Source organism: Canis lupus, chromosome 8 (assembly GCF_011100685.1).
Source record: "Canis lupus familiaris isolate Mischka breed German Shepherd chromosome 8, alternate assembly UU_Cfam_GSD_1.0, whole genome shotgun sequence".
In the NCBI taxonomy this organism is placed as follows: domain Eukaryota; kingdom Metazoa; phylum Chordata; class Mammalia; order Carnivora; family Canidae; genus Canis; species Canis lupus.
In genome coordinates, this window is record NC_049229.1 from 75471894 (window position 1) to 75543982 (window position 72089).

Genomic DNA, 72089 nt, shown 5'->3' on the forward strand with positions numbered 1-72089 from the left:
AATAGATCCTTTAAGTATGATATAGTGTCCCTCTTCATCTCTCACTACAGTCTTAGGGGTAAATTTTATTTTATCTGATATAAGGATGGCTACCCCTGCTTTCTTTTGAGGACCATTCGAATGGTAAATGGTTCTCCAACCTTTTATTTTCAGGCTGTAGGTGTCCTTCTGTCTAAAATGAGTCTCTTGTAGACAGCAAATAGATGGGTCCTGCTTTTTTATCCAGTCTGAAACCCTGCGCCTTTTGATGGGGTCATTAAGCCCCTTCACATTCAGAGTTACTATTGAGAGATATGAGTTTAGTGTCATCATGATATCTATTCAGTCCTTGTTTTTGTGGACTGTTCCACTGAACTTCTTCTTAAAGGGAAATTTTAAGAGTCCCCCTTAAAATTTCTTGCAGAGCTGGTTTGGAGGTCACATATTCTTTTAGTTGCTGCCTGTCTTGAAAGCTCTTTATCTCTCCTTCCATTTTGAATGAGAGCCTTGCTGGATAAAGTATTCTTGGTTGCATGTTCTTCTCATTTAGGACCCTGAATATATCCTGCCAGCCCTTTCTGGCCTGCCAGGTCTCTGTGGAGAGGTCTGCTGTTACCCTAATACTTCTCCCCATAAAAGTCAGGGATTTCTTGTCTCTTGCTGCTTTAAGGATCTTCTCTTTATCTTTGGAATTTGCAAGCTTCACTATTAAATGTCGAGGTGTTGAACGTTTTTTATTGATTTTAGGCGGGGATCTCTCTATTTCCTGGATCTGAATGCCTGTTTCCCTTCCCAGATTAGGAAAGTTTTCAGCTAGAATTTGTTCAAATATATATTCTGGCCCTCTGTCCCTTTCGGCGCCCTCGGGAACCCCAATTAAATGTAGGTTTTTCTTTCTCAGGCTGTCGTTTATTTCCCTTAATCTATCTTCATGGTCTTTTAATTGTCTCTTTTTTCCTCAGTTTCCCTCTTTGCTATCAACTTGTCTTCTATGTCACTCACTCGTTCTTCCACCTGGTTAACCCTCGTCATTAGGACTTCTAGTTTGGATTGCATCTCATTCAATTGATTTTTAATTTCTGCCTGATTAGCTCTAAATTCTGCAGTCATGAAGTCTCTTGAGTCCTTTATACTTTTTTCCAGAGCCACCAGGAGCTTTATAATAGTTCTTCCGAATTGGCTTTCTGACATTGAATTGTAATCCAGATTTTGTAACTCTGTGGGAGAGAGGACTGTTTCTGATTCTTTCTTTTGAGGTGAGGTTTTCCTTCTAGTCATTTTGTTCAGTGCAGAGTGGCCAAAAGCAAGTTGTATTGGGAAAAAGAGAAAAAGAGAGGAGAGAAAGAAGGAAAGAAAAGAGAAAGAGAAAAAAAAGGGAAGAAAAAAAAAGAAAAAAGAAGAAGAAAAAGAGAAAGAAAAAGAAAGGAGAAAAAAAGGGGGTGGGGGAAGGAAACAAATCAAAAAGCAAAAAAAAAAAAAAAAAAAAAGAACCACGGGGGAGTATCTTCTGATTCTGTGTACTTTAAGTCCCTTGACTTCTCCTGGAAGTTGTCAGTCTAGCTGGTGTTCTTGGGAGGGGCCTGTTGTGTTGATTTTCAGGTGTTAGCAGTTGGGGGAGCTGCTGTGCCCCTGCCTGGTGCAGGGCTCAGTGGGGGTTGTTTACCCCGTGAGGCTGCAGGAGGAACAGCCCCAGTGGCGGGGCCAGGTCTGGAAACCTGGATTCAGCTCCGGCAGGAACTCCGGAGGTCTCTGTCTGCAGGGCTTGGAGGCTCTGGGGCGGGACCGCTGATCTGCTCAGCTCGGGGCAGGAGCGTCCTTGCTGTCCTGGGCCCTCCCGGCCTCTGCCTGTCCCGGGGGAGGCCGGATCCTGGGCTGTGTCCCGGCGCCCTGTGCTCCGGAGCCTGTGCTGTTGGATTCGCACTCCCGGGCCGCGCAAACCCCTCCGCGGAGCTGCCGCCCGAGCCCCTCCGAGCTGCTCCTGGAACCGCGCAGCCTCCTCTGCATGGAGCCTCTTCCTCTGCCCGAGCCCTTCCGAGCTGCTCCCGGGGCCGCGCAGCCCCCTCCGCGGAGCCGCCGTCCGAGCCCCTCAGAGCTGCTCCGGGTCCCACCATGCGCGCTGTAGCCCTTAGGGAACTCGGCGCACTCTCCTGGGCGCGCAGTTGCTCTGTTACTGTCCCAGGGAGCCGGAGGGCATCCTCGCCCTAATGGGTCCTGCTCCAACTCCCTGCGAGGCCCTTTCCACCCTGGAAGGTTGGTGCAGCTCCTGCTTCTCCGGGACGGGGCTCTCCTGTCCTGGGGACACTCGCCCCGGCCTCAGCCCGACTCCTCGCGGGGCCCCTCCCCCTTGGAGGCCTTTGTTTCTTTATTTCTTTTTCCCCGTCTTCCTACCTTGATAGATGCGCGAACTCCTCTCACTGTAGCATTCCAGCTGGTCTCTCTTTAAATCTCAGGCAGAATTGATAGATTTTCAGGATAATTTGAAGGTTTTCTAAGTAATTTGGTGGAGACAGGTGATTTGGAGACCCTACTCTTCCGCCATCTTGCTCCTCCCCCCCTCAGATATTAGTAATTTATTCCTATTTAGTGACAAGTCTAAAGAAGTGTAAGCAACTGTGTGCTCTGTGAATATAGAAATAACTGTTTCTTATAAAGAAACAAATTTTAAAATCACACACTGAAGAAGTTAACTCAGAATCTTGAGTCTATAGAGGCTCCCGGGGGAATCTGCTCCATGGAGAAGATATAGAGCCCTACAGGAAACCTGCCCAAAACCTCCATCTGAACCTGCTCCTGGGCCTTCAAGACAAGAAGTGGTGAGGAGTGTGCACACCCATCATTTATTTCCCTTAACCTTTCCTCATGTTCTTTTAATTATTTTCCGTTTTTTTTCTCAGCTTACTTCCTTGCCATCAACTTGTATTCTATGTCACTCACTCTTTCTTCTATGTCATTAAGACTCATCATTAGCACTGAGGTGGGCACTTGATGGGATGAGCACTGGGTGTTATTCTGTATGTTGGCAAATTGAACACCAATAAAAAATAAATTTATTATTAAAAAAGCAGATTCATCATTAGGACTTCCAGTTTAGATTGCATCTCATTTGATTGAGATTTTTAAATTTGGTCTAATTAGATGTAAATTCTGAATTCATGAAGTCTCTCAAATCCTTTATGCTTTTTTCCAGAGCCATTAGTAGCTTTCCAATTATGCTTCTGAATTGGGTTTCTGAATATGAGTTGTAATCCAAGTTCTGTAAGTCTGAGGCAGAGAGTATTGTTTCTGTTTCTTTCTTTTGTGGTTATTTCTTCTGTCTAGTCATTTTGCTCAGTGCAGAGTGGCTGTTTCAGCGGGCTGCATTAAGAATATTAATCACAACCTGAGTAAATTTCACCCTAGATAATTCTGACAAAGTAGGAGGCCAGAAATGGAAAACAAAGTACGGAATGAAATAAAGCAAAAGATCCCCTTAACTGAAAATCAAATTTTAAAACTAAGTAGTAAACAATAAATTCCAAGAATCACAAAGGAGAGAAAAAAAGAAAAGAAGAATTAAAAAGGGGGAAAACCCAAAAGTAAACAGGAAAAGGAGGAGTACCATCTAGTTCTATATACTGTAAATCCCTCATATACCCCTCTACGTTTCCAGCGCTGCTGGTCAAGAACTTGCTGCTTCTGACCTTACAGCTGGTGTTCTGGGGGTGCGGCTTGCTGTGCTGATTCTCATGTGCATGTGCCTGGTTGGAGATTCCGGATTCAAGAGATCTAATCAGGCTTTTAGATACTATTCTCTTTACCCACCACCTACTTCGGATGACTGACAACAGCTCTTGTAGGATCTCTTCACCACCGAAGATAGAGAACGAATTCAAATGGAAGCCTGGAAGTCTGTCCTGGGAGAGGACAGATAGCTGACTCAAAACCCAGACCTCATAAATGCTGCCTTCTCTTTATCCTGCCCCACCTGGGACTACAACTCAGCTGAAGGTAAGGAGAGGCTCCAGGTCTATTTCCAGACTCTAATGGCAGGTCTCCAGTCTGCCGCTTGCAAGCCTACCAATCTGGCCAAGGTATATGATGTGAGACAAGGTAAGGATGAGAGTCCAGCAGCCGTCTTAGATAGAATCACGGAAGCTTTTAGGCAGTACACCCTTATGAACCCAGAAGCCCCAGAAACAAAGGCTGCAATTATCATGGCTTCTGTTAACCAGGCCACTTTGGACATTAAAAAGAAATTGCAAGAATAGAGAAACTAGGAGAGAAGAGTTTACAGGACTTAGTAATAGTAGCAGAAAGAGTCTATAATAATAGAGAAAGTCTGGAAGAGAAACAAGCCAAACTATGTGACCAGCAGACCAGAAACCTGGCCAAGATCCGCTGGCCTAAATTAGCCCTGGAGACTGGCAGGCACTGGGTGACTCTCCTCCCCTTCACCTTATATAGGGTGTTGAACTTCCCATATAACATCGGACTGACTCCCTATGAGATCATGTTGGGTCTTGCTCCACCTATTATATCCAACTTAAAACCTGAGGTGCTTGCTGAATTTGATGATCACCAACTCCTTTTCTCCTTCCAAATGTTACAACGTATCCATGAGCAGTTGTGACCATAACGGAAGGCCTTCTACGAGACTGGGCAACCTCTGGGTCCCCGTGGATACCGGCCAGGTGACTGGGTGTAGGTGAGGAGATACCAACACCAGACACTTCAACCTCGCTAGAAGGGACACTACATTGTGATCCCGACCACACTAAATGCTCTCAAGGTCGATGGGATTACTCCCTGGGTCCACTACACCCACGTCTGGCCAGCTGACCCACACGCCATTATCATGGACTTTGTTCCAGAATGGAAAGGCCACAATCCCCTAAATCTATGACAGCACCGTTCTCACTTTCCCCACTAATGTTGCTTATGCCGGTCCTCTTCGTGCCACAACCAATCCCCATTAGCCATTTAAAAATGTGCACCCAATTCAGCCTTACTTTTAAAGTCTTTAAAGGTTTAAAAAGATGGGAGCATCTTAAGTGTAGAGAGGCTTTTGCAAGCAAGGAGGGGGGTTATGTGCTGCCCCAAAAGAGGAGTGTTGCTTCTTTACTGGCCACTCAGGAAAGGTCTGGGAATCTGTGGCAAAAGTCAGAAAAGGTTTGGCTAGACATAAACGGGAGCAAGAACAGCAACAAGGTTGGTTTGAATGATGGTTTAATCATTCCCCTGGCTCACTCGGAGACCAACGTGGACCCATGATTGGGTCTTTCCTTAGGTTCCTCTGTGAGGAGGAAATGTGGAGGCTGAGAAAAATTAAGTCCATTCCACCTCAAGTTTAGCATTATCATAAGTACAGCCATCTTAGGCCCCTGTAAGGAAGAGCTGAACTTTACAGAAAAAACTGCAGAATGTCCTCAGCAGGGAACCCCATATCACAAGACAACAGCCCAAGCCAGTGGCAGAAAGCTCCATATTAGAATGAGAACAGAGCTCCATGCCCTTGAAAGCCCCATATCAGAATGTAAACAGAAATTGAGAAATTCGTCCACCCCTTCTGAAAATCCCCTAGACCAGCCCATAAAAAACCCAGCTGTAACCCACTTCGGGGTCAGAGTCCCTGCTCCACTGTGTTGGGTATACTGGGATCCAAGCTCAAACTTGCTAATAAACCCTCTTGCATGTGCATCGGAGTCGGCTCCTTGGGGGTTTCTCAGATTTGCAATCTTGGGCACAACAGATCAGCATTAAGGAGGGCATGTGATGTGAAGAGGACTGTGTGTTATACAATATGCTGGCAATTTGCATTTAAATAAAGACAATATAAATGACCTTATCCTTGTTCCCCTGCTGGAACATCCTACATGGACTTGATGAATCAAACAACAGACACTCATTCCCATAGACTTGGAGCCTGGAAACCCTGAGGTCCAAGAGTAGGCATATGTGGGTCTGGCGACCGCCCACATCCTAGCCTGTCCATTCCCTGTCACCTCACATTGGTCCAGCGTGCGGGGAGCTTTCCCAGTCCTGGTGTATAAAGGACCTGATCCCATAATGAGGCTGCACACCTTCTGACCTAAGTGCTCCCCTAAGGCTCCACCTCTGCCTCACATCACATAGGCGACAGGTTTCCGCATGCAGATGGTAGAGGTCACACCCAGGGAACTGATATCATCACCTGAAGGATCAAGGAGTTGTTCCATGCAGGTGGGAGGTCCTCCAATCCAGATCCTAACCATGAGGATCCTCATGGGTCCAGTACAAGCTTGTGGTCTCTGCATGTGCACAGTGTACAGCTGATCTTCAGAACCAGCTGGTGACCTTGGGGAGAGGACAGCTTCCATCTGAGGCTCCACATACGACCTTGGTGTATTTGTACTATAATTTTGTATTATGTGCTTCTTCCATATATCATTCATCTCCTTTCCCAGAGAATCAAATATTTGTCTACTTAGAATGACCATTTCTCTCTTTTGTCTTCCCAAATTCCATACTTGTTTAATGTAATTAATCTTCACACCATTATTTTGTTCTTAAATTTTAAATTTTAAATTATATGTTCATACTCTGCCTAAAAATGCCCAGGATGATTTGATAAAAATTGCTTTGAATATATAGAAGGTTCTGGGCAGCATAGAAAATTTTACAATAGTTATTTTTCATTTTGTCTTAAATATTTTTTATTTATTCACGAGAGTCACAGACGGATGTAGAGACTTAGGCAGAGGGAGAAGCAGGCTCCCTTCCAAAAGCCTGAGCAGGACACCATCCCAGGACCCCAGGATCACAACCTGAGCCAATTGCAGGCACTCAAACTCTGAGCAACACAGGTGCCCTGACAATATTCATTGTTCTAATCCATAAGGACAGAAGTTTTTCCACCTCTTTGCATCTTCTTCAATTCCTTTCCTAAGTCGCCAAATAGAAACATTTTGGCCAAAAAAAAATCCTACAGCTGTTGGGTAAAACAATATTTGCAGAAAAGCTCTATTATAAAGTCTTTATCATCAAGATAGCCTGGTACTGGCAAAAACAACACATAGATCAATGGAAAAGAGCAGAGAACGCAGAAATGGACCCTCAACTCTATGGGCAACTACTCTTCAAGAAGCAAGAAAAAATATTTAATGAAAAAATGCCTCATCAATAAATGGATCTGAAAAAAATTGGACAGCCACCTGCATAAGAATGAATGTGGACCATTCAGCTACACCAAACACAAACATAATCTCAAAATGGATGAAATACCAAAATCTGAGACACAAAAGCTTCAAAATCATAGAGGAGAATTCAGGTAGCAACTTTTTGTCCTCAGCTGCAGTGACTGCTACCACGGCACCTTTCAAAAGGCATAGGAAACAACAGGGAAACATAGGGAAAGCCAACTATTAGGACTTCATCATGGTAGAATCTGTACAACAGTGCAACAAGTGACGAAATGAAAGGCAACATACAGAATAGGAAAAGATATTTCCTTAACAACATCAGCACCCAACAAAACAAACAATCCAGTGAAGAAATGGAGAGAAGGCACAAACAGCCATTTCTTCAAAGAAGACCTACACATAGCCAACAGGTAGATGAGAAAAATGATCCACATGACTTGTCATCAGGGAAATATAAATGAAAACCGCACTAAGATCCCACTTATACAACTCAGAATGGATAAAGTAACAAGGCTAGGAAACAATAAATATAAGCGAGGATATTGAGGAAGTGGAACTGTCTCTTTCACCTTTGGTGGGAATGCAGGCTTGTTCAGCCACTCCAGAAAATAGAAAGGAATGTCCTGAAACAGTGAGAATAGAGCCGCCCTATGATGCAGCCATTAAACTACAGGGTATTTACCACAAATATGAAAATTTAATGAAATGAAGGGACTCCTGCACCCCAATGTTCACAGCAGCAATGTCCACAATAGTCAAACCATGGGAGGAATCATGAAGCCCCTCTACAGAAAAGTGGATAAAGAAACGGTGGAAGGAGCTTCAATGTCCATCGACAGATGAATGGATAATGGAGATACGGTCTATATATACACTGGGACATTACTCAGCCATTAGAAACAACGAATACCCATCATTTGCTTCAACGTGAATGGACGTGAAGGATATTACGCTGAGTGAAGTAAGTGATTCAGAGAAGGACAAACATTTTATGATTTCACTCATAAAAAGAACATAAGAAATAGTGCAAGGGAATAAAGGGGAAAGGAGATAGAATGAGTTGGAATGATCAGAGACAGTGACGGTACATGAGAAACTCCTAAGTATGGGGGAAAAAACAATGAGAGTGGAAGGGGAGATGGTCAGGGGGTTGGGGATCCTGGATGACAGGAGCTGAGGGGAGTAATTGTCGGAATGAGTACTGTCTATATGTTGGCAAACGGACTCCAATAAAAAAATATACTCAAAATGTGGTTTATATATACAATGGGATATTACACAGCTGTCAGAAATGATGAATAACATGAAATAACATTTCCTTCAACATAGGTGGCCCTGGAGGTATTATGTTGAGAGAAATTAATCACAGAAAGGCAATGATATGGTGTCATTCATATGTGTAATATAGGAAATATTGAAAGAGACCATAAAGGAAGGAATGAAAATTAGTGGGGTAATATTACAGAGGAAGACAAATCATGAGAGACCCTTAACTCTGGGGAAAAAACACTGAGGGTCGCTGGAAGGGAGGGGGTGGGCAATGGGAAACTGGGTGATTGGAGTTAAGGAGGGCACGTGAGGTGATGAGCACTGAATGTGTAGTAAATATTAGTAAATTCAATTTAAACAAAGAAAAAATTACTTTAGGCTGTTCCAAGTCCTGGAATATTGTACATGGACTGGATTGAGCAAACCACAGACACTCATTCTCACAGATCTGGAATCTGAGACATCTGATGTCCAGGTGCAGGCACATCTGGTGTCTGGAGAGCACCCAGGTCCTAGACAGTCCTTTCCCCATCACCTCACATGGGGCCCGAATACAGGGAGATTTCCCAGTCCTGGTGTATAAGGGCCCTGGACCTATCATGAGGCTGCACTTCCTGACCTCAGTGCACCCCTAGGGCCCCACCTCCTCTCCAAATCCCATGGAACAGGATCCTGTCCCCACCACTGACCTACAACACACACCCAAAGCTAGTGGCCTCCCTGGCACCATCCAGGCATTTATGACAAGACATCCTGGTCAGAATACTGTCCCACATCCCCTGTTTCTCTCACTCGCCTGCACTCACATACTCAAGGTCTCTTGTTCTCCATGAATTACCTTTTATTTTTTTTAATTTTTTTTGAATTACCTTTTAAAATTGCCAGAAGTTAAACCCACGTGAGCAAAGACTCCATGGTGAGTTGTCTGTGTTCTGCCCTGATCCCCGAATGGGGTCACCTGGGGATCCTGGGGCTGGGGCTTCTCTCCCAGCTGCAGGGTTGGGAATGAATTGGTTTAATCAGTGGAGAGAGGGCCCTGTTTGCATATCATCTGAGTATACAATGAGAACTAGAATTAGATATGATCCTTTAAGTGTTATTAACAAGGATTGCTTTATATCTGCAGGCAACAGTATGTAATGTTTTGTGACTATATGAAGTGTGCTAATCTGTGAACAGATTTTCCTTCTCATCTCTTTATGTCTTTTGAAAAGCCTCTCATTAAGAAAATAATAAATAAAAAATAAAAATCTCCCATCAATGTAGGTAATTTTTGTATTCAGTGTTTTGCCTTCATCCTTTTTTTTAATAAATTAATTTTTTATTGGTGTTCAATTTACCAACATACAGAATAACCTGTTTGTCTTCATCCTGATGTTTAATCCTAAATACTTTATTTTTAATGCCAGTGTCAGTGGGATTATTTTTAATTTCCTTTTATATGATAGCACATTAGTGTGTGGAAACATGGCTTTATTTTCCATGTTTCTTGTATTTCTTGATTCCCTAAAATAATTCATTTGTCTAAGAATTTGTTTGTAGAGTTTGACCTTATAGAAATAATGTCATATGGAAAAAAATAATTTTTCCTCTATTTTGATGTAAGTACCCTTCTATCATTCCCTAAATTTCCTGTCTAGATCTTCCCATTGTTGTGGCAGAAAGATTTTCATTCTCTTCTCCTGGGTTTTTTGTCTGGTCTACCAACTCAGTAGAAATAAGACAGATCTAGGGGGAAATGTACTTCATTTTGCAAGTGTATGGGATACCTAGGATACTACATCCAGAAAACGACCAAAGTAGGCAGTTGTTGTGGCTCTTAGACAAGAAGACATTGGTTTTGGTGATATTTAAAGAGATGATTTGGGTTTAGGTCAGTAAGTAAGTGAGGGAAATGACAAGGGATGTTGGTCCAGCCTTCTGGGCCCTAAGTTCCCTATTCTGGTGCTGAGGATGATTCTCACCTCCTGGTACAGAGACAAGAACATCCAATGTGTGATTTATTTCCTGCCATCACGGAGATATAGGAGGCTCAGTGTGCCTCCTCTGGGTGTTACCAGGTGACTCTTATTCAAAATAACCTAGGGGACCAGCTGACATGTTTGTGGTGTCCAGTTTATTGTCCTTCATGATACCATGTTGAATACTCATGGTGGGAATCAGCATCCTTGCCTGGCTATTGATTTGACTGGCAGGCTTCAGTTTTTCACTGTCAGATATTATGTTGGTGTGGCTTTTTTGGAAATCACCACTATTTTGTTGACAAAAATCTTCTTCTGCCTTGAGTGTTAAGATGTTTTGAAGATAAAAGTCTATTGGATTTTGTTAAATGGTTGTAGGCATCAAAGGAAAAGATGATGTACATCCAATTGTTCACTCTGTTACTATAGTGGGCCCCATTTATGATCTGGGCATATTGAAGGATCCTTGCATGCCAGGGCTGGTTTTCTCTAGGTTCTTGTATGATCCATTCCATGTGCTGTTGCATTCAGGATGCCAGGATTTTTGTGTTTATGTGTATCTGAGATATTGTGCATGAGTCCCTTCCTGTAGGGTCCTTGACTTGCTTTGGCGTCAGAGTCATCCTGGCCTCCTTAAATGAATTTGATCATGAACCATTTTAATTGATTGGAAGGTTTGGAGATGTTTTGGCCTTAATTCTTCTTAAGATATTTGGTAGAATTCATAGATAAAGTAATCTGATCTTGGATTTTTTATGCTTGTTATTTTTGTATATTTTTATTGGAGTTTGATTTGCTAACATATAGTAAAACACCAAGTGCTCATCCCATCAATTGCCCCTCTCAATGCCTGTCTTCCAGTCACATCATCCTCCCACCCACTTCCCCTTCCACTACCCATTGTTCATATCCCAGAGTTAGGACACTCTCGTGTTCTGTCTCTCTCTCTGATATTTCCCACTAATTTTCCCTCCATTCCCTTATAATCCCTTTCACTATTTCTTATATTCCCCATATTAGTGAAACCATATGATGATTGTCCATCTCTGATTGACTTACTTCACTCAGCATAATGCCCTCCAATTCCAACTACATTGAAGCAAATGGTGTATTCGACATTTCTAATGGCTGAGTAATATTCCATTACATACATAGACCACATATCCTTTATCCATCATCTTTCAATGGACACCAAGCCTCCTTCCACAGTTTGGCTATTGTGGACATAGTTGCTATGAACATTGGGGTGCAGCTGTTCTGCCATTTCACAAAAATCCATATATTTGGGGTAAATCCCCAGCAGTGCAATTTCTGGGTCATAGGGCAGATCTATTTTTAACCTTTTGAGGAACCTCCACAGTTTTCCAGAGTGGCTGCACCAATTCACATCCCCAACAGTGCAAGATGGTTCCCCTTTCTCCACATCCTCTCCAACATGTGTTGTTTCCTGTCTTGTTAATGTTCACCATTCTCACTGGTGTGAGGTGGGATCTCATTGTGGTTTTGATTTGTAATTCCCTGATGGCAAGGGATGTGGAGCATTTTCTCATGTGCTGGTTGGCCATGTGTATGTATTCCTCTGTTAAATTTCTGTTCCTGTCCTTTTTAAAAATGATTATTTATTTACTTATTCATTAGAAACACAGAGAGGTGAGAGAGAGAGGCAGAGACACAGGCAGAGGGAGAAGCAGGTTCCATGCAGGGTGTCTGATGTGGGACTTTTTCCTGGGTCTCCAGGATCACGCCCTGTGGTGAAACTGTCACTAAACCACTGAGCCACCTGGACTGCCCTGTTCATGTCTTTTGCTCATTTCATGATTGGATTGTTTGTTTCTTTTCTGTTGGGTTTAATTAGTTTTTATAGATCTTGGATACTAGTCATTTATCTGAAATGTCATTTGCAAATATAGTATCCCATTCCGTAGGTTGTCTTTGAGTTTTGTTGACTGTTTCTCTTGCTTCAGAAGCATTTTATCCTGGTTAAGTCCCAATAGTTCATGTATGCTTTTATTTTCCTTGCCTTCATAGATGTATCTTGCAAGAAGTTGCTGTAGCCAAATTCAAAAAGGGTGTTGCCTGCGTTCTCCTCTAGGATTTTGTTTGTACATGGAAGTAAAAATTCTCAACAAATTATTAGCCAATAGCCTTCAACAGTATATTAAGTGGATTTTTCTCCATGACGAAATGGGATTTATCCCCGTGATGCAATATTGGTTCAATATTTGTAAAACAATCAACATGATCGATAACATAAACAAGAGAAAAAAACAAGAACCGTATGATCTTCTTCATAGATGCAGAGAAATCATTTGACACAATACATCATCCATTCCTGAGAAAACAACAAATGTTTGAGTGGATATGAAGACAGGGGAACGCTCTTGCACTGTTGGTGGGAATGTGAACTGGAGCAGCCACTCTGGAAAACTGTGTGGAGGTTCCTCAAAGAGTTAAAAATAGAGCTACCCTACCCCCCAGCATTTTCACTACTGGGGACTTATCCCAAAGATACAGATGAAGTGGGAGATAGAGACACCTGCACCCCAATGTTTATAGCAGCAATGTCCACAATAGCCAAACTGTGGAAGGAGCTTCGGTGTCCATCAAAAGATGAATGGATAAAGAAGATGTGGTATCTGTATACAATGGGATATTACTCAGCCATTATAAACGAAGAATACCCACTATTTGCTTCAACGTAGATGGACCTGAGGGTATTATGCTGAGTAAAGTATGTCAATCAGAAAAGGAGAAATATTATTTGGTTTCATTCATTTGGGGAATATAAAAAATAGTGAAAGGGATTAGAGGGGAAAGGAGAGAAAATGAGTGGGAAATAACAGTGAGGGTGACAGACCATGAGAGACTCCTAATTCTGGGAAACTTACAAGGGATGGTGGAAAAGGAGGTGGTCAGGGGGGGGTGGAGATGACTGAGCGACAGGCACTGAGGGGCTCTTGACGGGATGAGTACCAAGTGTTATGCTATATGTTGGCAAATTGAACTGCAATAAAATATACAAAAATAAGAAAAATATCTTCAGAGTGTAGGGATAGAGGGAATATTCCTCAGCATCTTAAAAGTCATCTACCCAAAGCACACAGCAAATATCATTCTCAATGGGGAAACACTAGGAGACTTTTCTCTAAGATCAGGAACACGACAGTGATGTCCACTCTCACCACACTGCTATTCAACATAGTACTAGAAGTCCTAGGCACAGCCATCAGGCAACAAAAATTTATTAAAGGAATTCAAACTGGCAAAGAAGAAGTCAAACTGTCTCTCCTTGCATACTCCACCCCAAGATTTCTAGAACTCCTACAACAATTCGGCAGTGTGGCAGGATACAAACTCAATGCCCAGAAATCAGTGACATTTCTATACACTATCAATGAGACTGAAGAAAGAGAAATAATGAATCAATCCCATTTACAATTGCACCCAAAAGCATAAGGTACCTAGGAATAAACCTAACAAAAAAGGTAATGGATCTATACCCTAAAAACAATAGAACACTTCTGAAGAAAGTTGAGGAAGACACACAGAGATGGAAAATTATTCCATGCTCAAGGATTGGAAGAATTAATATTGTGAAAATCTCAATGCTACCTAGGGCAATATACACGTTCAATGCAATCACTATCAAAATACCTTGGACTTTCTTCAGAAGTTGGAACCAATAATATTAAGATTTGTATGGACTCAAAAAGACCCTTGACAGCACTTGACAGGATGAGCACTGGGTGTTATCGTATATGTTGGCAAATTGAAGTCCAATAAAAATACACAAAAAATAAACATAAAAACACAAATCATTGTGTTATTTGAATAATTAAGCCATAATATTTGTCATGCACAGTGATACTCTTTCATCGAAGGAGAGAAGAGATGGGGTCTGAGGAGATCCTGAAGACACAGCATGTCACATGATGTAGTTTCCAAATGCCCATGGTCCCCAGTCGTGCTCCCCTATATTTTCTCTCTCAACCTGCACCTGTGGTCTCATGAGGATAGTCCTACAGTTAGTTCTCTGAGCAAGAATGAAGGTGAGCCTGGTTCATAGAGGGTTATGCATGATATTCATTCAATACTTAAATGTGGTACTTACGAATCTCACCACATTCTCCACCACCCAGAAACACCTGGATATATGGAACAGAATTTCATCTACCCATATATGAGTAAGTTAAGATGATTGGGGATTAAGCGTTTAGTAATCCTGTCAGGAAATGTATGGGACAAACTCTAGGGCAAACTGACAGAAGAGAATATATATTTGGCAGTTGAACAAGGTAGGTGCACACAGCAGCTTTTATTCTCATGATGTTACAGAATGAGGACTGTAGTTATGCATATTTCCTTATTTTTTCTGTGAATATGTTTTTTTTGTTTTCTTCCCTCTATTTTTTCTTTGTCATTTAACATATGATATATAGACTTTATTTTATTTTATTTTTATAATAAATTCATTTTTATTGGTGTTCAATTTACAAACATACAGAATAACACCAAGTGCTCATCCCGTCAAGCGCCCCCCTCAGTGCCCGTCACCCATTCACCCCAAACTCCCGCCCTCCTCCCCTTCCACTACCCCTAGTTCGTTTCGCAGAGTTAGAAGTCTTTATATTCTGTCTCCCTTTCTGATATTTCCCACACATTTCTTCTCCCTTCCCTTATATTCCCTTTTACTATTATTTATATTCCCCAAATGAATGAGATCATATACTGTTTGTCCTTCTCTGATTGACTTACTTCACTCAGCAAAATACCCTCCAGTTTCATCCACGTTGAAGCAAATGGTGGGTATTTGTCATATCTAATGGCTGAGTAATATTCCATTGTACACATAAACCACATCTTCTTTATCCATTCATCTTTCGATGGTCACTGAGGCTCCTTCCACATTTGGGATATTGTGGACATTGCTGCTAGAAACATCGGGGTGCAGGTGTCCCGGTGTTTCATTGCATCTGAATCTTTAGGGTAAATCCCCAAAAGTGCAATTGCTGGGTCATAAGACAGGTCTATTTTTAACTATTTGAGGAACTTCCACACAGTTTTCCAGAGTGGCTGCACCAGTTCACATTCCCACCAACAGTGTAAGAGGGTTCCCTTTTCTCTGCATCCTCTCCAACATTTGTGGCTTCCTACCTTGTTAATTTTCCCCATTCTCACTGGTGTGAGGTGGTTCTCATTGTGGTTTTGATTTGTATTTCCCTGATGGCAAGTGATGCAGAGCATTTTCTCATGTGCATGTTGGCCATGTCTATGTCTTCCTCTGTGAGATTTCTCTTCATGTCTTTTGCCCATTTCATGATTCGATTGTTTGTTTCTTTGGTGTTGAGTTTAATAAGTTCTTTATAAATCTTGATCCAGATAAGAAGCTTTTGCACAGCAAAGGATACAGTCAACAAAACTAAAAGACAACCTACAGAATGGGAGAAGATATTTGCAAATGACATATCAGACAGACTTTATTTCATTTAACAATTCTAATTCTTACACCATAATATTTCATCTAGGGAACTTCAAGGAGGCAAATAAAAATCAATCAGGAGCCTCACCTCCTCAACTGGAGAAGGGGTTGGTGTAGTTGGATTTTGTACAGAACACTCTCACATATAAGGTGACATTATGACCATGTTATTTTCTTCCTTTACACATGAGTATGATTTATGGAGGTACACGTGGACATACATATTTAGAGGAGCTTGACCTGTGATGGTTAACTTTACGTGTTTGAGGCTAGACCATGGGTGCCCAGAGTAGTGGTTGTTTCTGTGGACCTCTGGGATGATGATTGCCAAACAGATCAGTATGTACATTCCTTGTCTCCATGTGACTTGACATCATCCAACCAATTAGGATTCTGAATAGAATACAAGGCAGAGGGAGGAACAATTCCATCATTGTTCCTTCCTGCATTCACATTTGTGTTGTATTATTTGTCTCGTCCTGCCCCAGGACTGAGAGTTACACCATCAGGTCCCCAGGTTCACAGACTAGACAGCCATGTAGAATCAGATGAGAATTAGTCTACTGGCTTTCCAGGGCCTCTACCTTGTGATCATAGATCCTGGGCCTTGTCTGTTTATTCAGTCACGTAAGCCAATGGGTTATGGGCTCTGTTTCTCTGGAGAAACATGACTTGTACATGGAGAAACTGGGTTCCCCTATAGTTTAAAGTAATTGAAACAAGACGTAACACATGAAAAGGCCTGAGACACAAGTTAGGCTCTGAATTATAATATTTTGTGTTTGGGACAAGAGACTGGTGACAATAATGAGGAACTATGGGATCCTGAAGACATCACCAGATTCATGAAGAAATAGATCTCTAGTCCTTGAACAGGTATGAGGGAAGCCTGGTTCTACTGACCTTGGAGAAATTACTATAGTCATGCAGAAGCAGGAGGGCAGATGAGAATCTCAGGATACTACAATCATGAAGCACGTATAGAAATGATTTGACTTAGGAATGGTCTAATAAAATGAGTACATATTTCATGAAAAATTAAAAGTTTATCTAATGTTGAAATATTCAAGTCAACAATGATTATTCAAAAGATTGATATACTGTCTATTGTTAAATTAGAGTATTTAGGAATTATTTAAAGAACAATTTATTAAAATATTTAATACACGGGCTATATATTTACCCATGGATATATTGCCAAAATATATATTTATGCTTCTATATTTAAATTAAATATATATTTTCCAAATTTTAAAATTGTTAAATACCAACATTTTGGATTATGATTTCTCAAAATATATGTATTTAATTCTTTATTTCCAGACATCTAAAAATATTTACTATAAGGGGCAGGAGGCAAGATTGTGGAAATGTAGGGGAGCTCATTTCAACTGATCCATTGAATTCAGCTATTCTGCTATTAAATCATCTAACTTCCTTGAATTCACCCTGATATGTAAGAAAAGAGTTGCCAAAATTCTACAAGTAGAAAAGTTTCCACTTTCCTCAAGGTAGGAGGTGCACAGCAGTGAATCCCAAACAATTATTGAAAGTTAAGAGGAAGGGCAAGATGGTGGAAGAGTAGGGTCCCCAAATCACCTGTCCCCACCAAATTACCTAGATAACCTTCAAATTATCCTGAAAATCTATGAATTTGGCCTGAGATTTAAAGAGAGAACAGCTGGAACGCTACAGTGAGAAGAGTTCACGCTTCTATCAAGGTAGGAAGACGGGGAAAAAGAAATAAAGAAACAAACGGTGTCCAGGGGGGAGGAGCCCCACGAGGAGCAAGGCTAAGGCCGAGGCGAGTGTGCACAGGACAGGAGAGCCCCCTCCCGGAGAAGCAGGAGCTGCACCAATCTTCCTGGGCAGAAAGGCGCCCGCAGGTAGTTAGAGCAGGATGCAGGAGGGAGGGGTGCTCTCAGGCTCCCTGGGACACTAACAGACACATGCATGCCCAGGAGAGTGCGCCGAGCTCCCTAAATGGCTGCAGCGTGCACGGCGGGACCCGGAGCAGCACGGAGGGGCTTGGGCGGCGGCTCTGCGGAAGGGGGTGCACAGCCCCGGGAGCAGCTCGGAGATGGTTCTGGCAGAAGAAGAGGCTCCCCGTGGAGAGGGCTGCGTGGCTCTGGCAGAGGAAGAGGCTCCGCACGGAGGGGGCTGTGTGGCTCCAGGAACAGCTCCAAGGGTCTCAGGCGCCGGATCCATAGAGGGAGCTACATGCCTGGGAGCGCTAATCCAACAGCACAGGCCTGGGAGCACTGGGCGCCGGGACAAAGCCCAGGATCCGACCTCCCCCCAGGACAGTCAGAGGCCTGGATGGCATAGGACCACAAGGATGCTCCTGCCCCGAGATGAGCAGAACAGTGGCCCCGCCCCTGGAGCATCCAGGCCCTGCAGACGGAGAGTTCCATAGTTACTGAAGGGGCTGAATCCAGGGCTCCAGAGCTGGATGCCACCAATGAGGCTGTTCCTCCTGGGACCTCACGGGGTAAACAACCCCCAATGAGCACTGCACCAGGCAAGGGGCAGAGCAGCTCCCCCAAGTGCTAACACCTGAAAATCAGCACAACAGGCCCCTCCCCCAGAAGACCAGCTAGACGGACAAGTTCCTGGGGAAGTCAAGGGACTTAAAGTATTCAGAATCAGAAGATACTCCTCCGTGTTTGTTTGTTTGTTTGTTTTTTTGCTTTTTGATTTGTTTGCTTCCCCCACCCTTTTTTCCTTTCTTTCTTTTTCTTTCTCTTTCTCTTCTCTTTTATTCTTCCTTTTTTCTTTTTTCTTTTTCTCTTTTCTCTTCTTCTTTCTCTCCTGTCTTTTTCTCCTTTTCCCAATACAACTTGTTTTTGGCCACTCTGCACTGAGCAAAATGACTACAAGGAAAACCTGACCTCAAAAGAAAGAATCAGAAACAGTCCTCTCTCCCACAGAGTTACAAAATCTGGATTACAATTCAATGTCAGAAAGCCTATTAAGAAAAAAAAATAAAGCCTATTAAGAAGCACTATTATACAGCTACTGGTGGCTCTAGAAAAAAGCATAAAGGACACAAGAGACTTCATGATGGCAGAATTTAGATCTAATCAGGCAGAAATTAATTAAAATCAATTGAATGAGATGAAATGCAAACTAGAAGTCCTGACGACAAGGGTTAACGACGTGGAAGAAAGAGTGAGTGACATAGAAGACAAGTTGATGGCAAAGAGGGAAACTGAGGAAAAAAGAGACACACAATTAAAAGACCATGAAGATAGATTAAGGGAAATAAACGACAGCCTGAGGAAGAAAAACCTACGTATAACTGGGGTTTCTGAGAGCGCCGAAAGGGACAGAGGGCCAGAATATGTATTTGAACAAATCATAGCTGAAAACTTTCCTAATCTGGGAAGGGAAACAGGCATTCAGATCCAGGAAAGAGAGAGATCCCCCCTAAAATCAATAAAAACCATTCAACACCTCGACATTTAATAGTGAAGCTTGCAAATTCCAAAGATAAAGAGAAGATCCTTAAAGCAACAATAGACAAGAAATCCCTGACTTTTATGGAGAGGAATATTATGGTAACTGCAGACCTCTCCACAGAGACCTGGCAGGCCAGAAAGGGCTGGCAGGATATATTCAGGGTCCTAAATGAGAAGAACATGCAACCAAGAATACTTTATCCAACAAGGCTCTCATTCAAAATGGAAGAAGAGATAAAGAGCTTCCAAGACACGCAAGAACTGAAAGAATATGAACTGACCTCCAAACCAGTTCTGCAAGAAATTTTAAAGGGGACTATTAAAATTCCCCTTTGAGAAGGAGTTCAGTGCAACAATCCACAAAAAGAAGGACTGAATACATATCATGATGACACTAAACTCATATCTTTCAATAGTAACTCTGAACGTGAACAGGCTTAATGACACCATCAAAAGGCGCAGGGTTTCAGACTGGATAAAAAAGCAGGACCCATCTATTTTCTGTCTATAAGAGACTCATTTTAGAAAGAAGGACACCTACAGCCTGAAAATAAAAGGTTGGAGAACTATTTACAATTCAAATGGTGCTCAAAGAAAGCAGGGGTAGCCATCCTTATATCAGATAAACTAAAATTTACCCCGAAGACTGTAGTGAGAGATGAAGAGGGACATTATATCATACTTAATGGATCTATTCAACAAGAGGACTTAACAATCCTCAATATATATGCCCCGAATGTGGGAGCTGCCAAATATATCAATCAATTAATAACCAAAGTTAAGGCAAACTTAGATAATAATACACTTATACTTGGTGACTTCAATCTAGCTCTTCCTACTCTCGATAGGTCTTCTAAGCACAACATCTCCAAAGAAACGAGAGCTTTAAATGATACACTGGACCAGATGGATTTCACAGATATCTACAGAACTTTACATCCAAACTCAACTGAATACACATTCTTCTCAAGTGCACATGGAACTTTCTCCAGAATAGACCACATACTGGGTTATATTTCGGGTCTGAACAGATACCAAAAGATTGGGATCGCCCCCTGCATATTCTCAGACCATAATGCCTTGAAATTAGAACTAAATCACAACAAGAAGTTTGGAAGGACCTCAAACACGTGGCGGTTAAGGACCATCGTGCTAAAAGATGAAAGGGTCAACCAGGAAATTAAGGAAGAATTAAAAAGTTTCATGGAAAAAAAATAAAAATAAATGAAAACAAAAAAAATAAAAAGTTTCATGGAAACTAATGAAAATGAATATACAACCGATCAAAAACTTTGGGATGCAGCAAAAGCAGTCCTAGGGTGAAATACATCGCAATAGAAGCATCCATTCAAAAACTGGAAAGAACTCAAATACAAAAGCTAATCTTACACATAAAGGAGTTAGAGAAAAAACAGCAAATAGATCCTACACCCAGCAGAACAAGAGAGTTAATTAAGATTCGAGAAGAACTCAACGAAATCGAGACCAGAAGAACTGTGGAACAGATCAACAGAACCAGGAGTTGGTTCTTTGAACGAATTAATAAGATAGATAAACCATTAGCCAGCCTTTTTAAAAAGAAGAGAGAGAAGACTTAAATAAGTAAAATCATGAATAAGAAAGGAGAGATCACTACCAACACAAAGGAAATAAACTATTTAAAAAACGTATTATGAACAGCTATATGCCAATAAATTAGGCAATATAGAAGAAATGGACGCATTCCTGGAAAGCCACAAACTACCAAAACTGGAACAGGAAGAAATAGAAAACCTGAGCAGGCCAATAACCAGGGAGGAAATTGAAGCAGTCATCAAAAACCTCCCAAGACACAAGAGTCCAGGGCCAGATGGCTTCCTAGGGGAATTCTATCAAACGTTTAAAGATGAAACCATACCTATTCTACTAAAGCTGTTCGGAAAGATAGAAAGAGATGGAGTATTTCCAAATTCGTTCTATGAAGCCAGCATCACCTTAATTCCAAAACCAGACAAAGACCCCACCAAAAAGGAGAATTACAGACCAATATCCCTGATGAACATGGATGCAAAAATTCTCAACAAGATACTAGCCAATAGGATCCAATTGTACATTAAGAAAATTATTCACCATGGCCATGTAGGATTTATCCCAGGGACACAGGGCTGATTCAACACCCGTAAAACAATCAATGTGATTCATCATATCAGCAAGAGAAAAACCAAGAACAATATGATCCTGTCATTAGATGCAGAGAAAGCATTTGACAAAATACAGCATCCATTCCTGATCAAAACTCTCCAGATTGTAGGGATAGAGGGAACATTCCTCAGCATCTTAAAAGCCGTGTATGAAAAGCCCACAGCAAATATCATTCTCAAAGTGGAAGCACTCGGAGCCTTTCCCCTAAGATCAGGAAGAAGACAGGGATGTCCACTCTCACCACTGCTATTCAACATAGTACTGGATGTCCTAGTCTCAGCAATGACAACAAAAAGACATTAAAGTCATTTAAATTGGCAAAGAAGAAGTCAAACTCACCCTCTTCGCCAATGACATGATACTCTACATAGAAATCCCAAAAGCCTCCACCCCAAGATTGCTAGAACTCATACAGCAATTTGTTAGTGTGGCAAGATACAAAATCAATGCCCAGAAGTCAGTGGCATTTCTATGCACTAACAATGAGACTGAAGAAAGAGAAATTGAGGAGTCAATCCCAATTACAATTGCACCCAAATGCATAAGATACCTAGGAATAAACCAAACCAAAGAGGTAAAGGATCTTTACCCTAAAAGCTATAGAACACTTCGAAAGAAATTGAGGAAGACACAAAGAGATGGAAAAATATTCCATGCTCATGGATTGGCAGAATTAATATTGTGAAAATGTCAATGTTACCCAGGGAAATTTACATGTTTAATGCAATCCCTATCAAAATACCATGGACTTTCTTCAGAGAGTTGGAAAAAATTATTTTGAGATTTGTGTGGAATAAGAAAAGAGCCCGAATAGCCAGGGAAAGTTTACAAAAGGAAACCATCGATGGGGGCATCACAATGCCAGATTTCAGGTTGTACTACAAATCTGTGGTCATCAAGACAGTGTGGTACTGGCACAAAAACAGACACATAGATCAATGGAACAGAATAGAGAACCCAGAAGTGGATCTTGAACTTTATGGTCAACTAATATTCGATAAAGGAGGAAGGAATATCCATTGGAAGAAAGGCAGCCTCTTCAATAAATGGTGCTGGGAAAATTGGACAACCACATGCATAAGATTGAAACTAGACAACTCTCTTGCACCATACACAAAGATAAACTCAAAATGGATGAGAGATCTAAATGTGAGACAAGATTCCATCAAATTCCTAGAGAAGAACACAGGCAACACCCTTTTTGAATTTGGCCACAGTAACTTCTTGCAAGATACATCCACGAAGGCAAAAGAAACAAAAGCAAAAATAAACTACTGGGACTTCATCAAGATAAGAAGCTTTTGCACAGCAAAGGATACAGTCAACAAAACTCAAAGACAACCTACAGAATGGGAGAAGATATTTGCAAATGACATATCAGATAAAGGGCTAGTTTCCAAGATCTATAAAGAACTTATTAAACTCAACACCAAAGAAACAAACAATCGAATCATGAAATGGGCAAAAGACATGAAGAGAAATCTCACAGAGGAAGACATAGACATGGCCAACATGCACATGAGAATGTCCTCTGCATCACTTGCCATCAGAGAAATACCAATCAAAGCACAATGAGATACCACCTCACACCAGGGAGAATGGGGAAAATTAACAAGGTAGGAAGCCACAAATGTTGGAGAGGATGCGTAGAAAAGGGAACCCTCTTGCGCTGTTGGTGGGAATGTGAACTGGTGCAGCCACTCTGGAAAACTGTGTGGATGTTCCTCATAGAGTTAAAAATAGACCTGCCCAACGACCCAGGAATTGCATTGTTTGGGATTTACCCCAAAGTTTCCGATGCAATGAAATGCCTGGACACCTGCCTCCGATGTTTCTAGCAGCAATGTCCACAATACCCCAACTGTGGAAGGAGCCTCGGTGTCCATCAAAAGATGAATGGATAAAGAAGATATGGTTTATGTATACAATGGAGTATTACTCAGACATTAGAAATGACAAATACCCACCATTTGCTTCAACATGAATGGAACTGGAGCATATTATGCTGAGTGAAGTAAGTCAATCAGAGAAGGACAAACAGTGTATGTTCTCATTCATTTGTGGAATATAAATGATAGTGAAAGGGAATATAAGGGAAGGGAGAAGAAATGTGTGGGAATTATCAGAAAGGGAGACAGAGCACAGAGACTTCTCACCCTCGGAGGCGAACTAGGGGTGGTGGAAGGGAAGTAGGTCGTGGGGTGGGGGTGAATGTGTGACAGGCACTGGGAGGGCACTTGACAGGATGAGTACTGGGTGTTATTCTGTATGTTAGTAAATTGAACACCAAGAAAAAATAAATTTATTTAAAATTTTTTTTAAAAAGTTAAATGGGGGACTTCATCAGCTGGCTCCATAATCTGGAAAGTGATAGAGCCTCTGAGTGTAAAATGGGAACCCTTTTAAATCTTCCCAGTGAGAGATGTCCCGGCCTGAAAGGTGCTCAAGGGGTGAAAGAGATCAGTATCCGAGTTGGTACAGTGTGGTCTCAAGAAAGCAGAAGTCACAGAGGGTACAGGGCTGCCTGACACAGTGGCGTTCCCAGGATTAGAGCTGGGAAACAAGGTTGGCAAGCCCAGGACGGTGTTCTCATCTCCGGTGGCCTTATACCTGGAGCTGCCCATGGATGGGGTGACCAGGCTGTGTTGGAGTCCTGCAAGGGACAGGATTGGGGGACCCTCCACCTTTCCCTGGGAGGGGCAGATGGGTGCGCCCATGACCCAGAGACAGCTTTCAGTGTGGGGACCCTGTAATGGACAGTACGGAGATGACCCTCTACATTTCCCCAGAGGGGTAGATCAGGTGCATGCTGGATTAGGTGACCAATCTCCATGTTGGGGCCCTGCAGAGTGCACACATGGGGACCCTCTGCCTTCCCACAGACCATAGGTGTGGGCTCATCCACAGTAGTCTGCAGAGTTAGGCCACACAACAGTGAAGACCACTCATCCTTAAGTGTTTACTAAGGAGAGGGGACAGCAATCTCTCAACTCTGCAGCTGGAGATCCAGGTGCCACCGTTTTGTTTTCCTCCTCAAAAGAGGTGCTGGAATCCCCCAGGGAACAAAGGTCACAGAGAGCGACAGAGCTTGCACGGAGGCCGGCCCCCAGGCAAGAGTTGTGCAGCTCCATGCAGGGAAAGACACGTGAGAATCGGCACAACAGACCCCTTCCCAGAAGGCCACCTGGAAGACAGGTGACAAGCACGCTGATGGAAATGATAGGATCACAAAACTCCAGTGGTGGGGGAAATACTTATAGAACTTGAGAATTTTTCCCAAGGTTCACCTATCCTTCAGTTTAAAATTTTCCATTACTTTTGTTCCCTCTCTTTTCATCTAATTTCTTATTTTACTTACTCTTTGGTTTTGAGGCTTTTTTTCCATTTCATGTTTCCATTTACATTTTATAAGTACCTGTTCATTTCTGTCTTCCTTTCTCTATTCAACTTTGTATTTGTATAAATATAAGTTTTCAAATCTTTATGGTTTTGGAATTTAATGTCTTATAACACACAGACCAAAATACACTTAGGACCAAGTAGATCAACCTGTTTGTCCACCCTATGAGATTGTATTCTCTCTTCACCTTCATTTCTATCTTTTATTCTTCTTTTCTCTTTACCTTTTCTTATGTCCTCATTCTTTTTCTTTTCTTTTCTTTTCTTTTTTTAAATTTTTATTTATTTATGATAGTCACAGAGAGAGAAAGAGAGAGAGGCAGAGACATAGGTAGAGGGAGAAGCAGGCTCCATGCACCGGAAGCCTGATGTGGGATTCGATCCTGGGTCTCCAGGATCGCGCCCTGGGCCAAAGGCAGGCGCCAAACTGCTGCGCCACCCAGGGATTCCTTTTTTTTCTTTTCTTTTCGATTTCTGACCCCTTCTGATTTCTCTAGTGTGCATTTTGCTTAGGTCGTTGTTGATATTTTTGATTGTGCCCACTTGTGCAACCATTTTCTTTGGATAGGAAGAATTCACAACAAAAGAAAGAACCTGAGATAGTGGTCTCTGCTGCAGAATTAGTTGATATGGATAAAGTAAAAATATCAGAGATGGAATTTAAGAGAACAGGTATAAAGATGCTACCTATATTTGGAAGAGGCATAAAGGACAGTAGAAAATCTCAGTGCAGCAATAAGACATAATCAGGCCACAAGGAAAAATATTCTGAGATGCAGTCTAAACTGGATGTTCTAACAGCTAGGGTAACTGAGGCAGAAGAGAGACAATGTGACATAGAAATCAAAGTGAGGGATCCCTGGGTGGCGCAGCGGTTTGGCGCCTGCCTTTGGCCCAGGGCGCGATCCTGGAGACCCAGGATCGAATCCCACATCGGGCTCCCGGTGCATGGAGCCTGCTTCTCCCTCTGACTGTGTCTCTGCCTCTCTCTCTCTCTCTGTGACTATCATAAATAAATAAAAATTAAAAAAAAATAAAAGTGATAGAAGGTATGGAAGCTAAGGAAAAGAGAGAAACACAACTAATGGACCATGAGAGGAGGCTTTGAGAAATCAGTGATGTCATAAAATCAGCAAAATATTAGAATTTTGGGATCCCTGATGGAGAAGAAAATAAAGGGCCAGAAGGTATATTTAAGTCAATCTGATGAACAATTCTCTAATCAGGGGAAGGGAACAGGCATTTGAGTCCAAGAAGTAGAGTGGACTCTTCTCAAAATTAATAAAAATAGATCAACATATCATCATTTAATTGAGAAAATTGCAAATTTCAGGCATAAAGAGAAAATAATGAGAGCGCTTGAGGCAGGAGCTTCTTAACCTTCAGGGGTAGGAGTGTCTGCTGGCATCAGACCTCTTCACAGAAACGTGGCAGGTCAGACAGAGCAGGATGATATATTCAGGGGAGTAAATGAAAAGACCATGCATCCAAGAATTCTTTATCCAGTAAGGCTGTCATTCAGAATAGAAGAGAGATAAAGAACTTCCAGGACACACGGAAACTGAGAGAGAATGTGCCCACCATTTGCTTTGATGTGGTTGGAACTGGAGGGTATTATGCTGAGTGAAGTTACTCAATCGAAGAAGGACAAACAATATATGAATTGAAATTCTTTCATCACATTTAAATCCATGGTCTGGTAACTCTGTGTCAGAGAGTACTGCTTCCGGTTGTTTCCTTGTCGTGGATTCTTCCTTCTAGTCATTTTGTCCAGTTCAGAGAGGCTGTATGAGTGGCCCAAGTCAAAAATATCAACCATGTCCTAAGTAAGTTACACCATAGATGATTCTGAGGAAGTCACATACCAGAAAATATAAGAAAAAGAAGAAAAGAAGACAATAAAACAAAAGGTCCACTAAAGGGGAAAACCAATTTTAAAAAAGAATAGTAATGAAAAAACCCAAAAACCTAAAACAAAGAAGACAGAAAGTTAAAGGGGGGGGTGTGTGAATGGCGGAGGTGAAGAAGTGGTGGTGGAGATAGATTATAATCTACCTGGGGGGACCTAATGTTTGATCCTCTTGGTTTTGAGTATATTTTGTTCTTAGAAGATGCTCAATCCCAAAGTTATATAAACCAACAATACTTATATGAAAACCCATCTTTGAGCATAGAAACACAAACAAGGTAAAAGGGGGGACAGAATGGAAAGGAAGATAGAACATAGTCTCACAGAATGAACCAACATGGTGTTTCACTTGATTCTGTGTGAGTTTTTTCATGTGTAAGAAGACACTGACTTCCACCATGTAAAACAAAATGAAAGAGAAAAAAATATCCAAAAGAACCTCAAAATCCAGAAATTCATATCTTGCATATCTATCAAAATTAAACTGAATATGTTTAGGAGATTCAAAAAGTGAAAAATATATTTAAGACATGTAATTTTAGAAATATGAATATATAAGAGGAAAGAAGCTTAAAAATGATGAATTGGTATAATATTTTAGTTAAGACAGGAAAAGAGAAAAATATTGGAGAATTTAAACCTGATTACAAAACAAGTCATATTCTCTCCCCTATACTCCCTTTCACTATATTTTATATTCCCCAAATGAATGAGACCATATAATATTTGTCCTTCTCTGGCTGATTTACTTCACTCAGCATAATACCCTCCAGTTCCATCCATGTCGAAGCAAATGGTGGGTGTTTGTCATTTCTAATGGCTGAGGAATATTCCATTGTATACATAGACCACATCTTCTTTATCCATTCCTCTTTTGATGGACACCGAGTCTCCTTCCACAGTTTGGCTATTGTGGACATTGCTGCTAGAAACATTGGAGTGCAGATGAAAATATATTTGAAGTGTGTTTCCATCCTTTGTTGTACCACCTTTTACACCCAGTAGGAGGTGAACACAGCTGATAGAAGTCATGGTGGGACAGCTGTGCACGGTGTGACTCAGAATCAATTACCGCATGGTCATACCTCCACAGTCTTCTAGAAAGGGAGTCAAAGCAGTATCCTTATGGTAACATTATAAAAACTCTCAGAAATGTATGAGTTCCATTTTTTCATAGATATACCTTCTGGTAACAACTGGCTTATGGAAAAGGGACTCATGAAGCATCTCTGTCTCCCTGAGATGTGGTACTTATGGAATCCTTAAATGTAGAAATATTGCCTTGAATAATAGACTCTGCCCTATTGCATTCTCTCCTTTCAAATGTATTCCTGTATCATATCCCGTTAAATCTAACAGTGTAAGACAGCTTTCCACGGTGATTTAGGGACAAGGTCTATATCTTTCAACTATTAAATTCAATCCAATAGAAGAAAATAAAAATAAACATAAAAACATATACTACCCTTGAACCTCTTTGCAGGGTTTATCAGGTACTTTTTACAACAAAAGCAGTGGGAAAATACAGTTTCAATTCAATCAGAGTTTGTGGCTCTTCAACCTCAATTTTTCTTTATCAGAATAGTCCCCATAACCCTGCAAAAAGAGTACATTTCTGTAATGTCTCCAGATCCTTCATTTTCCATCCCCAAATGGATCATATGTATCAAGAAGACTGTCAGCAGGGCACACTACCCAAATGGCACCTGTCTCCACTGCACAGAGACATGGAGTACCACTAATAGTGTTCCTGCAATTCTAGTCCTTGGGGAGCATCCCTGCCCTCCTTGAAGCCCCAGTCTCGTTGCCAGGAGATGAGGTTTTCCCTATGTCACACATTGGATGCGCTTATGTGTATGGACAACATATGTCTACAATTACTTCTGGCAAAATATTATAATAATATTGCAATTCTCGAAAGGAATAAACAGCCAAACGGCAATGAATCAATTTCTAGCTTCTGCTCCACTTTTATTCTCCATTGGTTATTTTATTATTTAATTTCACTTATTTCTTTTTCCTTTATTACCATTATTTTGTTCTTGGTTTATGTATTTATTTTAATAAATGTACTATATATACTTACTATCTCTATTTTCTTTTTTCTCATTGATTTATTGATATTTTTTTTTAATTTATTTTTTATTGGTGTTCAATTTACTAACATACAGAATAACACCCAGTGCCCGTCACCCATTCACTCCCACCCCCCGCCCTCCTCCCCTTCTACCACCCCTAGTTCGTTTCCCAGAGTTAGCAGTCTTTACGTTCTGTCTCCCTTTCTGATATTTCCCACACATTTCTTCCCCCTTCCCTTCTTTTCCCTTTCACTATTATTTATATTCCCCAAATGAATGAGAACATATAATGTTTGTCCTTCTCCGACTGACTTACTTCACTCAGCATAATACCCTCCAGTTCCATCCACGTTGAAGCAAATGGTGGGTATTTGTCATTTCTAATAGCTGAGTAATATTCCATTGTATACATAAACCACATCTTCTTTATCCATTCATCTTTCGTTGGACACCGAGGCTCCTTCCAAAGAAACAAACAATCCAATCATGAAATGGGCAAAAGACATGAACAGAAATCTCACAGAGGAAGACATAGACATGGCCAACATGCATATGAGAAAATGTTCTGCATCACTTGCCATCAGGGAAATACAAATCAAAACTACAATGAGATACCACCTCACACCAGTGAGAATGGGGAAAATTAACAAGGCAGGAAACAACAAATGTTGGAGAGGATGCGGAGAAAAGGGAACCCTCTTACACTGTTGGTGGGAATGTGAACTGGTGCAGCCACTCTGGAAAACTGTGTGGAGGTTCCTCAAACAGTTAAAAATATACCTGCCCTACGACCCAGCAATTGCACTGTTGGGGATTTACCCCAAAGATACAAATGCAATGATTTATTGATATATTTTTGTATAATTTTTATTGGACTTTGATTTGCCAGCATATATTGTAATACCCAGGGCTCATCCCTTCAGATGCCCTCCTCAGTGCCCGTCACCCATTCATCCCTTCCCCCTGCCCACCTCCCCTTCCACTACCCCTTGTTAATTTCCCAGAGTTGCTATTTATATTTTCAAGCTAATGTATTTTATTTTTATTTTAACTTATTTTCTGATATATATTCCTTCAAGAGGCAGAACAAAACAAACCCAGGATCTTCGTTTTTTTGATTTTTGTCTTTCTTCTCTTTATACTTTATGGGACAAAAATGAAATAAGGAATGAATTTACTGAGATTGAACAAGATGTGAATATCAAGGGAAGGAATATACTAAATGCAGATATCAGTAAGATGTGTAATTTGGAATTTAAAACCATGATTGAAAGAACACTAGCAGGATTTGGGAAAAGGAAATAAGACTACAGAGAAGACAAGAGAGGCTTCTTTTCTACTGAGACCGTCAAGTAAAATCAAATCAGGCCAAATTAAAAATACTATAACCAAAATGCCAACCCAATGGAGGTGATCAATATGACGGGTGATGAAGGAGAGAACTCAGTCAGAGATAGATAAGATATAACTATAGAAAATAGGGCAGCTGGGGGGTTCAGCAGTTTAGCACCGCCCTCAGCCCAGGGCCTGATCCTGGAGACACAGGACCAAGTCCCACGTTGGGCTCCCTGCATGGAGCCTGCTTCTCCCTCTGCCTGTGTCTCTGCCTCTCTCTCTCCTCTCTGTGTTTCTCATGAATAAATAAATAAACTCTTAAAAAAGCAATTATATAAAATAAGGACTGAAAAGAAAAGGGAAACAAGGACAAAGACAACAAATGCAGGAATATAGATTGTAATTATTGCTCACATCACATCCATTGTCCGTTATCTTCTAGATCCTTGATCTCCAATCCTCCCTCTTCTCCTCCTACCTCAAACATGGGAAATCAAAAATAACCCACAGATTCTCTCTTATTTGATGCAGGGGAATACTGACCCTTCACAAGCCAATACTGAACCAGGACCCCATCCCCACCATTGACCCACAACACACACCCTGAGCCTCTATCCTCCCTTGGCTCCATTCAAGCACTTATTACTTTCTGAGTGGCCTAAACTTTTCTCAACAGACATGATGTCAGCATAAAGGTTTTAAACGTTCTTGTGCGTGTGTGTGTGTGTGTGTGTACATTTGTGTTTTCTTCAGATGCCACAACCACAATATGTCCTGGTTGGGGTTCTTCAGCTTGCCCAGGTTGTCACAAATATTGATACTGAGTGAGTGGTTCAAGACAGGGACCCCTTCAGAAATTTTTCTTCTCTACTGTTGATTGTTGAAGCCTCTGTAGCCTCATGTCTAGCAAGGAATTTATGCTGCTGCTAAAAATATTTTCCATGGACCTGGATGGTTGTGTCATGCTCAGCATCTGTAGCTGTGACTCTTACAGAGAATTGAGTTTTCTTGGAGGAATTTCTAATTAATCGATGTTTAGGAAAAATAGTAAGCAAATCTAAGCAAATTTCTCTTCTGTGCATGTAAGGATAATTTTTACCAAAAACAAAGAGAAAAAAAAAGAAAAGAGGAAAGGAAAGGAAAGGAAAGGAAAGAAGAAAAAAAGAAAAGAAGAAAAGAAAAGAAAAGAAAGAAAGAAAAGGAAAAGAAAAGAAAAGAAAAGAAAGAAAAGGAAAAGAAAAGAAAAAAGGAAAAAGAAAAGAAAAGAACTGTATCTAAATCACAGACTGAATAGGTAAGAACAGAATCCTGTGCCCAGAGAGGCTCCCAGGGGGAAACTGCTCCATGGAGAGAAAGCCCAGGCATTGACAGGAAACCTGCCCAGAACACCCCTCTGCACCTGCTCCTGGGCCTTGAGACAAAAGTGAGGAGTTTGCACTCCCTGGTGGTCCTGATCCCCTTCTGCAGCTTCTGCAGGGAGGTTTGTGTCTGGGCTCACACTGAGGTCGCCTCACTGTGTCCCTTGCACAGTAATACATGGCCGTGTCCTCGGCTCTCAGGCTGTTCATCTGCAGATACAGCGTGTTCTTGGCATTGTCTCTGGAGATGGTGAATCGGCCCTTCACAGCGTCTGCATAGTTTGTGCTACTTCCACTACCGCTAATTTCTGCAACCCACTGTAGCCCCTTCCCTGGAGCCTGGCGGACCCAGCTCATCCAGTAGCTACTGAAGGTGAATCCAGAGCCCACACAGGAGAGTCTCAGGGACCCCCCAGGCTTCACCAGGTCTCCCCCAGACTCCACCAGCTACACCTCACCCTGGACACCTGCAGACACAAGACATCCTGGTCAGGAAACTGTCCCACATCCCCTATTTCTCTCACTCACCTCCACTCACAGACTCAAGGTTTCTGGTTCTCCATGAATTACCTTTTAAAATAGTGGCAAGGAAAATCCATCCGAGCACAGATTCCATGGTGGTTTGTCTGTGTTGTGTCATGAGCACTGAATGGGATCACCTGGGGATCCTCAGGCTGGGGCTCCTCTCCCAGCTGCAGGGTTGGGCCTGGGCTGATTTAATCAGTGGAGGGAGGGTCCTATTTGCATGTCCTTTGAATAAATAATCAGCACCATACCTATATTTGGTTCTTTACAAGTTATTAACAAGGATTGCTTTCATCTGTAGGCCACTGTCTAATGTCTTGTGACATTATGAAGTGTTAAAATCTATGAAAAAATACCTTTTCATTTCCTTATGACTTTTTAAAAATCTTTCATCAATGTAGGTACTGTTATTGGACAGTATTTTGCCTCCTTCAGAATATTTAATCCTACATAGTATATTCTTAACATCGGTGTCAATGTAATAAGGTTTTGCTAATTGCCTTTTAAATTCTCTATTGTTATGGATGCTTGGGGGGCTCAGCGGTTGAGATATGCCCTCTGCTCTGGGAGTGATCCTGGAGTCCAGAGATCAAGTCCCATGTGGGGCTCCCAGACTTCTTCTCTTTCTGCCTGTGTCTCTGTCTCTGTCTGTCTCATGAGTAACTAAATGAAATCTTTAAATTATAAATTATAAATAATGAGTTGTTACTGTGTGAATACTTGGATTTATTTTGTATGTTGATTTTTATCTTATAGATTCCCTGAAGTTCTTCATTAATTAAGGGTTTGGTTTTGGATCTTGTCAGGTTTGTTCCTGCAACAGATCATGTCATATGGATACAAGTATTGTTTTCTGTATCTATGGATTTAAATATCTTTTATTCTTTGTTTCCTAAAGGTCCTGGATTGGAATTCCAGTCGTTGCCCCAGTAAGTGTTCCCTTCTCTTCTACCTGGTTATTTTTCTGGACTAATTACTCTGTAGACATATGACAGACCTAAGTGGAGATGTATTTCATGTTGCATGTGCATGAGCTCCCTGGAACACAACACGCAATGATCAAAGTAGGCAGCCCTGTGCTTCTTACACAACAGGACGTGGGTTTTGGAGATATAAGGCCAGGATATTGGGTTTGAGTCAGTGAATTAGTGAGGAACTGACATGGGATGTTTGCACAGCCTTCTGGGCCCTACAGACGGTTCTGCTGCTGAGGATGGTTCACCTCTCCTGGTTCAGAGAAGAGAATCTTCTCATGGGTTATCTCTATGATTGACAACAGCTTAGTCCTAACTCCAGGAAGGAATATGTGAACAATACACCTTTGACTGGCTGAGGGAGCTTAAAAGGTTCTTGACACAACAAATGCAGTCTGAAGTTGCAAGAGTATCAGCGTTGGGTTCATGTGTCACTAGAATCTTTGGTAGCCATACATCTCTAAGACTGTGTGTCTCAACTCTGTATAGAAAGTCTACGATGTTTTGATAAAGATTGCATTGACTGTATAGAATATTTCGGGTAGCATATATTGTCAAAATAGTTCTGTTTTTAAAAAGTATTTCATAACTTTCTTATTCATGAGAGACACCTAGAGGGATGCAGAGACATAGTCAGGGGGAGAAGTGGGATCCCTGCAGGGAGCCCGCTGTGAGATCCATCCACAGACCCTGAGTTTGACCTGAGCCAAAGGCAGACACTCAATCACTGAGGAACACAGGTGTCCCAACAATAGTTATTCTTCTAATCCATAGCATGCAATCACTTTCCATCTCATTGTGTCTTCCTCAGTTTATTTCTTAAAATGCTGATTAGGTAGAAAAATGTTGGAAAAAATCAAAGTGCCACAGCAGTGGCATCACAATGTTTGTGGTCAAGCTGTTTTACTGAGTCTTTATCATCAAGACAAGCTGGTACTGGCACAAAACAGCACATAGATGAATGGAACCGAGTAGAGAAGCCAGAAGTGGACAATCAAATCTATGATCAACTAATCCTCCAGAATCAAGAAAGAATGCACAATGTAAAACACACAGACTCATCAATAAATAGTGCTAAAAACTTGGACTGCACTTGCAGATGCATGAATGTAGACTATTCTCCTACTGCAGACACAAAGATAAACTCAATATGAATGAAAGACTAAAATCTGAGGCAGTAACTCATCAAAATCATAAAGGAAAATACAGGCAGCAACTTTTGACCTGAAATACAGCGGTTAATGGCAATACATCTAAGGCATAGAAAACAGAGGAGAAAATGAACTACTGGGACTTCTTCAAGATAAAATCTGCACAGCAATGGAGTAGTCAATATAATGAGAGGCAACCTACAGAATAGAAGAAGATATTTGCATAACAAATTCATGGTAAAAAATCAAGCAATCCAGCCAAGAAATTGGTAAAATACATTTACAGACATTGCCCCAAAGAAGACCTACACACGGACAACAGGCAGCTGAGAAAAATGATCCACATGAATTGTCATCAGGGAAATACAAAGGAAAATCTCAAGGAGATACCCCTTCTACAACTCAGAATGGATACACTAACATGGCTGGAAATAACAAATATTGCAGAGGATGTGGAGAAAGGGAGAACTCTTGCACTGTTGGTAGGAATGAAAGCTGGTGCAGGCTTTTCAGATAACGGAATCAAATTTCCTCTAAAACTGAGAAAAGAGCCACCCTATGAACCAGTCATTGCTATCCTGGGTATTTGCTTCAGACACACAGATATAGTTAAGTGAAGGGTCACCTGCACCACAATGTTCACAGCAGCAATGTCCACAATAATTAAACTGGGAGGAATCATGGTGTGCCTCGACAGGAAAAACGATAAAGAAGATATGGTTTATATATAAATTGAAGTATAATTAAGCCGCTAGAAATTATGTATAATATGAAGGAAAATTCAAGTCCATATGGTTGGAACTTGAGGTATTACACTGAGGAAAATAAACCAATCACTGATAGGCAATGATATGGCCTCAGTCATATGTGGAATATAAGAAATATTGAAAGAGACCAAAAGGGAAGGAGTGGAACTGACCAGGGTAATACTAGAGAGGAAGGTAAACCATGAGAGTCCCTTAACTCTGGTAATTAAACTGAGGGTCACTGGAATGGAGGTTGTGGTGGGGATGGGGTAACTGGGTGATGGGTATTAAGGAGGGTACGTGATGTGATGAGCACTGGGTATATAGTAAATTTTGGAAAATTTAATTAAATTTAATAATAACAAAAATAATTAATAATAATAATAATAATAATAAACTTTAGCCTGTGCTGGCTGCTGTAACATCTAAATGGATTTGGCAAATCAAAAGAAAGACCTTCATTTACCATATTTCTGGAGTCTGTAACATCTGAGGTCCAGGTGCACGCACATGCAGTGTCTGGAGACCACCCACGTCCTAGCCTGTCCTTTCCCTGTCACCTCACATGGGGCAGGAGGCAGGGAGATTTCCTAGTCCTGGTGGGTAAGGTTGCTGATCCCATCCTGGGGATTGATCTGCTGACTTAAGTGCTCCCCAAGGCCCCACCTCCTCCTCCCATCTCATGGGCCTTAGGTTTCAACATGGGGATGGTAGAGGTCACACACAATGATCTGATATCTACACCTGAAGGATCAATGAAAGGACCTCCTCCACCTTTTTTCCCTTAGTTTTCATAACTGTTTAGTGGCATTTTTCACCACACCATGTTTTAAATGTTACCTGATAACTCCTTGATCTCAAGTCCTAACTGTTCTCCTCTTGCCTTACTTGTCAAACTGTTGTGACTGCCTTTGTGTGTTCATATTGACTGCTTTGAGAAACTATGTTTTTATGAAGTAATATTCCAGACTTCAGACTTTGTGTCCACATAGTACTTTGTAATGTTTTTTGCACATAAATCTTGGATTTTACGTGTCATGTGTCCCCATAGAGTGATTTTATCCTACCCCTTAAATGGTAGAGGGTTTCTCATATGTCCTTTTACACATTTCAGTGAGTCAGAATATTGGCCTGTGCTCCTCTCCACAGGACTTACTGGCCCTCTTGAAACACCTGAATGACAGACTGGCACGGTTCCTTAGAAATTTGGACTCCTCCTGTATTGAGGATCATGATTTTGCTAAATTTAGAATGTAGCTGAATTTGAGAGCGTTTCAGGTAATGCAGTTGGATTTGTAACTCTCTATCAACTCAGTCACTGTGTTTCACTCCAGTCAAATCGGTGATTTTCTGTAATGGCTTTAATAAGCTTATCTGATGCAGAATGAGCTGCACTCATGCAGAGTTTGGGATATAAAAACTGGTGTCAGGAAGAACATTTTCCATTGTATAGCCTATATTCCTAATTTTCTTATCCCTCCTAAATGAACAGTATAATGCTGCCTTTCCACTATAAGTTTTTGATGAATTCCTTTACATTCAAATAGTATAATCCATCTAAGAGAAGAAAAATATCTACCCTTGAACACTTCTACAGATTTATCAGGTATTTTTGATAACAAATGTGGCAGGATGTTGGAAGGGGAGGAGGGCGGGGGGTGGGAGTGAATGTGTGACGGGCACTGGGGGTTATTCTGTATGTTAGTAAATTGAACACCAATAAAAAAAATTCTATTGAGCAGAAAAAAAAATGAAAAAAAAAAAACAAATGTGGCAGGAAATTCAGTTTGAATTCAATTTAAATCTGTGGCTCTAATTAACCTTAATTTTGGTTTTCTCAGATCAGTCCCCCTGACCCTGTGGCTGTGCACACGACTTCTGTTCTATCTCCAAATCTAATACTTTCCAACTTTCAATGGATCATATGCAGCAGGAAGACTGCCAGCAGAGCCCACCAACCAAAAGGCACCTGTGTCCACTTCAGAAAGACATGGAGTCTTGCCTATAATATTCCTGCAATTCTAGTCCCTGGGGACACTACCTGCCCTCTTAGAAGCCTCATCTCACTGCTAGGAGGTGCATTGCTCTTTATGTCACTTGTTGGATGACGATATATGTCTGGACCACATATGTCTACATGTACTTCCTGCAACATAATATAATAATTGTACAATATTCAATAGGCTTGTACAAACAAAAATAAGTCCATAGGATCCAGAATCAGAGTTGGGGGGAAATAAGTTTAGGAAGTTCTGAAGCAAATTAACAGAGTTCAAGGTGGACCTCTAACATATAAATCAGAAAGAATTAGTATAAGAACATATGGGAGGAAAGAGTTAAGATGTCAGAAGATTGGGGGACTCAGGGCTTGTCACATCTCTGGAACAGATGGATGGTTATTGAATCATTTCAAACATCGAAGAAATTGATCAGAGATGAAAGAATAAAAACAGCAAGACTCGTAAAAGAATACCGAGCATCTCTCTCTCTCGGTCTGTGTGTGTGTTTCTCATGAATAAGCAAATAGAATCTTATAAAAGGATACTGAGCATGTTTTGGAGTGTTGGGACTGTGAGGTGTTGACTTAGGGGAGAGTCAACCATGGGGATGACAGTAGGAGGGAGGTTGCTTGCAAAAGCTACTGTCAAGGATTTTAAGGACAAGAGAGGAATGTGTGAATCTTTAGAATTCTGGTCCTGCACGTGCACCCCGATATTTATAGCAGCAATATCCACAATAACCAAACTGTGGAAGGAGTCTCAGTGTCCATCAAAAGATGAATGGATAAAGAAGATGCGGTCTATGTATACAATGGGATATTACTCAGCCATTAGAAACGACAAATAGCCACCAATTTCTTCAACATGGATGGAACTATAGGGTATTATGCTGCGTGAAATAAGTCAATCAGAGAAGGACAAACATTATATGGTCTCATTCATTTTGAAAATATAAAAAATAGTGAAAGGGAATAAATGGGAAAGGAGAAAAATGAGTGGGAAATATCAGAAAGGGAGACAGAATATGAAGACTCCTAACCCTGGGAAACGAACAAGGGGTTGTAGAAAAGGAAGTGGGTGGGAGTGGGGGTGACTGGGTGATGGGCACTGAGGTAGGCACTTGATGGGATGAGTACTGGGTGTTATTCTGTATGTTGGCAAATTGAACACCAATAAAAAATAAATAAATAAAAGAATTCTGGTCCTGTGTGGAACGAACCTGGTATGATGGTGCTCAAGTGGCAAAGTGGGGAAATTTCCAGGATGTGCGGTCCTCCTGAGTCCTACAAAGAAAAAGTGGCACCATGTGATAGATGGTTAAGAACAGGATTCTGGAGACGGGTAAACCTTATGTCTGAGTGGAGGCATTGTGATTTGTGTTTCCATAATCTGAACCCTGTTTGGTCCTGTGACCTCTATCCTGAGACCAGCAGGCAGAAAATAAGAGACCCTGAGACCCTTGCTCTGAGCAACATCCCAGGTCCACACCACAGAAATCCCTCATATACCTCATATTGACATTTAGAGACTCATTCATGTGCCTAAGATAAACCAGCTTAAACACAGGCAGGGTGAACTTGGGGTTCAGGTGTAAACTGAGGACAGAAAGGGCTTGATGGCTCTCCTGTGAGGGCTCCCTGAAGAGGGGGGGTGCAAATATTCAACCTCAGGCTAGAGGTAGGAGGCCATGTTCAGAACAGCTCTCTGATACAGCCAGGAAGAGAGTCACAAAACCCCCAAAACAGGCCTCAATAAGGTAGGGTGTGAGCATCTACAGAGGAAAAAAAACAATAGCAAACTATAGCAATCCATTGCAAACTGCACTCTTAATTTACAGATTCATCCAAGCGCATTTCAGGACCAGGGGCTGCACACTGCCAGAGGAACTGTGTGCTCCATCCCTTGCTCCATTCTCTCATGTTATGTTCTGAGTGTGCATGTTTCAGTACAGCTGCTGTGTGTTTATATTAGTGAAATTGGCAAAGCCAACTATTGCATTGCATCTGGGCATTCGGAGCTGCTCCCCTGCTTGCTGACCATGAGTGGACTTACTTTCCCTGAAACACCTTCACTGCTATGTAAGTTCACAGGTAGACTATGGAATAGGATGGTAGGGCTCTTAGATATTGACATGACCTGTTTGTTGCGTATCCCATGACAAAAATGATTGCATTTAAATACAATGATAAAGAGTAAATAAGTCACGTAGGTCCCTTGGGGGGTTTCATTGAGGAAATCCTAAAGGGAATCTGATCTCATGTCCAGAGGGAGATGCACAGATGCAGGTGGGTTTGAAACGAGGACACAGGGCACCAAATGTTCATAAGTGACAAGGCACATATGTCACAGCCATCAGTACAACACAACCCTGTAAGGTTATGGTGAGACAAAAATCCCACAAGGTCATCACATCCTCATCTTCTGGAAATGTTATAAAAGAACATCCTTAAAATGAAGTTCCAAAGTGTCTGAGAATCTCTGACTCTCTTGTATCATTATTCTCCTGTGTGTCCACTGTGACTTTTTGACAGATACCTATGGTTTGCAACAGGTTAGTTCTAGTCCTGCTGAGAAATGCACCCTTCACTGGATGAGGGAGGCTAACGGATACTTTTCAAAACAAATACAGTAGGGCAATGCCAGAGCATCAATGTGTCCCTAATATCTCTCTGTGTGCCATAAAAATCTTAGGATTATATGTTCATACACTGCAAAAAAATGTCCAGGATGTTTTGATAAAGATTGTTTGAATATGTAGAAGGTTCTGGGAAGCATAGAGATTTTCACAATAATTATTTTTCTTTTTTGAAAAATATTTATTTTTTCAGGAGAGTCACATAGATGGAGGTAGAGACATAAGCAGAGGGAGAAACAGGCTCCCTTCCAAAAGCCTGATACAAGACACCATCCCAGGAACCCAGGATCATAACCTGAGCCAATTGAAGACACTCAACCTCTGAGCAACACAGGTGCCCTGACAATATTCATTGTTCAAATCCGTATGCACGGAAGGGTTTCCATCACTTTGTGTCTTCTTCAATTCCTTTCCTAAGTTGCCAAATAGGTAGAAACATTTGGGCCAAGAAACATCCTACAGCTGCTGGGCAAATCAATATTTGCAGACAAGCTCTATTATAAAGTCTTTATCATCAAAATAGCCTGGTATTGGGAAAAACAAAACATAGATCAATGGAACAGAGCAGAGAATGCAGAAATGGACCCTCAACTCTATGGTCAACTACTCCTCAAGAAGCAAGAAAAAATATCCAATTAAAAAAAAATCCCATTAACATATGGATCTGAAAAAAATTGGACAGCCACCTGCATAAGAATGAATGTGAACCATTCAGCTACACCAAAAACAAACACAATCTCAAAATGGATGAAGTACCAAAATCTGAGACACTAATCCATCAAAATCCAAGAGGAGAATTCAGGTAGCAACTTTTTGTCCTCAGCTGCAGTGACTGCTATCAAGACACCTCTCAAAAGGCTTAGGAAACAACAGGGAAACATAGGGAAAGTAAACTATTAGGACTTCATCAAAGTAGAATCTGTACAACAATGCAACAGGCGACAAAATGAAAGGCAACGTACAGAATAGGACAAGATATTTCCTTAACAAAGTCAGCACCCAAAAAACAAACAATCCACTCAAGAAATGGAGAGAATGCAAAAACAGCCATTTCTCCAAAGAAGACCTACACATGGCCAACAAGCAGATGAGAAAAGTGATCCACGTGACTTGTCATCGGGGAAATACAAATAAAAACCACACTAAGTTCTCACTTATACAACTCAGAATGGATAAAGTAACAAGGCCGGAAACAATAAATATAAGTGAGGATATCCAGAAAGTGGAACTTTCTCTTTCACTTTTTGTGGGAATGCAGGCTTGTTCAGCCACTCCAGAAAACAGAATGGAATGTCCTGAAAATGTGAGAATAGAGCCACTCTATGATGGAGCCACTACACTACAGGGTAGTTACCCCAAATATGCAAATTGAATGAAATTAAGCGATCTCTTCAACCCAATATTCACAGCAGCAATGTCCACAATAGTCAAACTGTGGGAGGAATCAGGAAGCCCTTCTACAGAAGAGTGGATAAAGAAACTGCGGAAGGAGTTTCAATGTCCATTGCCAGATGAATGCATAGAGAAGATGTGGTTTATATATACAATGGGACATTACTCAGCCATTAGAAACCATGAATACCCACCATTTACTTCAATGTGGATGGACATGGAAGGTATTATGTTAATAAAGTAAGTGGTTCAGAGAAGGACAAACATTATATAGTTTCACTCATAAAAAGAACATAAGAAATAGTGCAAGGGAATAAAGGGGAAAGGAGATAGAATGAGTGGGAATTATCAGAGACAGTGACGGTACATGAGAAACTCTTAACTATGCGAGAAGAAAAAAAAACAAGGAGACTGGAATGGGAGATGGTCCGGGACTTGCAGTCCCTGGATGACAGGAACTGAGGTGGGCAATTGGTGGAATGAGTACTGGCTGTTATTGTATATGTTGGCAAATTGAGCTCCAATAAAAATATACAAAATATGTGGTTTATATATACAATAGGATATTGCACAGCTGTCAGAAATGATGAAAAACATGAAATAACATTTCCTTCAACATGGGTGGAACTGGAGGTATTATGTTGAGAGAAATTAATCACAGAAAGGCAATGATATGGTCTCACTCATATGTGGAATATAGGAAAAATTGAAAGAGCCCATAAAGGAAGGAGTGAAACTTAGTTGGGTAATACTACAGAAGAAGACAAATCATGAGAGACCCTTAACTCTGGGGATAAAACACTGAGGGTCGCTGGAAGGGAGGGGGTGGGGGATGGGGGATCTGGGTGATTGGAGTTAAGGAGGGCACATGATGTGATGAGCACTGAGTATGTAGTAAACATTGGTAAATTCAATTTAAACAAAGAAAATGACTTTAGCCTGTCCCAACTCCTGAAACATCGTACATGGACTGGGTGGATCAAACCACAGACACTCATTCTCACAGATCTGGAAACTGGGACGTCTGATGTCCAGGTGCAGACACATGTGGTGGCTGGAGAGCACCCATGTCCTAGCCCGTCCATTCCCCATCAACTCACATGGGGCCAGGATGCAGAGGGCTTTCCCAGTCCTCGTGTATTAGGGCCCTGATTGAATAATAAGGCTACACCTCAAAAAAAAAAAAAGAAAAGAATAAAAGGCTACACCTCCTGACCTAAGTGCTCCTCTGGGGCCCCACCTCCTCCCCAAATGCCATGGAGCAGGATCCTGTCCCCACCACTGACTCACAACACACACCCTAAGCTAGTGACCTCCCAGGCACCGTCCAGGCATTTATGACTTGATGAGAGGCCTGCATGGCTCTCATCAGATATGAAGGCTAAGGTATTTAAACCTTATACTCTCATGATTGTGTGTGTGTGTGTGTGTGTGTGACCTCAGAGTTCACCTCCCTACCATGTCATGCTGAGAATTTTTCTCACTTCCAGGCCATTATTAACATTTTTTTTAGAATGTCTCTTTTCTCTTGTGTTGAATGGAGATTACTGAATACCGTGATGTGCAAGATAACAGTTATTGTGGGATCCTGTGATCCAAAGAGAGTGCCAATACGACTCATTAAAATGTTCAGATGATATGAATGGAGTTATTTGTAATTGATCAATGCTTCGGGTCAGGGAAAGTTAAGTACAAGTAAGTGCAAGTGCTATAGTGGAATTCTAAGTCTCTAAGAAAGGCTAAATAGGTAAACACGCAATCAAGTGTTCAGAGGGGCTCCCTGGGTGAAACTCTCCTTGGAGAGGAAGCCCAGATCTGACAGGAAACCTGCCCAGAACCTCCCTCTGCACCTGCTCCTGGGCCTTGAAGACAAAAGTGGTGAGGAGTGTGCATTCCCTGGTGGTCCGGATCCCCTTCGACCGGGAGGTTTGTGTCTGGGTTCGCACTGAGGTCCCCTCACTGTGTCCCTCGCACAGTAATACACGGCCGTGTCCTCCCTCGGCTCTCAGGCTGTTCTTCTACAGATACAGTGTGTTTTTGGCATTGTCTCTGGAGATGGTGAATCGGCCCTTCAGAGCATCTGCGTAGCTTGTGCTACTTCCATCATATCTAATACCTGCGACCCCCTGTAGCCCCATCCCGGGAGCCTCACGGGCCCACCACATGCTGTAGCTACTGAAGGTGAATCCAGAGCCCACACAGGAGAGTCTCAGGGACCTCCTAGGCTTCACCACGTCTCCCGCAGACTCCACCAGATGCACCTTACTCTGGACGCCTGCAGACACAAGACATCCTTGTCAGGAAACTGTCCCACATCCCGTTTCTCTCACTCACCTCCACTCACAGACTCAAGGTCCCTTGTTCTCCATGAATTACATTTTAAAATAGCGACAAGGAAAACCCAACTGAGCACAGACTCCATGGTAGTTTGTCTGTGTTGTGTCATGAGCACTGAATGTGTCCACCTGGGGATCCTGGGGCTGGGGCTCCTCTCCAGCTTTAGGGTCAGGGCTGGGCTGATTTAATCAGTGTTGGGAGGGCCTTATTTGCATGTCCTCTGAGTATATAGTCAGCTCCAGTCTTCAATTCTTTACAAGTTATATACAAGCATTACTTCACAACAGTAGATGACATTCTTTTGATGGCACAGTGAATTTATGATGTTCTAATCCATCAGCGTATTTATCTTTGCATTTCTGTGTCATTTTGAAAGTCTCTCATTAATATAGTTCACTTTTAAATGGATTTTCGCTCCTTAAAGAAGTGTAATCATAAATATTTATTTTTGTTACCAGTGTAAAGGGGAATGTTTTGTATATTTTATACAGAAATTTGGTTGTTAGTGTGTAGAAATTAATTTTATGGTCTAATTTGATTTGATATCCTGAATTTTCCCTGAGTTCATTACCTACCTTTAACTGTTTTTTTTTTTTTTTGGAATGATTTTCCTCGTTGACTATGTATATGTAAACAAATTATTTTATTCCTGTTGAATGATTTTAAAATCTTTTATTTTATTATTGCAACATTTATATGGTAATCTTCGACTTAGGGGCATTGATGTTTTCCTTCTTTTCTGTCAGATACTTTCTTCTAATATTTTGTTTGATATATGGCAAATCTGTGAGAGCAAATGAATTTCATTTTGCATGAGGATGAGCTCCCTAATATACGGTGTGATGTGGGATCTCAGGACAGGATAGGAAGTCTTTTCTTTATAAATTTATTTTTTATTGGTGTTCAATATGCCAACATACAGAATAACACCCGGTGCTCGTCCCGTCAAGTGCCCCCCTCAGTGCCCATCACACATTCACCCCACCCCCCACCCTCCTCCCCTTCCACCACCCCTAGTTCATTTCCCAGAGTTAGGAATCTTTAATGGGTAGGAAATATCAGAAAGGGAGATAGGAAGTCTTTTCACAACTTCTGCTCTATTCTCATTGGAGATACTGGTGGCTGTTGAGCTTGATACATTCATTTTAGATAGGAATTCGAACCTTTAATCTGAAAAGACATTTCCAAATATCTTCTCCCATTCTGTAGGTTGCCTTTCAATTAGACTGAGTGATTCCTTTGCTGTGAAAATGCTCTTTCCTTGATGAAGTCCCCATGCTTCATTTTCCTTTTCTTTCCTTTGCCTCTGGAGACACGTCTAGAAGTGGTTATAGATGAGGTAGAAAAGGTGCTGCCTGTGTTTTCCTGAGGATTCTGATGGTTTCCCAACTCATTTAGATCTTTCATCAACTTTGAGTCCATTGCTGTGAATGATGTAAGAAAAGTGACCCCTTTCATTCTTCTGCATGTGGGTCTCCAATATTCCCAATGCCATTTGTTCAAGAGACTTTCTTTTTATTCCATTGGATATGCTTTCCTTCTTTGTCAGGATTTATGACCACAGACTTCAGGTTCCATATCTGGGATCTCAAACTTTTCTATTTATCTATACTTCTGTATTTATGCCAGTGCCATAGAGTACTGATTATCACAACGTTGTAATTTACCTTGAAAACCAGAATCAGGATGTCTACAGCCTTGCTTTACTTTTTCAGGATTGCTTTGGCTATTTGAGCTCTTTGTGGTTCCCTAAAATTTTTCTGATTCTTTTCTTTAGCTCTCTGAAAAATTCTGGTGATATTTAAATACAGATAGCTTTGAATATGTCACTGGCTTTTGGTAGCACAGATATTTTATCAATATTCATTCTTCTAATTCTGGAATGTTCAGACCATACAACCATGGCTCTTTGGTTAGGATTTTCCTCATTACCTGATGATTTCTGGTGTAATTATAAATTGCATCCAGTCCTTGATTTTCTTTTTTCTACAGAATTCTTTTATAGAAATAATAGGTTTATTTTTTTTCTATAGTTCACTGACCCTTCTGAGCCTACTCAGATTCTTTTGCTCTTTGTTATTGAGTTTAATAAGTTCTTTATAGATCTTGGATACTAGCCCTTTATCTGATAGATAATTTGAAAATATCTGCTCCCATTCTGTAGGTTGTATTTTAGTTTTGTTGACTGTTTTATTGATGTGCAAAAGCTTTTTATCTAGATGGAGATGCAATAATTCAATTTTGCTCTTGTTTGTCTTGCCTTCATAGATGAATCTCTTTCATTCTTTCTTTCTTTCTTTCTTTCTTTCTTTCTTTCTTTCTTCCTTTCTTTCTTTCTTTCTTTCATCTTCTTTCTTTCTTTCTTCTCTTTCTTTTTCTTTCTTTCTTTTTACTAAATTTATTTTTAATTGGTGTTCAATTTACCAACATACAGAATAAAACCCAGTGCTCATCCTGTCAAGTGCCCCCCTCACATTCCCATTCACACATTCACCCCACCCCTCGCCATCCTCCCCTTCCACCACCCCTAGTTTGTTTCCCAGAGTTAGGAGTCTTTATGTTCTGTCACCCTTTCTGATATTTCCCACACGTTTCTTCTCCCTTCCCTTATATTCCCTTTCACTATTATTTATATTCACCAAATGAATGAGAACATACACTGTTTGTCCTTCTCCGATTGACTTACTTCACTCAGCATAATACCCTCCAGTTCCATCCAAGTTGAAGCAAATGGTGGGTATTTGTCATTTCTAATGGCTGAGTCATATTCCACTGTATACATAAACCACATCTTCTTTATCCATTCATCTTTCGATGGACACTGAGGCTCCTTCCACAGTTTGGCTATTGTGGACATTGCTAGAAACATCGGGGTGCAGGTGTCCTGGCGTTTCATTGCATCTGTATCTTTGGCGTAAATCCCAAACAGGGCAATTGCAGGGTCATAGAACAGGTCTATTTTTAACTCTTTGAGGAAATCCACACAGTTTTCCAGAGTGGCTGCACCAGTTCACATTCCCACCAAGAGTGTAAGGGGGTTCCCTTTTCTCCGCATCCTTTCCAACATTTGTTGTTTCCTGCCTTGTTAATTTGCCCCATTCTCACTGGTGTGAGGTGGTATCTCATTGTGGTTTTGATTTGTATTTCTCTGATGGCAATTGATGCAGAGCATTTTCTCATGTGCATGTTGGCCATGTCTATGTCTTCCTCTGTGAGTTTTCTCTTAATGTCATTTGCCCATTTCAGGATTGGATTGTTTTTTCTTTGGTGTTGAGTTTAATCAGTTCTTTTATTTTTTTAATTTATTTTCTATTGGTGTTCAATTTACTAACATACAGAATAACCCCCAGTGCCCGTCACCCATTCACTCCCACCCCCCGCCCTCCTCCCCTTCTACCACCCTTAGTTCTTTTCCCAGAGTTAGCAGTCTTTACGTTCTGTCTCCCTTTCTGATATTTCCCACACATTTCTTCCCCCTTCCCTTATATTCCCTTTCACTATTATTTATATTCCCCAAATGAATGAGAACATATAATGTTTGTCCTTCTCCGATTGACTTACTTCACTCAGCATAATACCCTCCAGTTCCATCCACGTTGAAGCAAATGGTGGGTATTTGTCATTTCTAATAGCTGAGTAATATTCCATTGTATACATAAACCACATCTTCTTTATGCATTCATCTTTCGTTGGACACCGAGGCTCCTTCCACAGTTTGGCTATCGTGGCCATTGCTGCTATAAAAATCGGGGTGCAGGTGTCCCGGAGTTTCATTGCATTTGTATCTTTGGGGTAAATCCCCAACAATGCAATTGCTGGGTCGTAGGGCAGGTATATTTTTAACTGTTTGAGGAACCTCCACACAGTTTTCCAGAGTGGCTGCACCAGGTCACATTCCCACCAACAGTGTATGAGGGTTCCCTTTTCTCCACATCCTCTCCAACAGTTGTTGTTTCCTGCCTTGTTAATTTTCCCCATTCTCACTGGTGTGAGGTGGTATCTCATTGTGGTTTTGATTTGTATTTCCCTGATGGCAAGTGATGCAGAGCATTTTCTCAGGTGCATGTTGGCCATGTCTATGTCTTCCTCTGTGAGATTTCTGTTCATGTCTTTTGCCCATTTCATGATTGGATTGTTTGCTTCTTTGGTGTTGAGTTTAATAAGTTCTTTATAGATCTTGGAAACTAGCCCTTTATCTGATATGTCATTTGCAAATATCATATCCCATTCTGTGGGATGCCTGTTAGTTTTGTTGACTGAATCCTTTGCTGTGTAAAAGCTTCTTATCTTGATGAAGTCCCAATAGTTCATTTTTGCTTTCATTTCTTCTGTCTTCCTGGGTGTATCTTGCAGGAAGTTACTGTGGCCGAGTTCAAAAAGGTTGTTGACTGTGTTCTCCCCTAGGGTTTTGATGGAATCTTGTCTCACATTTATATCTTTCATTCATTTTGAGTTTATCCTTGTGTAGGATGCAAGAGAGTGTTCTACCTTCATTCTTCTGCATGTGCATGTCCAATATTCCCAGCACCATTTATTGAAGAGACTGTCTTTCTTCCAATGGATAGTCTTTCCTCCTTTATCGAATATTAGTTGACCATAAAGTTCAGAGTCCACTTCTGGGTTCTTTATTCTGTTCCATTGATCTATGTGTCTGTTTTTGTGCCAGTACCGCATTGTCTTGATGACCACAGCTTTGTAGTACAACCTGAAATCTGGCATTGTGATGCCCCCAGCTATTGTTTTCTTTTTTAAATTTCCCCTGGCTATTCGGTGTCTTTTCTGATTCCACACAAATTTTAAAATAATTTGTTCTAACTCTCTGAAGAAAGTGAATGGTATTTTTTTTTAGTCCATGGTATTTTGATAAGGATTGCATTAAACGTGTAAATTGCCCTGGGTACCATTGACATTTTCACATTATTAATTCTGCCAATCCATGAGCATGGAATATTTTTCAATCTCTTTGTGTCTTCTTCAATTTGTTTTAGAAGTGTTCTATAGTTTTTAGGGTATAGATCCTTTACCTCTTTGGTTAGGCTTATTCCTAGGTATCTTATGCATTTGGGTGCAGTTGTAAATGGGATTGACTCCTCAATTTCTCTTTCTTCAGTCTCATTGTTAGTGTATAGAAATGCCACTGATTTCTGGGCATTGATTTTGTATCCTGCCACACTACCAAATGCTGTATGGGTTCTAGCAATCTTGGGGAGGAGACTTTTGGGTTTTCTACATAGAGTATCATGTCATCAGTGAAGAGGGAGAGTTTGACTTCTTCTTTGCCAATTTGAGTGACTTTAATGTCTTTTTGTTGACTGATTGTTGAGGCTAGGACTTCCAGTCCTATATTGAATAGCAGTGGTGAGAATGGACATCCCTGTCTTGTTCCTGATCTTAGGGGAAAGGCTCCCAGTGCTTCTCCATTCAGAAAGATATTTGCTGTGGGCTTTTTGTAGATGGCTTTTAAGATGTTGAGGAATGTTCCCTCTATCCCTACACTCTGAAGAGTTTTCATCAGGAGTGGAGTCTGTCTTTTGTCAAATACTTTCTCTGCATCTAATGAGAGGATCATATGGTTCTTGGTTTTTCTCTTGCTCATAGGATGAATCACATTGATTGTTTTACGAGGGTTGAACCAGCCTTGTGTCCCAGGAATAAATCCTACTTGGTCATGGTGAATAATTTTCTTAATGTCCCCTTGGATCCTAATTGGTAGTATATTGTTGAGAATTTTTGCATCCATGTTCATCAGGGATATTGGTCTGTAATTCTCCTTTTTGGTGGGGTCTTTGTCTGGTTTTGGAAATAAGGTGATGCTGGCCTCATAGAACGAATTTGGAAGTGCTCCAACTCTTTATATCTTTCCAAACAGCTTTAATAGAATAGGTATGGTTTCTTCTTTAAAAGTTTGATACAATTTCCCAGGGAAGCCATCTGGGCTCATACATTTGTGTCTTGGGAGGTTTTTGATGGCTGCTTCAATATCCTCCCTGGTTATTGGCCTGTTCAGATTTTCTATTTCTTCCAGTTTCAGTTTTGGTAGTTTGTGGCTTTCCAGGAATGCGTCCATTTCTTCTAGATTGCTTAATTTATTGGCGTATAGCTGTTCATAATATGTTTTTAAAATCGTTTTTATTTCCCTGGTGTAATAGTGATGACTCCTTTCTCATTCATGATTTTATTAATTTGAGTCTTCTCTCTCTTCTTTTTAATTAGACAGGTTAGTGGTTTATCTATCTCATTAATTCTTTCAAAGAACCGTCTCCTGGTTTTGCTGATCTGTTCCACAGTTCTTCTGGTCTAGATTTCATTGAGTTCTGCTCGAGTCTTAATTAACTCTCTTCTTCTGCTGGGTGTAGGATCTATTTGTCGTTTTTTCTGTAGCTCCTTTATGTGTAAGGTTAGCTTTTGTACTTGAGTTCTCTCCAGTTTTGGATGGATGCATGTATTAATATGTATTTCCCCCTCAGGACTGCTTTTGCTGTATCCCAATGATTTTAAATGGTTGTATCTACATTCTCATTAGTTTCCATGAAACTTTTTAATTCTTCCTTAGTTTCCTCGTTGACCATTTCATCTTTTAACAAGATGGTCCTTAACCTCCACGTGTTGAAGTTCTTCCAAACTTCTTGTTGTGATTAGGTTCTAATTTCAAGGCATTATGGTCTGAGAATATGCAGGGGCCAATCCCAATCTTTTGGTATTGGTTCAGACCTGATTTGTGACCCAGTATGTGGTCTATTCTGGAGAATGTTCCAAGTGCCTTTGAGAAGAATGTGTATTCAGTTGTGTTTGGATGTAAAGTTCTGTAGATATCTGTGAAATCCATCTGGTCCAGTGTATCATTTAAAGCTCTTGTTTCATTGGAGATGTTGTGCTTAGAAGACCTATCAAGTGTAGAAAACGCTAGAGTGAATTCACCTAGTATAAGTGTATTATAATCTAAGTATGTCTTAATTTTGGTTATTAATTGATTGATATATTTGGCAGCTCTCACATTCCGGTCATATATATTGATGATTGTGACGTCCTCTTCTTGTTGTATAGATCCTTTCGGTATGATATAGTGTCCCTCTTCATCTCTCACTACAGTCTTCAGGGTAAATTTTAGTTTATCTTATATGAGGATGGCTACTACTGCTTTCTTTTGAGGACCATTTGAATGGTAAATGGATCTCCAACCTTTTATTTTCAGGCTGTAGGTGTCCTTCTGTGTAAAATGAGTCTCTTGTATACAGCAAATAGATGGGTCCTGCTTTTTTATCCAGTCTGAAACCCTGCGCCTTTTGATGGGGTCATTAAGCCCATTCACGTTCAGAGTTACTATTGAAAGATATGAGTTTAGTTTCGTCATGATATGTATTCAGTCCTTGTTTTTGTGGATTTTTCCATTGGACTTCTTCTTAATGGGGAATTTTAAGGATCCCCCTTAAAATTTCTTGCAGAGCTGGTTTGGAGGTCACAGATTCTTTCAGTTCCTGCCTGTCTTGGAAGCTCTTTATCTCTCCTATTCTGAATGGGAGCCTTGCTGGATAAAGTATTCTTGGTTGCATGTTCTTCTCATTTAGGACCCTGAATATATCCTGCCAGCCCTTTCTGGCCTGCCATGTCTCTGTGGAGAGGTCTGTTGTTACCCTAATATTCCTCCCCATAAAAGTCAGGGATTTCTTGTCTCTTGCTGCTTTAAGGATCTTCTCTTTATCTTTGGAATTTTCAAGCTTCACTATTAAATGTCAAGGTGTTGAATGGTTTTTATTGATTTTAGGGGGGGATCTCTCTATTTCCTGGATCTGAATGCCTTTTTCCCTTCCCAGATTAGGAAAGTTTTCAGCTATGATTTGTTCAAATACATATTCTGGCCCTCTTTCCCTTTCAGCGCCCTCCGGAACCGCAATTAAACGTAGGATTTTCTTCCTCAGGCTGTCACTTATTTCCCTTAATCTATCCTCATGATCTTTTAATTGTCTCTTTTTTCCTCAGTTTCGCTCTTTGCCATCAACTTGTCTTCTTTTTTTTTTTTTTTTTTTTTTTTGGTTTCAACTTGTCTTCTATGTCACTCACTCGTTCTTCCACCTTCAAAACCCTCATCATTAGGACTTCTAGTTTGGATTGCATGTCATTCAATTGATTTTTTTATTCTGCCTGATTAGATTCAAATTCTGCATTCATGAAGTCTCTTGAGTCCATTATGCTTTTTTGTAGAGCCACCAGGAGCTTTATAATAGTTCTTCCGAATTGGCTTTCTGACATTGAATTGTAATCCAAATTTTGTAACTCTGTGGGATAGAGGACTGTTCTGATTTTTTCTTTTCAGGTGAGGTTTTCCTTCTAGTCATTTTTCTCAGTGTAAAGTGGCCAAAAACAAGTTGTATTGGGAAAAGGGGAAAGATAGAGAAGAGAAAGAAATAAGAAAAAGAAAAGAAAAAAGCAAAAAGGAAGAAAAAAGAGAAAAAGAGAAGAAAAATAGAAAAAAGAAAAAGAGGGGAGGAAGCAAACAGAAAGCCAAAAAAAAAAAAAACAAAAAAAACAAGGGGGCGTATCCTCTGATTCTGTATACTGTAAGTCCCTTGACTTCCCCTGGAACAGTCCAGTGCTACTTGTCAATAATTTGTTTTGCCCCTGTCCGTCTAGCTTGTCTTCTGGCAGAGGGGCCTGTTGTGCTGATATTCAGATGTTAGCACTTGGTTTGCTGCTCAGCCCCCTGCCTGGTGCAGGGCTCAGTGAGTGATGTATAGATGCTTATCCAGTGAGGCCACCGTGAGGCTCAGTGGGTGTTGTTTACCCTTTGAGGCCCCAGGAGGAACAACCACAGTGACGGCGGCCAGCTCTGGAGCCCTGGATTCAGCTCCCACAGTAACTACAGAACTCTCTGTCTGCAGAGCCCTGGATGCTCTGGGGGCGGATCCTCTGATTTGCTCAGCTTGGGGTAGGAGCATCTAACTGCACCATCATTCAAAGGAATGGACAAACCCACACACGACAAAATTCAAATTCTCATGTAATTGCTACAAGTGAATGTAGATGAAGTAATCATTTTATCATAACCTTTCTTTAATCCTACAACAAAGAAAGGAATGCTTTCTATTATTTTTTTAAGGATTTTATTTATTCATGAGAGACAAAGGATTAGCAAGAGCAAGAGCATTAGAGACACAGGCAGACAGCGAACAGGCTCCATGCAGGGAGCCTGACGTGGGAGTCGATCCTGGGACTTCAAGATCACGCCCTTGGCCGAAGGCACACACTAAACCTCTGAGCTACCAAGGCATCCCTTCTTGTCTTTTCTATTCTTTTTGACTATTTTCTACAAATATTTATTGTAACACTTGAATAGAACAACAGGAAGCCCTTGGGACTGATTGAAAATATTGATTCACTGTTAGGTTACAAAAATTTATACATAGCAAAATTTAATGCTCTTTACATAAAAAATATTAGACTACTTAGACAAAACTTTCAGAAATTCCAGGTAATAGCTACCATAATTAGAAAAGTAAAATTGACCTTGAGACACTGCCCCTTCTAGAACACTGAACTCTAACATACCTCCACTGCTGGAAAAAAATATTTAAGTCTGTCTTGCAACAGGAAAACAAAACAAGATATTCAGGAACATCTGTTCTACACAGAAGAGAGCGTCCCCCAAATGAGAAAAAGGTGATGATCAAAATAGGCATTTTTAGGCATTAACAAGAACAAAAAGAATCCAAATGAAATATTACAGTTGATATTAAATTTAAATCACATCTTGATGAAGGTATGTTTCCTTTCACTTTAATACATTTCTGCACATGTATATGTTTTAAAATCCAGGAAATAGTACCACACAGTGTGGTACTGGCTCAAAAACAGACACGTAGATCAATGGAACAGAATAGAGAATCCAGAAGTGGACCCTCAACTTTATGGGCAACTAATATTCGATAAAGGAGGAAAGACTATCCATTGGAAGAAAGACAGTCTCTTCAATAAATGGTGCTGGGAAAATTGGACATCCAGATGCAGAAGAATGAACCTAGACCACTCTCTTTCACCATACACAAAGATAAACTCAAAATGGATGAAAGATCTAAATGTGAGACAAGATTCCATCAAAATCCTAGAGAAGAACACAGGCAACACCCTTTTTGAACTCGGCCATAGTAACTTCTTTCAAGATACATCCACGAAGGCAAAAGAAACAAGAGCAAAAATGAACTATTGGGACTTCATCAAGATAAGAAGCTTTTGCACAGCAAAGGATACAGTCAACAAAACTCAAAGACAACCTACAGAATGGGAGAAGATATTTGCAAATGACATATCAGATAAAGGGCTAGTTTCCAAGATCTGTAAAGAACTTATTAAACTCAACACCAAAGAAACAAACAATCGAATCATGAAATGGGCAAAAGACATGAAGAGAAATCTCACAGAGGAAGACATAGACATGGCCAACATGCACATGAGAAAATGTTCTGCATCACTTGCCATCAGGGAAAGACAAATCAGAACCACAATGAGGTATCACCTCGCGCCAGTGAGAATGGGGAATATTAACAAGGCAAGAAAACACAAATGTTGGAGAGGATGCGGAGAAAAGGGAACCCTCTTACACTGTTGGTGGGAATGTGAACTGGTGCAGCCACTCTGGAAAACTGTGTGGAGGTTCCTCAAAGAGTTAAAAATAGACCTGTTCTATGACCCTGCAATTGCCCTGTTTGGGATTTACCCCAAAGGTACAGATGCAATGAAATGCCAGGACACCTGCACTCCGATGTTTCTACCAGCAATGTCCACAATAGCCAAACTGTGGAAGGAGCCTCGGTGTCCATCGAAAGATGATGGATAAAGAAGATGTGGTCTATGTATACAATGGAATATTCCTCAGCCATTAGAAACGATAAACATCCACCTTTGCTTCAACGTGGATGAACTGGAGGGTATTATGCTGAGTGAAATAAGTCAATCGGAGAAGGACAAATATTATATGGTCTCATTTATTTGGGGAATATAAATAATAGTGAAAGGTAGAAGAAAGAAAGGGAGAAGAAATGGGTAGGAAATATCAGAAAGGGAGACAGAACATAAAGACTCCTAACTCTGGGAAATGAACTAAGGATGGTGGAAGGGGAGGAGGGCGCAGGAGTGTGGGTGAATGGGTGATGGGCACTGAGGAGGGCACTTGACAGGATGAGCACTGGGTGTTATTCTGTATGTTGGTAAATTGAACACCAATAAAAATAAATTTATTATTAAAAAATAAATTTCAAGAGGGATTAGTAGGTTTTGAGGATGATTTAAAAGTTACCTAGGTAAGTTGATGGGGACAGGTGACTTGAGATCCCTACTCCTCTGCCCTCCTGCCCCGCTCTGGTAAATTCAACTTAACAAAGAAAAATAAGTGGAGATTAGCCTGTGCCCCTGCTGGAACATGATACATGGACTGGGCAGATCAAACAATAGACACTCATTCTCACAGCTTTGGAATCTGGGACGTTTGAGACCCAGGTGCAGGTGTGGTGTCTAGAGAACACCCACGTCCTAGCCTGTCCTTTCCCCTTCACCTCACATGGGACCAGGGCACAGGGAGCTTTCCCAGTCCTGGTTTATAAGGGCTCTGATCTTATCATGAGGCTGCACCTCCTGACCTAAGTGCTCCCCTAAGGCCCCACCTCCTCCCCCCATCTCATGGGCATTATGTCCCAACATGGAGATGGTAGATGTCACACACAGTGAGCTGACAGTCAGCACCTGAAGGATCCACGAGTTATTCCCTGCAGGGGGAAGACCCTTCAATCAACCTCTTCACCTTGAGGATGCTCATGGATCCAATAGAAGCTTCTGGTCTCTAGCACACGGAGGACACATGACACATGATCAGCTGGTGACACTGGGGAGAGGACAGCCTCCATCTGATATCTGGTAGGATCTAGACCTATTTGTATTGTCATTTTGTGTTTCATGCTGCTTCCATATATTATTCATCTCCTTTCCATGGGATTCAGAAATTTGTCTACTGAGAATGACCACGTCTCTCTTTTGTCCTTCCAGTTTGATACTTATTTAGTGAAATTATTCCTCACACCATGTGCATTCTTTACTGCCTGCTAGCTCCCTGACATTCCATCCACATGCCTTTCCTCCATCCAAGACAAGAAATCAAACAATTACCCAGGAGTTACCTCTTTAGAAGCAGTTGGGACACTGACTCCACACAAGCCCATCCTGGAGCAGGACCCCATCCCCAACACTGACCCACAACACACACCATAAGCCAGTGTACCTCCCGTCACGACCCAGGCATTTATGACTTGATGAGAGGCCAGCCTGGCTCTCATCTGACATGAATATGAAGATAATTAAAGTTTATACTCTCCTGATTGTGTGTGTGTGTGTGTGTGTGTGTGTGTTTGTGTGTGTGAATCACCTCTGCATCCACATCCCTCCAATTTCATGCTGGGAATCCCCCTCCCTCTCAGGCCGTTATTAACATTTTTGTAGAATGTCTCTTTTCTCTTGTGTTGATTGCAGATTTCTCTATACCCTGATGTGCAAGACAGCATATTATCTTTGTGTCTTTTGATACACAGTGAGCCTCAGGAGGACTCATGAAAATGTTCAGATAATGTGAATGGGGTTATTTTTCATAGATGAATATTTCAGGTCAGGAAATGTTAAGTATAAGTAAGTGCAGGTGCTATAGTTGAATTTCTAAGTCTCTAAGAAAGAGACTGAAGAGGTAAACACATAACCAAGTGTTCAGAGAGACTCCCTGGGGGAAACTGCTGCATGGAGAGGAAACCCAGAAGCCGAGTGGAAACCTGCACAGAACCTCCATCTGCACCTGCTCCTGGTCCTTCAAGACTGAAGTGGTGAGGAGTGTGCACCCCCTGGTGGTCCCGATCCCCTTCTACAGGGAGGTTTGTGTCTGGGCTCACACTGAGGTCCCCTCACTGTGTCCCTCACACAGTAATACACGGCCGTGTCCTCGGCTCTCAGGCTGTTCATCTGCAGATACAGCGTGTTCTTGGCGTTGTCTCTAGAAACAGTGAATCGGCCTTTCACAGCTTCTGCGTAGCTTGTGCTACTTCCATCATACCTAATCCATGCGACCCATGGAGCCCCTTCCCTGGAGCCTGGTGGACCCAGTACATCCAGTAGCTACTGAAGGTGAATCCAGAGCCCACACAGGAGACTCTCAGGGACCCCCCCAGACTTCACCAGGTCTCCCCCAGACTCCACTAGCTGCACCTCACCCTGGACACCTGCAGACACAAGACATCCTGGTCAGGAAACTGTCCCACATCCCCTGTTTCTCTCACTCACCTCCACTCACACACTCAAAGTCCCTGGTTCTCCATGAATTACCTTTTAAAATAGCGACAAGGACAACCCAGCTGAGCACAGACTCCATGGTAGTTTGTCTGTGTTGTGTAGTGAGCACTGAATGGGGTCACCTGGGGATCCTGGGACTCTGGCTGCTCTCCCAGCTGCAGCGTCGAGGCTGGGCTGGTTTAATCAGTGGAGGGAGGGCCCAATTTGCATGTCCTCTGACTATATAGTCAGCTCCAGACTCGATTCAATACTTTAGAAGTTATATACAAGTATTACTTCACAACTGTAGATCACTTTCTTTTGGTGATACAGTGGATTTATGATGTTCTAATCCATCTACGTATTTATCTTTGCCTTTGTGCTTTTTAAAAACTCTATCATTAACATAGGTCATTTTTAAAAAGTATTTTCTCTCCTTAATGAACTTTAATCATAAATATTTATTTTTGTTATCTTTGTAAAGCGGATTGTTTTTTAAATTGTATAGTGATAATTTGTTGTTAGTGTGTAGAAATTAGCTTTAGTGTGTATGTTGGTTTTATATCCTGTATTTTACCTCAGCTCATTACTAACTTCAAGTCTTTTTTGTAAGGTTTGTCCTCATTCACCATTTATATGACAATGTCATATAAAAGCAAATTATTTTTCTTCCTGTTGAATGATATTAATACCTTTATTTTATTATTGCCTAATTTCTACGGAAATCTTTGATTTAGGGGAATAAAAGCTTTCCCTATTTTTGTCAAATTCTTTGTTGTAATATTTCATTTGATATATAGCAGATCTAGGAGAGCAAAAGAATTTCTTCTTGCTTGTGGATGAGCTCCCTAATATATGGTGTGATGTGGGATCTCAGGACAGGACAGGAAGTCTGTTCACAATTTCTGCCCAATTCTGATTGGCTGTTGAGCTTGATAAGTTTATTTTAGATTTGAATTTGAGCCTTTAATCTGATTAGACTTTACAAAATATCTTCTCCAATTCTGTAGGTTGCCTTTTAATTACACCGAATGATTCCTTTGCTGTGAAAATGCTCTTTCCTTGATGAAATCTCCATGGTTCATTTTCCTTTTCTTTCTCTTGCCTCTGGAGACACGTCTAGAAGTGGTTGCAGCCGAGGTAGAAAAGATGCTGCTTGTGTCCTCCTGAGGATTCTGATGGTTTCCTGACTCACGTTTAGGTCTTTCATCAACTTTGAGCCCATTGTTGTGAATGATATAAGAAAGGGGTCCACTTTCATTCTTCTGTATGTGTCTCCCCAACATTCCCCACACAATTTGTTGAAGAGACTTTCTTTTTTCCATTGAATATTCTTCCCTGCTTTGTCAAGATTTTTTTACTTTAGGCTTCAGGGTCCATTTCTGGGTTCTCAAACTTTTCTTAATTTGTGTCAGTACCATAATGTCCTGATGATCACAACGTTGTAATTTACCTTGACAACCAGAATCAGGATGTTTCCAGGCTTGCTTTACTTTAACAGGATTGCTTTGGATATTTGAGGCCTTCTTGGTTCCCTAACATTTCCTGATGGTTTGCTCTAGATCTGTAAACAATGCTGGTGATATTTTTATACGGATGGCTTTGAATGTGTAGCTTTCTCTGGAAGCATAAGTGTTTTATCAATATTCGTTCTTCTAATCTATGAAAATAATATTTTCTATGCTCTTGTGTCTTCCATACTGTCTTTCATAAGTGTTCTGGTATGTTTAGTCTATCCATCCATCCTTCTTTGGTTAGGATTTTTCCTCATTATCTGATTATTTATACTGGAATTATAAATTACATCCAGTCCTTGATTTTCTTTTTTTCTGTTTCATTTGAACTATATAGAAAAGCCCCTGTCTTTCTTGTATTGATTTTCCATGCACTGATTTTGCTGAATTCAGGTATCAGTTCTAGCAATTGTTTCAAAGGAATCTTTTTTTTTTTTTCAAAGGAATCTTTTGGATTTGAACTCAAATTATTGTGCCATGTGTGAAGAGTGAAAGTTTGAGTTTTCTCTTTGGTGATTTAGATGACTTCTACATCTGTTTTTTTTCTGATTTTTGAAGCTAGGACTTCTAGTACTATGGTGCGGAAGAGTGGTGAGGGTGGGAATCCCTGTCCTGTCCCTGATTTTAGGGGAAAAGCTCTAAAATTTTCCTGTTGAGGATGACATTCTCCATGTGTCTTCTGTAGGTAGCTCTTGTGATGAGAATGTCTCCTTATCTCTACACCGCAAAAGGTTTTTATGAGGAAAGTATAGTATCTTTTGACAAATATTTTTGGGCTTCAGATGAAAGGACAAAATGGTCCTTATATTTTCTTTTATGAATGAGTCAAATCCCATTGTTTGATTTTCAGATGCTGAACCACCCTTGCATACCAGAATTTAAGCGAATTTGGTCATGATGAATTATCCTATTAATGTACTGTAGGAACCTGTTAGTTAGGATCTTGGTGAGAATTTTGCATCCATATCCCTCAAGGATATTAGTCTGTAATTCTCCTTTTCAGTTGGATCTTTGCTTTTGAGGTCAGGAAATGCTACCATTGGATAATGAGTTTGGAAGTTTCCTTTAATTTCTATCTTTGAAACATTTTCATGATAAGTATTAAGTTATTTTAAATGCTTGTTGCATTCCCATGGGCAGCCATCTGTCCTTGGACTTTTGATTGTTAGAAGACTTTTAAATATATCTGATTTTCATTTCCAGGTTTTGGGTCTGTACAGCTTTTCCATTCATTCCTGTTTTAGATTTCATTGTTTCTACATTTATGGAATGGAAGGCATCCATTTCTTCCAGATTGCTGAATATGTTGGCATGTTATTGCTCATATTATCTCTCTTCGATAATTTATTTTTCATTTATTTATTCAATATTTTATTTAAGTTCAATTTGCCAACATATAGTAACACCAAGTGCTCATCTGATCACGTGCCCTCTTTAGTGCCCGTCACCCAGGGACCACGTCCCAACACCCACCTGCCCTTCTGCACCCCTTTGTTTGAGTCCCAGAGATAGGAATCTGTCATGGTTTGTCTTCCTCCTGATTTTTCCCCACTCAGTTTTCCTCCTTCCCTTACGATCCCTTTCATTGTTTCTATATTCCACATATGAGTGAAACCATGATGATTGTCCTTCACCAATTAATTTATTTCATTGACATAATACCCTGTAGTTCCATACACCTTGAAGAAATAATAGCTACTGATCCTTTCTGGTGACTGAGAAATATCCCTTTGTATATATAAACCTTATATGTTTATCAATTCATCTGTCAAAGGACATCGTGGCTTACCCGAGGATTTGGCTCTTGTGGACATGGCTGTAATAAACATTGGGATGCAGCTGTCCTGGAGTTTCACTGCATCTGTATCTTTGGGGTAAATCCCCAGCAGTGCAATTGCTGGGTCATAGGGCAGATCTATTTTTAACTCTTTGAGGAACTTCCACACAGTTTTCCAGAGTGTCTGCACCAGTTCACATTCCCACCAACAGTGCAAGAGGGGTCCCATTTCTCCACGTCCTCTCCACCATTTGTTATTTTTCTTTCTTATTAATTTTCTCTATTCTCTGTGGTGTAAAGTGACAGATGATTGCGGTTTGGATGTGCTTTTCCTTGATAGCAAGTGATGTGGAACATTTTTTTCATGGACTTGTTGGCCATATGTAGGTTTTATTGGATAAATTTCTGTTTATGTTTTCTCCCCGTTTCTTTACTGGGTTCCTTGTTTCTTGGGCATTGATTTTGATAAGTTCATTATACATGTTGGATAGAAAGCCCTTTGTCTGATACGTCAATTGCTAATATCATCTGCCCTTCTATGTGTTGTGTTTTTGTTCTTTTGTCAGATTCCTTTGCTCTGCAGAGCATTTTTATCTCGATGGAGCTCCCAAAATTCATTTTTGCTTTTGTTTCCCTTGCATTATAGATATGCCTTGCAAGAAATTGCTGTGGCTAAGTTCCAAAAAGTTGTTCCCTCTCTTCTCCTCGCAGAGATTTTGATGGATTGTTATCTCACATTTAGATCTTTTAACCATTTTGACTTTATCTTCTTTACTTGCATATGAGATTTGTCCCTTTAATTGTTCTACAGGGGCTGTTCAATTCTCACAATGCCAATTTTTTTTGAGACGGTTTTATTTTCCCAAGGGATATTCTTTCCTGTTTTGTCAAAGATTATTGACCATACATTTAAGGGTCCATTTCTGGGTTCTCTATTCTGTTCTATTGATCTTAGTGTCTGTTTTTGTGCCAGGACCAGACTGTCTTAATGATCACAGCTTTTTCTTTTTTTTTAATTTATTTTTTTATTGGTGTTCAATTTACTAACATACAGAATAACACCCAGTGCCCGTCACCCATTCACTCCCACCCCCGCCCTCCTCCCCTTCTACCACCCCTAGTTCGTTTCCCAGACTTAGCAGTCTTTACGTTCTGTCTCCCTTTCTGATATTTCCCACACATTTCTTCTCTCTTCCCTTATGTTCCCTTTCACTATTATTCATATTCCCCAAATGAATGAGAACATATAATGTTTGTCCTTCTCCGACTGACTTACTTCACTCAGCATAATACCCTCCAGTTCCATCCACGTTGAAGCAAATGGTGGGTATTTGTCATTTCTAATAGCTGAGTAATATTCCATTGTATACATAAACCACATCTTCTTTATGCATTCATCTTTCGTTGGACACCGAGGCTCCTTCCACAGTTTGGCTATCGTGGCCATTGCTGCTATAAACATCGGGGTGCAGGTGTCGCGGCATTTCATTGCATTTGTATCTTTGGGGTAAATCCCCAACAGTGCAATTGCTGGGTCGTAGGGCAGGTATATTTTTAACTGTTTGAGGAACCTCCACACAGTTTTCCGGAGTGGCTGCACCAGTTCACATTCCCACCAACAGTGTAAGAGGATTCCCTTTTCTCTGCATCCTCTCCAACATTTGTGGTTTCCTGCCTTGTTAATTTTCCCCGTTCTCACTGGTGTGAGGTGGTATCTCATTGTAGTTTTCATTTGTATTTTCCTGATGGCAAGTGATGCAGAGCATTTTCTCATATGCATGTTGGCCATGTCTATGTCTTCCTCTGTGAGATTTCTGTTCATGTCTTTTGCCCATTTCATGATTGGATTGTTTGTTTCTTTGGTGTTGAGTTTAATAAGTTCTTTATAGAACTTGGAAACTAGCCCTTTATCTGATATGTCATTTGCAAATATATTCTCCCATTCTGTAGGTTGTCTTTGAGTTTTGTTGACTGTATCCTTTGCTGTGCAAAAGCTTCTTATCTTGATGAAGTCCCAATAGTTCATTTTTGCTTTTGTTTCTTTTGCCTTTGTGGATGTATCTTGAAAGAAGTTACTATGGCCGAGTTCAAAAAGGGTGTTGCCTGTGTTATTCTCTAGGATTTTGATGGAATCTTGTCTCACATTTAGATCTTTCATCCATTTTGAATTTATCTTTGTGTATTGTGAAATAGAGTGGTCTAGTTTCATTCTTCTTCATGTGGATGTCCAATTTTCCCAGCACCATTTATTGAAGAGACTGTCTTTCTTCCAATGGATAGTCTTTCCTCCTTTATCGAATATTAGTTGCCCATAAAGTTCAGGGTCCACTTCTGGATTCTCTATTCTGTTCCACTGATCTATGTGTCTGTTTTTGTGCCAGTACCACACTGTCTTGATGACCACAGATTTGTAGTACAACCTGAAATCTGGCATTGTGATGCCCCCAGATATGGTTTTCTTTTTTAAAATTCCCCTGGCTATTCGGGGTCTTTTCTGATTCCACACAAACCTTAAAACAATTTGTTCTAACTCTCTGAAGAAAGTCCATGGTATTTTGATAGGGATTGCATTAAACGTGTATATTGCCCTGGGTAACATTGACATTTTCACAATATTAATTCTGCCAATCCAAGAGCATGGAATATTTTTCCATCTCTTTGTGTCTTCTTCAATTTCTTTCAGAAGTGTTCTATAGTTTTGAGGGTATAGATCCTTTACATCTTTGGTTAGGTTTATTCCTAGGTATCTTATGCTTTTGGGTGCAATTGTAAATGGGATTGACTCCTCAATTTCTCTTTCTTCAGTCTCATTGTTAGTGTATAGAAATGCCACTGACTTCTGGGCATTGATTTTGTATCCTGCCACGCTACCGAATTGCTGTATGAGTTCTAGCACTCTTGGGGTGGAGACTTTTGGGTTTTCTATGTAGAGTATCATGTCATCGGCGAAGAGGGAGAGTTTGACTTCTTCTTTGCCAATTTGAATGCCTTTAATGTCTTTTTGTTGTCTGATTACTGAGGCTAGGACTTCCAGTACTATGTTGAACAGCAGTGGTGAGAGTGGACATCCCTGTCTTGTTCCTGATCTTAGGGGAAAGGCTCCCAGTGCTTCCCCATTGAGAATGATATTTGCTGTGGGCTTTTCATAGATGGCTTTTAAGATGTCGAGGAATGTTCCCTCTATCCCTACACTCTGAAGAGTTTTGATTAGGAATGGATGCTGTATTTTGTCAAATGCTTTCTCTGCATCCAATGAGAGGATCATATGGTTCTTGGTTTTTCTCTTGCTGATATGATGAATCACATTGATTGTTTTACGGGTGTTGAACCAGCCTTGTGTCCCAGGGATAAACCCTACTTGGTCATGGTGAATAATTTTCTTAATGTACTGTTGGATCCTATTGGCCAGTATCTTGTTGAGAATTTTTGCATCCATGTTCATCAGGGATATTGGTCTGTAATTCTCCTTTTTGGTGGGGTCTTTGTCTGGCTTTGGAATTAAGGTGATGCTGGCTTCATAGAACGAATTTGGAAGTACTCCATCTCTTTCTATCTTTCCAAACAGCTTTAGGAGAATAGGTATGGTTTCTTCTTTAAACGTTTGATAAAATTCCCCTGGGAAGCCATCTGGCCCTGGACTCTTGTGTCTTGGGAGGTTTTTGATGACTGCTTCAATTTCCTCCCTGGTTATTGGCCTGTTCAGGTTTTCTATTTCTTCCTGTTCCAGTTTTGGTAGTTTGTGGCTTTCCAGGAATGCGTCCATTTCTTCTAGATTGCCTAATTTATTGGCGTATAGCTGTTCATAATATGTTTTTAAAATCGTTTGTATTTCCTTGGTGTTGGTAGTGATCTCTCCTTTCTCATTCATGATTTTATTAATTTGAGTCTTCTCTCTCTTCTTTTTAATAAGGCTGGCTAATGGTTTATCTATCTTATTAATTCTTTCAAAGAACCAACTCCTGGTTCTGTTGATCTGTTCCACAGTTCTTCTGGTCTCGATTTTGTTGAGTTCTGCTCGAATCCTTATTAACTCCCTTCTTCTCTTGGGTGTAGGATCTATTTGCTGTTTTTTCTCTAGCTCCTTTATGTGTAAGGTTAGCTTTTGTATTTGAGTTCTTTCCAGTTTTTGAATGGATGCTTGTATTGCGATGTATTTCCCCCTTATGACTGCTTTTGCTGCATCCCAAAGATTTTGAACTGTTGTATCTTCATTCTCATTATTTTCCATGAATCTTTTTAATTCTTCCTTAATTTCCTGGTTGACCCTTTTATCTTTTAGCAGGATGGTCCTTAACCTCCATGTGTTTGAGGTACTTCCAAACTTCTTGTTGGATCACAGCTTTTTCGTACAGCTTGAAATTGGGCATTCTGATGTCCCCAGCTTTGACTTTCTTTGTAAACCTTACTCTGGCAATTGGATATCTTTTCTGATTTTGTAGAAATCTTAGGATTACTTGTTCCATCATTGGGAAGAAAGATTGTGGTATTTTAACAGGAATGTATTCAGTGTCTAGATGGCCCTGGGTAGCTTAGACATTTTCAAAATATTTATTCTTCTGATCCATGAGAATTGGATGTTCTCCATCTCTTTGTGTCTTCATTAATTTCTTTCATAAAGTGTTCTCTAGATTTAAAGTACAGATCCCTGACCTCATTGGTTAGGTTTAATCCTATATATCATATGGTTGGTGCTATTGTAAATGAGTTCAATACCCTCTTTTCTCTGTTAACAGTATCATTGTTAGTGTGTAGGAATGCAGCTGTCTTCTATGCCTTGGTATCACCTCCTGCAATGTCGCTAAGTTGCTATATCATTTATAGAAATTTTAGGTGGTATCTCTTGGAGTTTACATACAAATATCATGTCTTCTACAGAAGGAGAGTTTGATTTCTTCTTTGCCATCTTGAATGATTTTATTTATTTTTGTTGTCTTATTGTTGATTCTAGGAATTATACTTCTTTTGTGAGCAGAAGTGGTGAGAGTGGGCACTTCCGCTGTCTTCCTGAGCTTCCTGAACATTTTTAAGCTCTTTTGATCCCCAGTTGGTATGAGATTCATTCTGAACGTTTCATAATTAGCTTTTAAGACATTGAAGAATGTTTTCTCTACCCTCTATTTGAAGAATATTAATCAGCAATGCCTGCTGTAATTTGCCCTATGAGTTCTCTGCATTTAGAGAAAGGACAATATACGTCTTGTCTTTTCTATTATTTTTTTAATATTTTATTTATTGATTGATTGATTGATTTGAGAGAGAGAGAGAGAGACAGAGACACAGGCAGAAGAATAGGCTCCATGCAAGTACTCTACATGGGACTCAATCCTGGGCCTTCAGGATCATGCCATGGGCCAAAGGCAGGCACTAAACCACTGAGCCATTCAGGAGTCCCTGTCTTTTCTATTATTGATGTGTACTATTACACTGATTCTTTTATGTATTTTGGGCCACCATATTATTCCAGGGACAAATCCCACCTGGTAACGGTGAATACTGGTCTTTATGTATTTTTTTATCCTGTTGTCTAGTATCTTGGTGAGAATTTAACATCCATGTTATCAGGAATAATGGTTTATAATTCCACTTTTGGCGGTGTTTTTGTCTGGTATTGGGATCAAGGTAATGCTGGCCCCATAGAAGGGATTTAGAAGTAATCCTTCTTTCTCTATCGTTTGAAAGAGCTTCAGTCCTAACAGTTCTATTTCTTCTTTAAATGTTTGGAAGAAATCTCCTGGGAAGCTATCAGGCCCTGGGGGGTTGTGTCTTGGGAGGATTTTGATAGCAGCCTCAATTTCCTCGCTTTTTATTGATATTTTTTTCTTTTCTACTTCTTCCTCTTTCAGCTTTTTCTTTTTAATTACCTAGCTAGGTGTGTATCTACCTTATTAATTCTTTCAAAGAACCAGATCCTGGTGTGATTGATGTGTTCTAGAATTCATCTAGTCTCTATTTCTCTGAGTTTTGCTAGAATCTTTATTATATCTCTTCTTCTACTTGGTGTAGAGCTTACCTGCTGTTCTTTCTCCAATTCCTTTATGTGCGAGGATAGTTTGTTTATTTGTTTTTCTTTTTCAAATTGTTAGAGGAAAACTTGTGGTGCGATGTATTTCCCTCTTATGACTATATTTTTGTATGGCAACAGTTTTGAATAGATATGCTTTCATTTTCATTAGTGTGCAAGAATATTTTTAGTACTTTTCTCATTTCCTTGTTGACCTGTTCATCTTTTAGTAGAATTCCCTTTAACCCATGTTTTGGAGTTTCTTCTAAACTCCTTCTAGTAATTGATTCCTAGTTTTATAGCATTGTCTGTATATATCCTTGGTCTACGTATCGACTTTATTCCCATTTGCTCATATTTTTTTCTTTCTTAAATTCAATACATGACTGAAATAATACAGTGATTGCCTTACTTTGACTGACTCACTTCATTTAGCATTATACTTGCTACCTCCATCCTCATAGTTCCAAAAGGATTAGATTTCATTCCATGTATGGATAGTTTTGATAGTTTGACTAATGTACATAATGCTGCTGTAAAAATCCAGGTGCATATATCCCTTTGAATTTGTATTTTTGTATTTTTTCTTTTATTTTTTTGAAGACTTTATTTATTTATACATGAGAAAGACACACACAGAGAGACAGAGACACAGCAGAGGGAGAAGCAGGGTAAATACAGGAAGCCCGATGTGGGAATCGATCCCCAAACTCTGGGATTATGCCATAAGCCAAAGGCAGATGCTCAACCACTGAGCCACCCAGGTGTCTCAGAATACTTTTCGTTTTAATGATTTTATTTATTTATTCATGGGAGACACAAAGAGAGTGATAAAGTGTGAGAAACAGGCTCCTCCCAGGGACCCGATATGGACTCAAACCCCAGATTAGGAATATGACCTGAGCTGAAGGCATGCACTCAACTCCTGAGATACTGAGGCATCTTAGTACTTTTGTATTCTTAGAGTAAATGCCCAGTCGTACAGTTGTGGGATCATAGAGTAGGTCTACTATTACTTATTTGATGTCGCACTGTATGGTTTGCCTGAATGGCTGCACCCTTGCCCACCGACATCTCCAGACCAGAGAATTCAGCAGGGCTTCATTTCTAGTGGAGGGGGAATCAGGGCTCATTTAACAGGCAGACCAGAGCACACCCAGTTAAAACTCACCACATGCTGGCCAGGCACCACACACTGCTCACTGCAGGCAAGGAGGGCCTGTGTAGATGCCTGTCCTGGAGGAAATAGCAGCCAAAACAGGACAGCACAGAGCATGCAGCACACACCACAGACACTCTCTGAACCCAGACCCAGCACCCTATGTGAACTCTATCATAAAGATGTTTTTCTGGGGCAGGAACTAAAACTGGGTTTTGTACAAACAGAGGAAGAGAGAAACTTACAGAAAATGCCATGATTCAGGAATTTCAATTCTAGTTTCCTGCTCTGATCCACCTCAATTTAGGGTTTCTCAGGTTACTCTCTTTGATCCTGCCAAATGAGATAGGACTACTTTTCTGTCTCCAGATCCAGCAGTTTCCATCCCTGAGGGAATCCTGTACATCAGGGAGACTGCCAGCTGCCCACACCATCCAAAGTGCATCTTCCTCAATGGCATGAAGACATAGAGTTGTGATAATAATAGTCCCAAAATTCTTTTCCTTGCGGAGGTTGCCCAACCTCCTGCTCAAAGGCGTGTCATATGTTGAGAGGTGCTTTCCTCTCTATGTACTAATTAGGGACAATATGTGCATGGACCATACATGTCACCATTACTTAGTGAAAATAATTTAATAATTGTACAACATACACTCAAACACAAAATGAATCCACAGGACTGATATAAGAGTTGGGAAGGATATAAATTTAGTTGACGTTGACATCAAATTCCAGAATCCCCATTTTAATCCCTGCATATAAAACAGAGGGAATTCCCCACAAGGTGTTTGCTATGACAGCGTTAGGAAGGAGGAGTTAAGATGCTGGACTAAAGTTCCTGAGCTTGTCTTGTTCCTGGAACATGAGAGATATTTATCAAATCATTCTGATCATGCAGGAAATCACTCAGAGTTCTGTGAGAACAGGAATTGCAAGTTCAGAGGTAGAAAATCAACGTCATTTTGGACGCAGGAGTTGTGGATGTTGTCATAGGGATATATAGCTGTGGCGATGAGGGCAGGATGGAGGCTGATCCAGAATATACTGTATAGTATTATGAGCAGCAGACAAGAAATTCTGAACTTTTATACCTCCACTTCCATGGGGATGTGCCTGGGTTAAAGCTGCTCAGGTAGTAAATTGGGAAGAATCCCAGGATACTAATGGGTCAAAAGAACCCCAAGGCTGTAGGAAGAATGTGTGTCACCAACGTGATGCACAGCTGCTAAGCAGAGGGCATGGAAGGTGGCAGAGGACAGTGAGTCCAGGTTTGGGTTTCCTGTTCTCTTTTGTCATAAATTGAGTGTTTTCTTGGAAACAGTTTGTAGAGGACAAAAAAAGTGGAAAGAGGGGATCCCTGGGTGGCGCAGTGGTTTGGCGCCTGCCTTTGGCCCAGGGTGCGATCCTGGAGACCCGGGATCGAATCCCACGTCGGGCTCCCGGTGAATGGAGCCTGCTTCTTCCTCTGCCTCTCTCTCTCTCTCTCTCTCTCTCTCTCTCTGTGACTATCATAAATAAATAAAAATTTTAAAAAAGTGGAAAGACACTGTTTTAGTGTGTCTGGGTGATGTCACCACATTCCCAGACTGGGTGGATTAAACAACAGACATTCATTCTCACAGTTCTGAAGTCTGGGATGTCTGAGGTCCAGGTGCAGGCAGATGTGGTGTCTGGAGAGTGTCCCTGTCCTAGCCTGTCCTTTCCCCATCACCTCACATGGGGTCAGAGTGTGGGGAGGTTTCCCAGTCCTGCTGTATAAGGTTCCTGATCCCATTATGAGACTGCACCTCCTGACCTAAATGCTCCCTTAAGGCCCCACTTCCTCCTCTCATCACACGGATGTTAGGTTCCAACAGGGGCATGGTTTGGTCACAGACAGTGAGCTGATATCAGCACTTGAAGAATCCATGAGTTGTTCCCTGCAGGTGGAAGGTCCTCCTCCACTTTTTTTCTCTCAGTTTTCATAATAGTTTAGTGGAATATTTTATCACACCATATCTTTGAGTGTCACCTGCTTACTCCTGTGATCACCAGTCCTCCCTCTTGTCTTCCTGCCCAAACCATGGGAAATGCAGCAGGAAAACTTGAATTTCATCCTTTGATGCAGGAGAGACACTGATTCCACACAAGCCCCTCCTAGAGCAACACCTCATCCCCAACACTGACCCACAACACACATTTTGAGCCAGTGTCCATCCCAAATCCAAGCACTTATGACTTGCTTAGAGGCCTGCCCTGAAATCAACAGACACAATGATGAAAGTGATAAAGGATTGTACTCTCATGTGTGTGTGTGTGTGTGTGTGTGGGCTCTTTAGACTACACTCCTCACAATGTACTTCTTGGTGTCCCTTGCTTTCCTGGGCTGATGCTAATATGTATTCTCTCAGTGTGGTTCAAGACTGAAGTCATGCCTGCACTCCATCTTCTCTCCTTTTGATTTTTGAGCTTTTGTAGGGTCATGAGTAGAATGTGCTTTATGCTGTTTCAAAGAACCATGAACACTAGCTGGTTGGACCTGTTGTAATCCATGTATACAGCTGGGACTTTATAAAGGAGAAGTTGCAGTAGGAGATATGAGTAATAAACTGATATTTTGGGAGAGCAGTAAGAAAGTTTAAGCAAATATGTCCTTGTGCATATAAGAAGAGTTGTTGAGTAAAACAAGCAAAGTTTCCAAATCAGAAACTAAATAAGGAATGAGCAAAGCAAGAGCCACTGTCATTTATGGACATTTGAATATATCGCTTTCTATGACAATGAAGTTTATAAGTTAGAGACTGAGATGGTGAGCACAGAATCCTGTGCCCAGAGAGACCCTCTGGGGGAAGCTGCTCCTGGAGAGGAAGCCCAGACCCTGACAGGAAACCTGCCCAGAAGATCCATCTGCACCTGCTCCTTGGCCTTCAAGACACAAGTGGTGAGGAGTGTACACCCCTGGTGGTCCCGATATCCTTCTACAGGGAGGTTTGTGCCTGGGCTCACAATGAGGTCCCCTCACTGTGTCCCTCACACAGTAATACAGGGCCGTGTCATCGGCTCCCAGGCTGCTCATCTGTAGATACAGCGTGTTCTTGGTGTTGTCTCTGGAGATGGTAAATCGGCCCTTTACTGTGTCTGCGTGATTTGTGCTACTTCCACTATTGCTAATAGTTGTGATCCACTGCAGCCACTTCCCTGGAGCCTGGCGGACCCAGATCATGCTGTAGTTACTGAAGGTGAATCCGGAAGCCACACAGGAGACAGGAGAGTCTCAGGAAACCTCCAGTCTTCACCAGGTCTCCCCAGGACTCCACCAGCTGCACCTCACACTGGAAACCTGCAGACACAAGACATCCTGGTCAGGAAACTGTCCCACATCCCCTGTTTCTCTCACTCACTTCCTCTCACATACTCAAAGTCCCTTCTTCACCATGAATTACATTTTAAAATAGCGACAAGGAACACTCAGCCAAGCACTGACTCCATGGTGGTTTGTCTGTGTTCTGTCATGATCCCTGAAAGGGTCACCTGGGGATCCTGGGGCTGGGTCTCCTCTCCCAGCTGCAGGGTCGGGGCTGGGCTGGTTTAATCAGTAGAAGGAGGGCCCTTTTTGCATGTCGTCTGAGTATATATTCAGCTTCTGACTACAATTCGATTCTAACAAGTAAATAGCAAGGATTGCATTACCTTCGCAGATCATTTCGTGCAGTTATGACTGTGGAAACATGAAGTTCTCATCTGTGAGAAGTGTTATCTTTTAATTTCTGTTTGTTTTATAAAAAGGCTTTCCTGAAAATAGGTCATTTTTTTAAATTTTTTTATTGGTGTTCAATTTACTAACATACAGAATAACCCCCAGTGCCCGTCACCCATTCACTCCCACCCCCTGCCCTCCTCCCCTTCTACCACCCCTAGTTTGTTTCCCAGAGTTAGCAGTCTTTACGTTCTGTCTCCATTTCTGATATTTCCCACACATTTCTTCTCCCTTCCCTTATATTCCTTTATCTCCCATTGAAATTGACAACCACATGCAGAAGAATGAAACTAGACCACTCTCTTGCACCATACACAAAGATAAACTCAAAATGTATGAAAGATCTAAATGTAAGACAAGATTCCATCAAAATCCTAGAGAACACAGGCAACACCCTTTTTGAACTTGGCCACAGTAACTTCTTGCAAGATACATCCATGAAGGGAAGAGAAACAAAAGCAAAAATGAACTATTGGGACTTCATCAGGATAAGAAGCTTTTGCAGAGCAAAAGATACAGCCAACAAAACTAAAAGACAATCTACAGAATGGGAGAAGATATTTTCAAATTATGTATCAAATAAAGGGCTAGTTTCCAAGTTCTATAAAGAAGTTTTTAAACTCAACAGCAAAGAAACAAACAATCCAATCATGAAATGGGCAAAAGACATGAAGATAAATCTCACAGAGGAAGACATCGACATGGCCAAAAAGCACATGAGGAAATGCTCCACATCAATTGCCATCAGGGAGATACAAAAGAAAACCACAATGAGATACCCCCTCACACCAGTGAGAACGGGGAAAATTAACAAGGCAGGAAACCAGAAATGTTGGAGAGGATGTGGAGAAAAGGGAAACCTCTCGCACTGTTGGTGGGAATGTGAACTGGTGCAGCCACCCTGGAAAACTATGTGGAGGTTCCTCAAGGAGTTAAAAATAGATTTGCCTCACCACCCAGCAATTACACCCCTGGGGATTTACCCCAAAGATACAGATGCAGTGAAATGGCAGGACTCCTGCACCTCAATGTTCACAGCAGCAATGTCCACAGTAGCCAAACTGTGGAAGGAGCCTATATGTCGATCGAAAGATGAATGCATAAGGAAGATGTGGTTTATGCATACAATGGAATATTTCTCAGCCATTCAAAACGACAAATACCAAACATTTGCTTTGACATGGATGGAACTGGAGGGTATTATGCTGAGTGAAATACATCAATCAGAGAAGGACAAACATTATATGGTCTCATTCATTTTGGGGAATATAAAAAAATAGTGA

At 40.9% G+C, this 72089-nt stretch overlaps 1 pseudogene; it reads right to left on the minus strand.

Annotated features, from left to right (window-relative positions):
* Positions 1–6919: 6919 nt before the first annotated feature.
* LOC119876560 lies at positions 6920–32182 on the minus strand (annotated as a pseudogene).
* Between the last annotated feature and the right edge of the window lie 39907 nt (positions 32183–72089).